The sequence below is a fragment of the Centropristis striata genome, chromosome 2 (assembly GCF_030273125.1).
Source record: "Centropristis striata isolate RG_2023a ecotype Rhode Island chromosome 2, C.striata_1.0, whole genome shotgun sequence".
Lineage (NCBI taxonomy): Eukaryota > Metazoa > Chordata > Actinopteri > Perciformes > Serranidae > Centropristis > Centropristis striata.
Window position 1 is genome coordinate 2549118 of NC_081518.1, and position 72089 is coordinate 2621206.

Genomic DNA, 72089 nt, shown 5'->3' on the forward strand with positions numbered 1-72089 from the left:
AAGGAGTTCATTTTCGTTATAACTCAATTTTGACTAAAAATGCAGTTACTGCAGTTAGACTTTGTAGGACAGAAATGACAGAAAAGTCTTAAAACCACACTGGAATTTAAGCTGGCTAGAAAATTCTCTGATTGCACCATAAAAGCCACAAAGCTCACTATCATGAAAGTAACTTTCCTGCTTTCACATTTACTTTGATATAATTCCTCTATGCAGAGCAGCAGGATCTGGAAACTGCAAGAACAAATGTTATTACAAGTATTATTCTATTATCTACATACAGTATGTTTAACCGTTCCCTTTGTACAAACATTAGGCTCTTCTTTAACCCTCTGAACCCCAAAACCTGCTAAAAATAAAATGTTAAATAAAAGAAAAGAGGTAAAAATGTAAACGTTCCATAAGTATTCTGCCCTGCAGAGTCTAACTGCAGTAACTAGCAAAAGGTAAAACTGAGAAAAACTGCTTTAAAGTTTTTTAACGTGTTTTAACTGGTCAGCCAAATGTATTATAGGTACGTCAGTGATATGACACTCATTTCTACATGTGTTCATGATGTCATTTTTATGTTAAAAGATCATGATGATTTATTTTACCTTTGACCCCATACTGTAGTTACTGCACTGGTTTTGCTGTAAAAGGATCTAATAGCAATAAACAGAGTGCAGTAACTATAATGTTGTTGTCTTATTTCAGCTTTTTTATATTTTGTTTTCAGTGAATTAAAAATTTCAGATTGATTTCGTTATAAATGTGTTTTAAAAAAAGTGTTTAACTGTGTATTTTAGACTTAATATCATAAAGTAATGTTATATTTTAGTCTTAATATCGTTTTATCTCACTTTTTAACTTCATCACTATCTAGATAATAATTTCCCTTTCAAGTAAACTTATAATTTCTATTATTTTTATGTTTAAATTAGTATATATATCCAAAGCAGACTGTGGTAAGTGCAATAACTGCTTGGTTTTGAGTTGGATTGTATGTTTTTTAGATAAGTATTTCTCTGAAATTAAGCAAAATTGAAATCTAAAACTTTGTCACAAGATAAAACAGAAATCAAGGAGTTCGATTTTGGTTATAACTCAATTTTGACCACAAATATACTTACTGCAGTTAGACTTTGTAGGGTAGTATAGCATGTGGAGCCTCATATTTTCATCAATATTGGAAAAAACACTTGTGGGAACTTTTGTGTATGTAAATTTTCCAAATTTTGTGAAATAAATGAGCAAAAAAAATTCTACTTGATTGTTTTTTTTATGATTTATGGCATTATAACCATGTTATACTGCACAAAAGATTTTTCAGAGTTTTTCTCACTCCGTGCCATGATTGTAAGGTTCAAATAGAGATGCAGGACTTAAAGTAAAAAACAAAAAAGCAACATAAAACGCCCTGAAAATGCTCAGAGGGTTAAACAGCCTGTGTGGACCTTCATTTTATTCTGAAATGTCTAAATTACACTCGTGGTGTATTTATGGAAACTTGCTACCCAGATGAATTATTGCTGATATTTTCTCATGTGTTGTCACTTTATTGGGTCAGTAACTTTACTAGAAGCGAACTAGAGACTGGTTTGAGTCGAAGCCCTCGTTTGTCCCTTTGCTTTCTAATATTCACCCTCTCAGCTTCTATTAATAGTTTCTCCTCAGCGCCTTACCAGAAGGCCTCTAGAAAACTTTAATAAAACCTCTTCAGAAAGAGAAGAGGAAGTTTCTACCACAGGTTAAAGTCCTCACAGCTCCACCTCGCCCTCTAAGTATCACCTGCTTTATGATACCAAAAAACCCTTTTTCTGCTTCAAAAATAGAGTAAAATCTACAAAGTTAGACCCTGAAATCACACTATTTGCTGCTAACAGTGAAACTCCAACACAACCATTAAAATATGGGCACTTGGAGCAAATAGCATTAAGTTTGTGCAAAGAAAAAAAAAGAAAAAAGAAACGCCTCCTTTACATTCAACCAGACCAGATCCTCTTTGCTTTTACCACATAGTAAAATAGTTGTTAGCAGTGTTATTTTCTGTTCCTCTTTCTAAAATAAAACCAGGTAAAATAATATATTGTCAATTACGTTTCTTGGAAGGTACAAATAAATGGAACTTGGACATCAGTGTTGAGTGAAATGCATCATTGCTGCTGCAGTAAAAATGGGCTTTTTCTAATTTCAAGCATTACTTTTTTTATCTTTTCCATTACTGACCAATGAGAATTCAACTAACTAAACTCTTGGCACTGAAGGCTACACACATATATATAGTTTAATTTCTATTATTGCTTTAAAATGTGCAGAGAATCACAGGAGAGGAAGTCAAAAAGTAAAATTTTTTTTAAAAAAAGCTCTGAATAAAGAGCTAGAGTTATCTTGGCTGAATTTTAAGAAAGACCTACACTGAAGTAGACAAGAAAATATATCTATTAATATATCTATTACAAAAGTCATGAAGTATGATCTTTCACAGTAACAATCAGGAGGATGTGCTTTAGTTTATGTGAAGTCCTCGGCTGTAATGGACAATAATGATTCAGTTTAGACGCTTCAGTTTAGAAATGAGCTCAGATTTCATGTGCAGCATCAACGGTGCAAATTCTAGCTTATAAATAATGAAAAAAAATCACAAGTCCAAAGTTAATTTTTCTCATCTTCCTTCTTGGTATTTATGAAAGAGGTAAAAGAAAATAAAAAATGATTAATTGTGACACAAACCTGCACCGAGCTGAGAACAGAGTCCTCACACGGTGTCGTTAAGAGTCTCTGTGGAGAGCCAGATCCGGGCCCCGTTCAGAAACTTGCTAATGGGGGTCCCGTGGATACTGCGGCGACACAGGTTCCCCACCGGGGTGAAAGGAAAGGAGGAGGTGAGGAAGTCTGGAGGAGTAGGGGGGTTGTGGCGGGAGCTGGCCTTAAAATACATCCTCCTGTGGTCTGAGAGGGGCCCGCCGGGGCTGGGGAGGGGCGTGCTGCCTGGACTGGGGCCCTTATACTGCCGGAGGTGGCTCTGCAGGGTCTCTATCTCATCCACCAGCAGGGAGAGCTTGTGGTAGGAGGTGCTGGGGCCTCCTCGGGGGATGCAGGCTTCAGGGACCCAGCGCAGGAAGTAGAGCTTCCAGAGGGCCACGTGGGAGGGCAGCAGCAGGGGGATCAGGAGGCCCTGCTGGTCCACGGGCCGAGAGAACCAGTCTCTGAAGAAACGCTCCGACGGGGTCTCCACCTTCACCGGGGAGAAGTCTGGCTTCAGCTCCGACACCAGAGAGCCCCGCCGGGTCAGCGTCTCCTCCCCGCTCCTCGTCCCGTTACGGACGGAGACAGACATTCCTCTCAGCGTGGAGCTGTAGGTCTTCTGCTGGAGGAGGACACAGTTCAGCAGGTTTAGTCAGAATCATCTAAATCTTTAAATCAGCCTATTCCTCAATATCAAGTCTTCATCATCCTGGAACCAACTTAAAGCTGGGGTAGGCAGTTTTTAGTGTCGCAGTTTTTAGTGACAACATTCCTCCTCCTGCAGCTGTCCTCTCTGTCCTAAGACCCTCGATAATGACATGTTTTATTGCGTTTACTAGCCGTGTTTCCAAAGCGACAGTTTCAACTGTGACGTCAAATATGCTACGGATTAAACATGGGAACTGTGGACGCAGACGCTAACTTTGCACAACATCCGCTGCTGATCATAAACAAACCAGCATGGCTAATTATGCACAACTTCTCCGCTGATCACAAACAAACCAGCATGCTAATTAACCGGCATCACTAACTGTGCACAGAGTGTCCGGTGCTTGCTGTAAACAAACAGAGATCGCTAAGTGAACACCTCCTGCAGCAGCAGCACATACACACTGTACTGCTACAGAGCTAACTGTTAGCCTGTTAGCACATACACACTGTACTGCTAAAGAGCTAACTTTTAGCCTGTTAGCACATACACACTGTACTGCTACAGAGCTAACTGTTAGCTTGTTAGCACATACACACTGTACTGCTGCAAAGCTAACTGTTAGCCTGTTAGCACATGCACACTGTACTGCTACAGAGCTAACTGTTAGCCTGTTAGCACATACACACTGTAATGCTACAGAGCTAACTGTTAGCCTGTTAGCACATACACACTGTACTGCTACAGAGCTAACTGTTAGCCTGTTAGCACATACACACTATACTGCTACAGAGCAAACTGTTAGCCTGTTAGCACATACACACTGTACTGCTACAGAGCTAACTGTTAGCCTGTTAGCACATACACACTGTACTGCTACAGAGCTAACTGTTAGCCTGTTAGCACATACACACTGTACTGCTACACAGCTAACTGCAGAGCTTGCAGGTCCACACTATGAAAGAGGCTTATGTTTATTGTCGCTTGTGGCTACTCGCTACTTCACCGGCTTTAACAAATGGTGCGTGTTGTTGTGGCATCGAGTACTATGTCACATCCTGCTCAGCGTTCTATCCAATCAGTAACCAGGCTTTTTTCAGGGGAGAAAAACGGACAGCTCATATTCAAATTAGGTGCGTTTCGGCGAGTGAGACCCGCCTCATCCCGGGTATTCGACTGTAGTGGAAACACGGCTAGTGTCAGACTTTCACTAATAGTTTATCTTGCTTTTTTTGGTTGCTTTTCCATGTCTGCAGTTGTTGCCAATGCTGGAATAGCAACTTTTTCTGCAGGATTTTCCTCCATTGAATCAGATCTTTAACATCTGAAGGAACATGCAGACTAATCTGTGTTTGTCCAACAGCCAATAGGAACATCTCTCTCTCTCTGAAATGACCTGTGATTGGCCTAAAGTCTTCCATCACAGACTAGATATTCAAAAGCCTGAGAACAGATCGAAGAAGAGGAGGAGCAGAAGTCTAGTTTACTCCCTGACAACTTGAATTACAATATGCTGAAAGGTGATTGTGAAATATTTGCCTACGACAGCTTTAAGAAGAGAAAAACTGACTTGTTTTCTGTGTAATAATTCACCTTGTGTGCATTTTCTAAAGTTGCTGATGACACAAAAACAAAACGCTGCTCATAAAATCTCAACGACAATAATCAGAACTGCTGACTGGATGGATTAGTCAAGTTACACATTTACTCCTTTAGAAATTGTGTGTATTTCAGCATAATGCCACATGCCAATAGTAACACCTAGCAGCCTGAGGTAACTGTAGAAGGGCAGAGGACTGAGGTAGCAGTATTGATCCTAGTCTGACCTCTAAATAAGATGGCTACAGTGTTCAGTACACATGCCCTGCCAGGTATACATACACCTGATAAGGACACATTCTAAGTCTCATTGCATTACAAGTAAAGGAGAATATGGAACAACTGCAGCCATGAAATGAAATCATGCACAACAACTGTTAAGTTCAAAAGGCTTATTATGAAAAATGATATGCTGAATAAGTAAATGTTACAAACTGGATGAGGACGTTCTGGTAACTGCCTTCAGTGTTTGTTTGTTTGTTTTTTTTGTTGTTGTTGTTGTCTTTGCAGGAGTAATCGAAATTCTCCGATCTAAATACTGTAGTTTGATATACTATGGTTGCCTGGAAAAAAAAAAAAATATATATATATATATATATATATATTTTTTTATAAAGTTTATTCTATTTTGTAAATTGTATATAAACAGATTTCATTATTTTTGCTTACCTTTTGCCTGTTCAGTTAAATAAAAAATAAATAAATAAAATAAACCCCTTAAGTCTTTAATTTATTTATTTATTTATTTTTACATTAAGTGACTATATATAGAAACTGTCTCATTTGAAGTGTGGAGTACCAGGGGAGAGGCCTAGAGAAGGTTTTTTTTTCTTCAGCCTACTTCCTTTTTTTCGGACCAAAAAAATATAAGGAAATGCATATAGAATATTAAGTTGACTGGTTCTGATATTTATGTCATGACTTAGACGGAGCAGATGCATGTAAATGTATAGGGTTATATATACTGTATGTGTGTATATGTATAGGGTTATATATACTGTATGTGTGTATATGTATAGGGTTATATATACTGTATTTGTGTATATGTATAGGGTTATATATACTGTATTTGTGTGTATGTATAGGGTTATATATACTGTATGTGTGTATATGTATAGGGTTATATGTACTGTATATGTGTACATGTATAGGGTTATATATACTGTATGTGTGTATATGTATAGGGTTATATGTACTGTATATGTGTACATGTATAGGGTTATATATACTGTATGTGTGTATATGTATAGGGTTATATGTACTGTATTTGTGTATATGTATAGGGTTATATATACTGTATGTGTGTAAATGTCTAAATTTAAATGTGTTTATATGAACATCTGTATAACGGTGTGTATGTGTGTATGTATATATGCATCTAGCAACGTTGTTGTTGTTTACGTTGTTTTTTATTAATAAATGAATGAATTAACTAGAAATCACAGCTACAGAGGCAGCTACACTGTATTTACCCTCTGTGAAACCTTTCCCTAGAAAATAAATAAATAAAGCACACATTCGGTCAACAACCTCTGAAATGTAACAAATGTTTTTTTACTTACTGAATTTCCTGTGACAAAGTATTTCAGCGCTACCAAATAGCAAAAGAGGAAACGAGTCTGATACGAGGTCTACTAATGGTTTCGGGCGTTTACTTTTAAGAAGTCATTGCACTCTAGAAAAATGGCTACATGATCATAACTGGACTGGTTAATCCATAAGTCTTTAATCCAAAAAAACAACTAGACTCTAACAACTACACTTTATTTGTAAAAAGTGCTTTACAAATCAAATTTATAATTATTATTATTACAGTGAAATGCAGGTGTTTGGTTTGTATCCAAGGCAGTAAAATAAGAGAACATCCACATAAAATAATGTGCAGCTACTACTTTTATATACACTGGTGAAGCTGGATGTGTTATGTACCTTTGTGCGTCTGAAGGTTTTCACTTCCCCATTCTGAACGCAGGCGGCGCCTTTTCCTACATACATGGGGTTGTTAAAGAGGGTTTGGTCTTTAGTGGAGAACTGCTGTGACCAGTCCCACACAGGAGGGAAATACACCGCCTGGTCCTCACTCTGAGGGATGGCTTTGTTCTTGGCAAAGTCCTGCACAGAAAACACAAGACACAAGTAGAACTGGGTTCAGATGACAAATCATGCAGGTAAACAAAAAAAAAACAACAACCCTTAATGCTCCCTATACATCAGAAGACTTTGATTTGGAAAATACTACAACTAGATTCTTTTAGCAGTTTTTCCATCATGCTCTTAGTAAAAACTGACTAAATGGAGGAGAAGCAGCTTTTGGCTCCAGCTGCTCTAGTGTGTGCAGTAGTTTGTGTTAAAAAAACAAAACAACAACAACAAAAAGAAGAGAAGACGCCACAAAATGCCCCTCACAAAGCTGAAAAAGGGTTTCTGTTTTTATCACATGAAAAGTTGACTATTTTACAGTAAAAATAGATACAAAGAAGAACAAAGAAAAGGAACATTTAGAAATGAATTAATGATATATACATTTATGTCCTATTTAATTATAATGTGTTTAATTGAATAATTATATGTATCAGCTCTATCAACTTTCATTTAGTTAATCATACATTAATCATCGATTATTTATTACTTATTTATGTATACATCTACTGATACATTTTAACTGGGTCTCCTTACTGTTCTCTTTACTAAGAAACATCTAAATATATGACATCATTATATTTTATTAGGAGCGCCGTGACTCCAGTAAAACTCCTGGATGTACTAAAGACTTTCAGCTTTTAGTCTGGGACTGGGGACATCTTTTGATGTAAGCCCAGTATAAGTCTCTTGTTTTGCTGTTGACAAACTCATTGGTGACTTTCTTTACCACAAGCTAAATGTGTTCTTATCTGTGTGCATTATGTTGCACTCTTTCCTGTCAACTATCTGACACACGCACAAGGAAATTATAGTCTTTGACCACAAAAACAAGTTGCTCTGTTACACACCACCACCTTGAGTTATAACATGTTTCTTATTCTGCTTGGACCGCTGACACACACATTAAACATATAATCAGGATTATGGTGGAATCTGTTGCACAACATTGGTATTTACACGTACAAACAAATTAATATTGACAAAACTAGAACATTTCTAAAGACATTTTGAGTGTGCTTGACTCTGGCCCATGACTCTGACCCATACATTATTAGATTACAATTTGAACTGTTTTCAAAATGGAAAAGAGGAGGAAGTCATGTAAGATAATAAACCAAGTGTTTGTCCGCATGTGTCCGACTGTCTGAAAGTAGTGTGAAACTTGTCAGTTTGTGTCTAAAACTCGTCAGTTAGTGTCTAAAACTCGTCAGTTTGTGTCTAAAACTCGTCAGTTTGTGTCTAAAACTCGTCAGTTGGTGTCTAAAACTAGTCAGTTGGTGTCTAAAACTCGTCAGTTGGTGTCTAAAACTCGTCAGTTAGTGTCTAAAACTCGTCAGTTAGTGTCTAAAACTCGTCAGTAAGTGTCTAAAACTCGTCAGTTGGTGTCTGAAACTCGTCAGTTAGTGTCTAAAACTCGTCAGTTAGTGTCTAAAACTCGTCAGTTAGTGTCTAAAACTCGTCAGTTGGTGTCTAAAACTAGTCAGTTAGTGTCTAAAACTCGTCAGTTAGTGTCTAAAACTCGTCAGTTGGTGTCTAACACTAGTCAGTTAGTGTCTAAAACTCGTCAGTTAGTATCTAAAACTCGTCAGTTAGTGTCTAAAACTCGTCAGTTTGTGTCTAAAACTCGTCAGTTTGTGTCTAAAACTCGTCAGTTAGTGTCTAAAACTCGTCAGTTAGTGTCTAAAACTCGTCAGTTTGTGTCTAAAACTCGTCAGTTAGTGTCTAAAACTCGTCAGTTTGTGTCTAAACTCGTCAGTTAGTGTCTAAAACTCGTCAGTTAGTGTCTAAAACTCGTCAGTTTGTGTCTAAAACTCGTCAGTTAGTGTCTAAACTCGTCAGTTGGTGTCTAAAACTCGTCAGTTAGTGTCTAAACTCGTCAGTTGGTGTCTAAAACTTGTCAGTTAGTGTATAAAACTCGTCAGTTAGAGCTAAAACTCGTCAGTTTGTGTCTAAAACTCGTCAGTTTGTGTCTAAAACTAGTCAGTTGGTGTCTAAAACTCGTCAGTTGGTGTCTAAAACTCGTCAGTTTGTGTCTAAAACTAGTCAGTTGGTGTCTAAAACTCGTCAGTTGGTGTCTAAAACTCGTCAGTTGGTGTCTAAAACTAGTCAGTTGGTGTCTAAAACTCGTCAGTAAGTGTCTAAAACTCGTCAGTTGGTGTCTGAAACTCGTCAGTTAGTGTCTAAAACTCGTCAGTTAGTGTCTAAAACTCGTCAGTTAGTGTCTAAAACTCGTCAGTTGGTGTCTAAAACTAGTCAGTTAGTGTCTAAAACTCGTCAGTTAGTGTCTAAAACTCGTCAGTTGGTGTCTAACACTAGTCAGTTAGTGTCTAAAACTCGTCAGTTAGTATCTAAAACTCGTCAGTTAGTGTCTAAAACTCGTCAGTTTGTGTCTAAAACTCGTCAGTTAGTGTCTAAAACTCGTCAGTTAGTGTCTAAAACTCGTCAGTTTGTGTCTAAAACTCGTCAGTTAGTGTCTAAAACTCGTCAGTTTGTGTCTAAACTCGTCAGTTAGTGTCTAAAACTCGTCAGTTAGTGTCTAAAACTCGTCAGTTTGTGTCTAAAACTCGTCAGTTAGTGTCTAAACTCGTCAGTTGGTGTCTAAAACTCGTCAGTTAGTGTCTAAACTCGTCAGTTGGTGTCTAAAACTTGTCAGTTAGTGTATAAAACTCGTCAGTTAGAGCTAAAACTCGTCAGTTTGTGTCTAAAACTCGTCAGTTTGTGTCTAAAACTCGTCCGTTAGTGTCTAAAACCTTGAGCGCAGTTTCCAAATGTATTTTTTTTAACAAAATCTCTCCCTCTGCACTCTAGCAATGATGTCATCCACTCTAGCCTCTCCATAAGGTAACATTGGGGGGATTTTTTTGGCATGTTTTTGACGAATAATTTGAAAACCGTTTGCAGAAACCCTTAGAGAAGTCATAGCACACTTGTCATGGCCGAGCCGGTTGATTTCATACCCTTTTAGTGTACGTGCAACCAAAACTCTGGGAGGAGTAGTCGACCGAAAAAAAACACGGGGCAATAAAATCTAGGATTAAGCCCGGTGGAGAGTATATTAGAGCTCTTTCAAGCACACTCAGTAAATAAGTATCCAATCCCATGTTTGAGTGTCTGTCACCTTCAAGTGCTGAGCTCGCTGTTTGGGAGAATTAAAGAGAAAAGTACTGAAGAGAGGGATCCACATGCTGTCACTCAGAACGGTCAGGTAGGTCTCTGTGAACTCGAATGCTGCCGGGTACTGGTTCATCATCTGCCACACGCAGTCCAGGAACAGCATGAACAGCGGGGACTGGACCAAGAGAACAGAGGAACGAGAAGCATAAGTGACTTGGCATTTCTTTTAAGTACTGTTTGGGTTATGAACTTTCAGAGCAGTACCTCCTCTTTCTCATTCTTCTTTAAGTGGTTGCATCTGTCCAAGAAGCGATGGCCAGCCATCACCCACTCCTTCTGCACCAAACTCTGAAAGCCAAGAAGGCTTCGATAATGAGGGTCCAACATGAGCTGCACCAAGGAGGACACCACACAGTTCAGGTCTCTGTCTTCCTCCTCTGTACAGGCAGACAATAAGAGAAAAGAAAAATTAAAAACTTGAACAAACCGCTTGCAAGGAAAACACATGCACTGACACTCAATCAATCAAATTTGTACATTTTTGTTTGTTCATTTGTGCACTTTTGTTTAACTTATTGCTCTGTTTGTCCTTTTTCTCTATTGAAGTTTCTCAGAGAATTGTAAAACCAGGGTCAAATTCCTTTAATATTGCACACATACATGGCCAATAGTAGTAAGTGATTAAGTGAGTAAGTAAGTAATTCAGTAAGTTACTAAGTGATTAAGTAAGTTAGTTAGTTAGTAAATAAGTGATTAAGTAAGTTAGTTAGTTAGTAAATAAGTGATTAAGTTAGTAATTCAGTAAGTTAGTAGGTTAGTAGGTAAGTTAGTGAGTAAGTAAGTTACTAAGTTAGTAGGTAAGTTAGTGAGTAAGTAAGTTACTAAGTAAGTAAGTAAGTAAGTAAGTAAGTAAGTAAGTAAGTAAGTAAGTAAGTAAGTAAGTAAGTAAGTAAGTAAGTAAGTAAGTAAGTAAGTAAGTAAGTAAGTAAGTAAGTAAGTTAGTTAGTTAGTTAGTTAGTTAGTTAGTTAGTTAGTTAGTTAGTTAGTTAGTTAGTTAGTTAGTTAGTTAGTTAGTTAGTAAGTAAGTGTGCATCTCAGTAAATTAGAATATCATAGAAAAGTTTATTTATGTAATTAATTCAATTCAAAAAGGTGAAATAACACATTATATAGATCCATTACACACAGAATGTAACATTTCATGTCTTCATTTATTTAATTTCTTCTAATTATAATGATTATGGCTTACATTTAATGAAGACCTAAAATTCACTGTCTCAAACATTTTTGAATATTACAAAAGACCAATTGTAAAAAGTATGCTTAATGTGTAAATGTTGGCCTCTGAACAGTATATTGAAGTATCTCAGAGCATTGTAAAACCGGGGTCAAATTCCTTTAATATTGCACTCATACTTGGCCAATAAAGCCGATTCTGATTCTAATTTGACCACAAGAAACATGTTAAATATTATTAAATAAACTTTGGCTACTACAACATCACAAATGATGTACTAAGACATTAAAAACTTAAGTTAATCGCCGTGCAGCGTGCAGTAAAGATAACAAACCTTGTTGCTCTGTGATGCTTGACCTCAAATATATGGAGAGTCATAATATTTTGACTGCTGACTGATAAAAACAGCTACAAGGAGAGAGTTTTACCTTGAAGAATGACTGAAGAGTTCTTTCCATCCAGGTGGAAAACAATCTCCGCTGAATGTTTCAGAAAAGCCCTTTAGACACAAACACAACATAAATGTTAACTGATTTTTGAAACACATCTAGTTCTATTTTCTAGCTTAGGACGAGCACTCACAACTTATTCAACATACCAAATAAAACTAGGAGATATGGACTAAATAATTTAAGTAATTTTTGTGTGTGAGACCATTGATTTCATGGCAGTATTATCATGCTGTAATTCGTCTCATAAATGTTTATTTACACAAAAACAACAAAGAAATTCTTAGGCCTTACAATGTGCGTCCACAGATCAAGGTTATTATAGTTAACAAAAAAATCAAAGAAATAACGAAAACTAGAATTGAAAAAACATTTTCATTAACTGAAATAAAAATAAAAATGAGAGTTTTTTAAAAAACGATAACTAACTGAAACTGTTTTTTGTGGTTACAAAACTAACTAAAACTAATTATAGTGAAAATGTCCTTCGTTTTCGTCTTTGTCAACTTTTTTCATACGTAAACCTTTTTGGTTGATATGAAATCTATTTCATCTATCTGGTTTATGACTTAATAAACTTATTGGGGCTGAGATGGATCAGACAAAGGAAATAAAGGAAACATTTATTGTGACTTTTTTTAATCTGGCACCCAACAAATACCCCATAACAACACTAACATAACAATAACACTAAAACTAATAAAAACTATACTAAAACTCAGCATTTTCCAAAAGATAAAAACTAATAAAAACTAGCAAACTCACTCTAAAAACTCATTAAAACTAACTGAATTTGAAAACAAAAAATCACAACGAAACTAAAACTAAAACTAACGAAAAATCCCAAACTATTATAACCTTGCCACAGATGCATGTATTTCACAACAACAGCAACTACTATAGGATGTGTACACTAGAAAACTTCCTCTGGGGAAATTCTGAAAGGGCCACGGGGGCTACTGCCGGTGTGTGTACACTATGATGAGATTCTTCAGAGATTTCACTATGCCCTTTAACCTCAAAATGTGTGTGTGTGTGTGTGTGTGTGTATGTGTGTTTGCATGTGTGAGGAGTGTGCGCACTTATGCGCATGTGTGTGTGTGTGTATCTGTAATCACATCAAAGATCAAAGGCAATCAGATCAAAGCAATCAACAGAATTAACTGCCACCTGTTCCGGCTCAGTGACAGCAGAGGTGGACAGGCTGGAATTTCTGGCCTCGAACAGAAAGCATTTTTGGCAAAACCATAATACCTATCATTGATCCGACTTCACTTTGAGCGTCCTGAGTTCTTCCTGAACGTCTACATATGTTTTTCTTTTAAGAAAAATGAAAAAATAGCTTTGTTAGAGCTATCTAAAAAAACTGTTCCATCTCCCTTTTTCAGAAATCTTCCTGTGTTTTTAATATGGGAGCTAATGAGGCTGTTGGTGGTGTTGGTGGCGCATCTGTGCGTCCTACGCCCAAACTATAACTCTGACAGCTTTACCAGAGGATTATGAGTGAGAAGACAAATTTTCCTACGTTTCTATGTATAAATTATTTCTGTAGAGTGGAATTTGCGGCCTGGAGCGCAGTTTTCAAATTTATTTTTTGACAGTTTTACCTCTCCCTCTACACTCTGGCGATGATGTCACACACTGTGACACGAACATTCCGTGCAATACACACCCATTATAATCTCAGAATTTCTCCAAAAATGATCATGGTCATTGAACAGATTGATAAAAAACTATATGACCTATCGAAACGTGGATTAATACACCGATACACAAGACTTGTGTCTACTGTTTAAAGTTTAAATGGAGTCTCTAGGTGAAATTATGCCGGAGAAGTAGACTAGGCTTTGCCACGTGGCCCTATTTAATCTTAAATAAGAGGTATACACTGTTGAAAACAATACAAAATGTTTTTGCAGATGTGTTTTATTACAGATGGAACCACGAGTGTAACACAAACATCACGAAGGCCAGCAAGACATTTTAAGCTTGTCTCTTTATAAACTACACAGTTAATAAAGAGCTGTCAGGCAGTGTTGCAGGTTGTTTACATACCTGACGTACTCCAGCCATCGAGAGTTTTCAATAGATGTGAGCCACCGTTCCTCTGACTCCTCAAAAGGATCTGCACACAATCAAAACAGTCAAACACTTGCACACTTATACAACTTATTACAACACTATGCATAAACGTGAAGAAACCCATCTCCACTCCAAACAAACATGCATTAAGACATATATGACACAGAGGAATATTGATACTTGCAGTGGTTATCTGCTGTTGCTGCTGAAAGTGGAAATGAAGCTCACCTATGACGCAGATCTGCCTGATCTTAACAAAGGCGCTCTGGATGTCCTGGATGTTGGGCAGACACTTGTCCAGATCCGAGCGGACCACTTCACTACGCTGCGGGTGGCTTTTAGTGATGGCAGTGAAGACTCTAACAGACACCAGACAGACATCAAGGACGGGGTTAAAAACATCTGGAGCAACATCTCAGAAATACATCAGTTATGTTTTCAGAACATCTGCATGATCAGATTTACAAAAAAACGGTATAACAAAATATGTACAGGTGCATCTCAATAAATTAGAATATCTTAGAAAAGTTTATTTATGTCAGTAATTATATAGAATATAATTACAAATAACACATTTCAGTTAGTAAGTAAGTAAGTAAGTAAATTAGTAAGTAAGTAAGTAAGTAAGTAAGTGTAATTTCCCAGCTTGGGATAAATAAAGTATATCTATCTATCTATCTAAGTTAGTAAGTAAGTAAGTAAGTAAGTTAGTAAGTAAATAAGTTAGTAAGTAAGTAAGTAAGCAAGCAAGTAAGTAAGTAAATAAGTAAGTAAGTAAGTAAATAAGTTAGTAAGTAAATAAGTTAGTAAGTAAGTAAGTAAGTAAGTAAGTAAGTTAGTAAGTAAGTAAGTAAGTAAGTAAATAAGTTAGTAAATAAGTTAGTAAGTAAGTAAGTAAGTAAGTAAGTTAGTAAGTAAGTAAGTAAGTAAGTGTGCATCTCAATACATTTATTTAATTTCTTCTAATTCTAATGATTATGGCTTATATTTAATGAAGACCTAAAGCTCAGTGTCTCAAAAAATGTTGAATATTACAAAAGACCAATGGTAAAAAGTGTGTTTAATATGTAAATGTTGTCCTCCGAAAAGTATGTCCTCTATTATGACTTAATACTTGGTTGGGACTGTTTGACTTGAACTACTGGAAATTGACTTTTCCATCATATTCTAATGTACTGAGATGCTCCTGTACATTTTGTCTGCTGTTATTGAATCCCAGTGTGATAAAGAAGGTAGAGAGAACACATTTATACCTTTGATCGATCTTCTTCTGCTGCACTGGATCAGAGATGCTGGCCATGCGGACCAGAGCACTCCCATTCTGGTGATTCCAGCACCAGAGCTGAGGGGGACATTAGATATTAATCAGAGGAGAAAATTAAAAGGTGCTCTGAACAATCAATAACACTGGCTGCACAGTGCTTGGAATTAATATATAATGACTACAAATTACTCCACTGGGTGGAGTGCTGTGAGAATAAAATATATTATAATGGGCCTAATAATGAATAACTGAAAGGGATAAATGAATGTGAGAATACTCACAGGGATGCGGTGATCAGTGAAGTATATGGAGTACTTCTTTAGATCCTGATCTGCCAGAGAAACTGGGACCACAATGTACTCTGGAAGACTAAAGAGAAGATTTAAGAGAGAAAAAACAGTGTTATAATCAATATAAATATGAATACATGAAAATATATCTTTTCCCACAACTTCCAATGTTAAAATCAGAGAGAGAGAAAGCATAAAAATGAGCTTTTAGTTTATTTATTCCTATATATGGGTCAATGACGTGATATAACCCAGTAAGTAAGTAAGTAAGTAAGTAAGTAAAGGTTTATTTATGTCAGTAATTCAATTCAAAAGGTGGAAATAACACATCATATAGATACATCACACACAGAATGAAACATTTCATGTCTTAATTTATTTAATTTATTCTAATTATAATGATTATGGTTTACATTTAATGAAGTTCAGTGTCTAAAAATGTTTTGAATATTACAAAAGACTGATTGTAACTTGTTACTTGGTGTAACCAGTCATTTGTTTTTCATAAAAATCTGATTATATACACAGCAAAATAAATGTGAACTAAAATGAGAAAAAAATATAATCTACGTTTACACTGCAACATTATGGTATACAACAAATTTTACATTATTTTTCAAAACTTTTTTTTAAAAAAGGGTTGTTTTTAGAATATGTTCTGCTCAATATTGATGAAATGTGTAAATGTAGAAATCCTTGTAAATCCTCTGTAAAATTAAGTAATTATATGCAAGTCCAATTAAATACAATGTAGGTGGAAAAAGTGAGTGTGCTTGAAAAAGCACACTATATACTTTTCACCAGGCTTAATCCTAGATTTTATTCTCACGTGTTTTTTCCGGTCGACTTCTCCTCCCAGAGTTTTGGTCACACATACACTAAAAAGATATCAAATCGAGCGGCTCGGCCATGACAAGTGTGCTATGACTTTTCTAAGGGTTTCAGCAAACAGTTTTCAAATTATTCGGTAAAAACACGCCAAAAAATCCCCCGAATGTAACCCTATGGAGAGACTAGAGTGGATGACATCATCACTAGAGTGCAGAGGGAGAGAAAAATGTGCCAACCCTTACTTGTCACTGACCCATATATCACCTAACCCAGCCCAGTTTTTTCATATGAATAAGCTAAATGTGCTCCTTTAAGCTGACACAGCAGAATACTGTACTAATGTACTAAAAGCCTTGTTTGGTGTTCTGTGAATAACTTGTTAGCACTGGATTTGTTTTGCTGTGTCGGCCCCAAATATCCAAGCTGATGAGTGTCTTTAACAGTGAGGTTTTTTTGTATTTGAGGGTAAAAAATGAATCAGAGAGTACTCCAAGTATTGTTTTGGCCCCATGTGATGTGTGCAGTTTGGTGCAAGCTACTATTATGCAATTTTGAGTCTTTTCTCAAATTCCACATTAAACACAGTACAATCCTCACTTTGAAACCCACCATGATGTCACCACTGAACTCAGATGAATGGCACGTATTGTCCAAAATAGACTTGCATGTTACACTGAGACATTAACAAGAGTTTTTCCCTTAAGTTGCTCATGAAGCGAGGAAAAAACGCTCAAGTGTAAATATACCGTCCTGCCAAAACACACCAGGTACGAAGTAAAGGGTGATTCTCATGAACATGGTGCAGCTCAGAGCAACAATCCAATAGCATTGAATACATATTTTCTTTGACCCTTTATAACATAAAAGCTAAAGTCACTGTTTAATATGAATTTATAATCTATTTTTAAAAAAATTTAAGGTATTTTCTGACATTTTTAGAGACACTGTGAGCAAAATTCATTACGTAACACATTTTTAAACAAAAAACGAAACTAAAGTTTTGGGTTTTTTTCTTTGGCAATCACTTAAATATGCTATAAATATACACATATTTTAATGCAAACAATTCTATCATTACCGTAACATTTAACCATTTTTTCTCATTATTTTCATCCAGATTTTGTTCTTTATACAGTGTTAAAAACCATTATGGTTGATTATATTCTGTTAAATTATTAATTTTTAAACAAATGTATATTTATTTTTATAAAGTTTATTAAATATTTATTGTATATAAGTGTGGGGACATTTTTATCTGGACGCACTACGGTAATTCATTTGTGAATCAAAACTATGTTTAAAAATATAAAAAAATATTATTTAAAAAATTTGTTTAAAAATATAAAAAATATTATTTTAAAAATATATTTTAAAATATAAAAATATTATCTAAAAAATATGTTTAAAAATATAAAAAATATATATTATTTTTTTAAATTTAAATTTTTAAAAAATAATTCATTTTTAAATTATACATTTTTAAACAAATTTATATTTATTTTTATAGAGCTTATTAAATATTTATTGTATATAAGTGTGGGGAAACCATGACATTTTTATCTGGACACATTACGGTAATGAATTTGTGAATCAAAAATATGTTTAAAAATGTAAAAAACACTACTTTAACTAAAAAAAAAACAAATTGTGCCTTATTATGGCTATATTGTTCCTTCATATCCTAAATATATTTAGTTTAATAAAGTATGTCCTTATAATCTTCACAGACACAACTAACTTCATGAGAATCACCCCAAAGAGTGAAATCTGGATGTCTGTAATAACTAAAAGCCAAGTGACGTTCTCTGTCCATCATAAACTGCAAAAAACACAAAAAACATGAGCTGAAACCTTTGTGAGACGTTGTGATCGTCGTTGATGGTGCACACTCTCCACTCCGACGCTCCCGTCCTCTTGATCTCCCGGTCCCAGTCTGATGAACGGTCAAAAATGGGCGTCCTGAATCCTCCTCGAGGGCTGGAACCATTGACCCGCTCGCCTAAAAATACAGATAGACTTTATTCATGTTTCCACTGCATGGTGCAGCTCACTCTGGGTACCAGGTGCTTTTCTCTTTTAGTTTTCCAGAGCAGACAGAAGCTCCTCAGTGCAGGCGGGACACTGATGCCACTTAAACTGCTGTGGCTTCATCTGCACTTTGTCAATTGTATGCTGTAGTTTACACCACAGATTTACAAGCTGCCATTTTTAAGTAGCTCGGCTGTTCAAAAACGTTGATTTTGATGAAGCAGAAACAGATCAACCAGTGTTTAACTCCACCGTCTAGGATCAGTTCAGCTCGTTTACAAGGTGGTTCATAACAAGGATATTATAGTTAACGAAAACTAACGAAATAATGAAAACTAGAGATTTTTTTAAAAACAATAACTGAAACTGTATTTTGTGGTGTCAAAACTAACCAAAACTAACTAAAATTATAGTGAAAATCTCCTTTGTTTTCATCTTTGTCAACTTTTTTCATCCGTAAACCTTTTTGGTTGATATGAAATCTATTTCATCTATCTGGTTTTATGACTTAATAAACTTATTGGGGCTGAGATGGATCAGACAAAAGAAATAAAGGAAACATTTATTGTGACCTTATTGAATCTGGACCCAACAAATACCCCATTACAAAAAAACTAAAACTAATAAAAACTAAACTAAAACTAAGCATTTTCCAGAAAATAAAAACGAATTAAAACTGTCAAACTCACTCTAAAAACTCATTAAAACTGACTGAATTTGAAAACAAAAAATCACAATGAAATTAAAACTAAAACTAATAAAAACTCCAAAACTATTATAACCTTGGTCCACACCGCACTTTCTGGAGGAAGTGCAGTTTATTTCTTATGCCTTTTCACAATACTTCCAAGCAAACTTTCAATGGTACATTTTTAACAGCCTGTTTGTTCTCAAATGAACACAGACATGTTGAAAGCTTAATCTGTCACATTCCTCAGCAACAGTAGAGATAATATACTGTAAACTACTCTGAATGTCAATAATGTATGGGTGTAAAGTCACGGGCCAGAGTCAAGCACACACAAAATTTCTTTAGAGTTTTTTAGTTTCTAGTGTGTAATGCCAAAAAATTAGGGCCGAGACTGGATTAAAAAAATTAATCTAATTAATTAGATGCTTTGTAATTAATTAATCAAAATTAATCACATTTTAATCGCATATAAATATTTGACCTGAGAACAGTGAGAAGTCATTTTTTTCACATGGATTTTTAGTATACCATTGAATAATGACTGAATACATAAGCTTAAGCAACAAAAATATTGTTTATTTTTGTTCAAGTCCAACAGACCAGTGCAATTTTTTGCCATTAAGTGTAGCAATAGCATATTTATAAATATAGTACATTTCATAAATCCAGGTAGCCTATAGGTAGGTAGACCTTCTGTAAACTAGAATACTTTGGTTTTTGAAGTAAAACACAATCCATGCTAGCTAGCACACTAGCCGCTAGCTGCTATATGTTTAGCATTGAGGTGATACTTGAGGCTGGATGTGCTGCGGTGATATGTGAATTCCTTGTTGCCTAGCAACACAACCATGCTCTTATTGATCGGTGTCTGTTGTTGTCTCTTTTTTAGTTATTTTGTGTCTTTTTTGGTCATTTTATGTCTTTTTTTGGTCATTTTGTGTCTTTTTTTGGTCATTTTGTGTCTTTTCCCGTCATTTGTGTCTTTTTAGCAATTTTGTGTCTTTTTTGTAGCTATTTTGTGTCTTTTTTTGGTCATTTCCATCCGTTGGTTTTTAGTAACTAATTGTCCCATCATCCACGGGGCCAACCAAAGGTCTCATCAGCTTCTTCCTTCATGTTCACTGTGGTTTGTTGTTGTCTCAACTCATCAACGCTAGTTGGTGCTCCAGTATAATCGCTCCTCCTGAAACTCATCCAGTGAGAAACGTTCCACGGTGCAAAAATAAGTGCGATTAAAATGCGTCAATTTTTTTAACGCGTTCATTTTTGTGTAATTAATTAATCTTAAGTAACGCATGAAAGTCCCGGCCCTAAAAAAAAACTTTTAGAAGCAATAAAAGAAATGTCTAACCCCCACTAGAAGGAAAGAACTTTTATTTACCCTTTTTTAAAATTCTTTATTTACTTTGTATTTTATTGATTTAATTTTTAATTTCTGTCTTTGTTTTTTTTCCCCGAACGTATATATGTCTGGGTATATTAATATATATAAGTACAATCTTGTTTCTTAAAGTAACCCCTTTATCTGTTTTTTTTATACTGTGATATATATTAGTTAATATAATTTAAACGACACTTATATGTGATCGTGTACGTGTAAATGTGTATCGTGGATGTGAGACTGTTCAAAATGAGAAAATTAATAAAGAGAGTTGGAAAAAACAAAAAAAAAAAGAAATGTCATGCTGTTTGTGTACCTTTAGATTCATGGTATCTCCTCCCCTGATACTCAAAGCCGAACAGCAGTTGCAGATCAGCTGGATGGGAATAATGGGCGATAGCAAGACAAACCTGGAACACACAGGGCACAAAACAATAGGAGGAACTGGTTAAAAATGAAAAAGGCAGCTCAGGTTTCATCAAAACCACCCAGCTTCCGTACTCAGATAAACACTGAAAGAGTGTTAAACATGAGGCACATTCTTTAACTAAACAAACAGAAGAAAAAGAACAAGTGAAACCTGGAAAAGCAAATGTTTAACGGAGAGCTCCTGCTCGGGTTTATAGCTCTGGATCTCTGTGTGGCTCCACTCGAGTCACACAAAGCCGTCCATTCAGTAGTAAAGCTGTGAATAACATGAGAGGACACAGAAAAAGTGTGTGTGTGTGTGTGTGTGTGTGTGTGTAGACAAGGCTGCTCCCAACTCTGTAATTTCCTACGGCAAAATAAGCTATTATAGGTTGGGTTAATTCCATATGTCACAAAGAGAGAAAAAAAAAAAAAGGAAAAAGAAAAAAGAAGTGAGCCCTGTTTTAGGTTCACACTGTAATTACATACATGGTGTTCATAAATAAACTCACAAGAAGTGAGGGAGGGCAGACTCGTTTCTATTTTGACTGCTCTATACATAATCAGCCCTCAATATCCTGTTCTGAGCTGCAGAGTGCATAAAAATATGGCTGCATTTTGAAATAAATTAGACTTGTAACTCTGGTCATAAGATGTTTAATGCATACTGTAAAGCTTCTGTTAGCTAAATGTGCTGCAGGCTTGTGCTATGCAGTGCAGAGTTATTATAGTTAACTAAAACTACGGAAAACCCCCCGAAATAACGAAAACTAGAATTGAAAAAACATTTTCGTTAACTGAAATAAATAAAAACGAGAGTTTTTTAAAAACGATAACTAAAACTGTATTTTGTGGTTACAAAACTAACTAAAATTATAGTGAAAATGTCCTTCGTTTTCGTCTTTGTCAACTTTTTTCATACATAAACCTTTTTGGTTGATATGAAATCTATTTCATCTATCTGGTTTTATGACTTAATAAACTTATTGGGGCTGAGATGGATCAGACAAAGGAAATAAAGGAAACATTTATTGTGACCTTATTGAATCTGGCACCCAACAAATACCCCATTACAAAAAAACACTAACACTAATAAAAACTAAACTAAAACTAAGCATTTTCCAAAAAATAAAAACGAATTAAAACTAGCAAACTCACTCTAAAAACTCATTAAAAAAACTGAATTTGAAAACAAAAAATCACAACAAAGTTAAAACTAAAAATCCCAAACTATTATAACCTTGCAGCAGAGTGCATAAAATAGGATTGCATTTTGAAATAAATTAGACTTGTAACACTGGTTATAAGACTGTTTAATGCATACTGTAAAGCTTCTGTTAGCTAAATGTGCTGCAGGTATGTGCTATGCAGCTACAAAACCTACACAAAAATTGCTCCCAGATGACTTGGGAGGAGATCAGACATCCAACTATGTACATTCACATCCATGTTTATTACATTGGCCCACGGTGAAGAGATCTACAGCTGCTGAACTCTGGTAGGTCACGTCGTGAGGCTGCTGGAGACCAGCGTGCACATTATTCACAAATATACATTTATTTCCAGGACAACTCCTGATACAACAGCACACTGCAAAAAAGGTGTTTAGTCTAAAAACCAGATAAAACAGTAAATCTGAGGGAAATGATCTTGCTGCATGGACAGATAATTTACCTTGACAAGATTTATTGAATTAAGATTATTAAATCTAGAAATAAGCATGTTGAACACTTAAAATAAGAAATTAACTCTTACAACAGGATAAATTATGTAACACTTCTAAATCTAAAGGTTTTTTTATCTTGGTAAGAAACAAATAATTGTCAGTGCACTCTGCTCGGGCCAGTTCATCGCTGCCTGCAGCTTTAATTTTTATCTCTCTTGTACATTTTTTGTCTTTTTTGGTTTTTGGTGACCAAAAGAAGATGTAAAAAGACACAAAATTATCAAAAAACGACACAAAAAAGACATAAAATGACCAAAAAAGAAACACCAAAAAAAAGACACAAAAGACGTACAATCACAAAAAAGACACAAAAAGACAAAAAAAACACACGAAAAAAAGACACAAAAAGTTTTTTTTATCTTGGTAAGAAACAAATAATCATCAGGTCATTCTGCTCGGGCCTGCTGGCAGCTTTAATTTTCTTGTTTTAAGAGTTAATTTCTTATTCTAAGTGTTCAACATGCTTATTTCTAGATTTAATAATCTTAATTTAAGAAATCTTGTCAAGGTAAATTATCTGTCCATGCAGCAAGATCATTTCCCTCAGATTTACTGTTTCTATCTTGTTTTTGGACACACCTTTCCTGCAGTGTGTTTCTAACACATGTGTGCTTGCAGCAGGGCGTGAGACTGCTGCATGTTTGTTTTGTTTCTGTGTTTTCAGTTGGTCATTAAATCTATTAAAGGATCACATGTTCCCACGGCCGGGCAGCTTGTGTCCGAGGTGAAAACCTTCCTGGTTTGATTTTGTTTTGCCCTTAAAGAGCTTAAAGTCTTTAAAGCCTCAATTATTGATAGTCAACACAAACAGCTAGACTCACTATATAAACTGACTGATCTAACAGAGGAGAGACATGTTTTACAACAACACCAAGAAGAAGAAAAGACTACACAGGACACTGGATGGAGACAGACAGGTCTGACTTCCTGTGTGAATAATTCTACTAACCGCTTCAAAAGCCTGCAGTGAACTGGTGCAGTGTGGTTGTGAAGGTGCAAGGTGCTCATGCAAGAAGGCACACTGGAATTGCAAAGATCTTTGTAGTTATAACTGTAACAAATAAAACAAGTGAAGCTAATGAAGTTCAATTAAATGTATGCATGTTATTCATTTTGCAGAATACATACACTGTATATGACCTATATCAATATATGTCTGACTGCTTAAGAACTTTGAAATTACGTAAAAACATGGTGAAAATGAACATTTCTATTTGATCAAATAACCATCTAGTGATATTCTCAATAGCTTTGAATGATTCTTTGACCCAGAAAATGTAGATTTTGACACCAAGATCGACCTTCTAAGTGACTTGGAAGATATATTGGTTCTCATAGACTTTATATGGGTGCCATCTCCGATCAGCAATCTTGATGAAGTGGCTCCTACCAAAAATTGAAACCTATGGTGATAGACAGCATGTGGAAAAAATTTGGTGCTTTTGTCCGGCGTGTCCCTTTTATTTAGCTCCGCCTCCTGACTACTGGTCTTTAAAGCTACATTACCCCCATTTCTGTTCTTATGAAACTAGTTTAACTGAATCTGTAGTGAAAGCATGTATAAAATGAGCTGCTGTGACCTCTAGGATAATCACAGCCTCATGAAACTTTACAACCACAAACTAGAGACCCGGAGCATTCAGCTTTCCTAGGTTTATTAACAATAAGAGGGTTTCTCCAAAATGACCAAAGTTTTTGAACAACAAATCTCAGCATGGATTCTTCTCTGTTGTTTCAAAGGTCTTTATATATTGATGTCATATTCTGGAGGGTTTTTCTGACCATTTTTATCCATTCTCCATATGAATAAAATTGCATTATTGAGCACCAAATGTGTGTAACAAATGGCATCAACCCAACAATTGCTGCAACAACTTGTGGGACCCAGTTGAACCTGGACTGGACTTAAGAAAGCGTCCACTAATGTTATGACCCTTTAGTCACCATAATAGGCTTCAATACATAAATAATTAATTCATTAAGTCATTTTAATTAGATTTTTGACCAGAACAATTAGAAACACAGTCCTGAGTTTCACCTCAAATTAATCTTCATGTTCACAGCTTTCAGATGATGTTCATCACTTCTATGTGGCATTTATTGTTGACCTGCTATCTCCCCCTAAACACCCACTGCCCACAATCACCAAAAAGCTCTTTCAATATATATATATATATATATATATATATATATGTTATATCTATATAATTATACACACATATATATAGTAGGTGAGTTATTCAATTTGTTAGTTGAATGTCAGTTGAATCACTCTAAAAAGGTTTTTCTTTTATTTTTTATCCTGGAACAAAATCCTCAAATTGAATAACGTGATTTAATGGATAAAACCAGATGCTCTTTCTTTATTAAATCAACTTTCTCTATTGAATATAACTCATCATTAGTGTCGTACATGTCAGACTGCTGCTAGTAGGAGTCGTCTTCTGTTTGAGGCTGCAGGACAGAAAATGAAAATGTTGTTTCTGAAAGGCTGAATGTCAAAAAATATGGACCGCATCTCAATATTTCATGAGATGGTACATTTTGGAAATGAATAAATCTTTTTTGCGATAAATTGTGACTTTATTTGATCATTTATTTGATCAAAATATTGTTTCTGAAAGGCTAAATGCCCAAAAAATATGGACTGAGGCTTAATATTTAGTGAGATGGTGCATTTTGAAAATGAATACATCTTTTTTGCAATAAATTGTGACTTTATTTGATCATTTATTTGATCAAAATGTTGTTTTTGAAAGGCTAAATGCCAAAAAATATGGACTGAGGCTTAATATTTTGTGAAATGGTACATTTTGGAAATGAATAAATCTTTTTTGCAATAAATTGTGCCTTTATTAATGACAGTGAGTTAGAGATGGGTGAGCTGAGCTCCAGTTTAATGAATGAAACATGTGTAATGTAATGTGTCGGTGCAGGAGATGAGTCAGAGTCACGCTGCCGGTTCTTCCTACAATCAGGATCATTCTCGTTCTTGTTTCCTCGTCTTGAATGAGCATTGTTCTCTACGTCCCTTATTCAGTGTTTGGCTAATGGCCAGGCTCAAAACTTAGAGCAGTTTCTATCCAGACGGAGGGAGAGAGAGAGAGTGGCACATCAAAGTCTGTATGGTGTAAATATCCTCGTCGCTGAGGAAGTGCTCAGAGCAGTGAAACTATGAGTGTGTATGCAGCGAGCTCACACACACACACAGGAAAGGAAAAGTTTGCTCAGCAACAGTGAAATGTGCAGGGGAAACTGAGAAAAGGGGAACGAATAGTTAATGCTGAGTAATTTGGAGGTGTTGCATTAAAAGTAAAAGCCTTTATGTGTAGAATCTTGATTGGGGATTCTTTCAAATTATTGTGACGGCAAGTTTTTCTTTGCACAAAAATGTAAAAAATGTAAATAAAAATGATTGTGTCCATTTTTATATATCGAACGGTAAGTCGATAGAGTAATTATCGTGACAGGCCTACTTGAAACAACACTGTAATATATTATTCTGTAGTCATTTCATTTTACTTAATTTATTTGTTAAAATGTATTAAATATAAATGTGTCCTTGATTTTGAGGCAGTTGTTTAAGTAACTTTAATATAAAAATGTTTGAGATGGAATCTACTTATTTTGATCACATTAAATATAATCTTTATGTGTATGTAATTCTAAATCAAGACAATTTTGAATGAATCCAACACAATAGAATTAGTCCGTTTTTGATTGACACTTAACACTTCCTGTTAAGTTGTTATTAACTCAACTTGTAACGTAGTTAGATTTAATAAATAATATTGCGTGCAATCTGTTGCCTCAATTTTACTGAGTAGCTATTGTTTGTTTTGTTTACAGTGTATTGTTTACTTCCTTGTGTATTGTGTCTGTATTGTCTGTTGATGACACATCTCTAATTACACAACTGGTGGAAATGCAGGCTGGTCAGCTAGATAGCATCAAGGTTCACTGAATCTTTAATGGAACCAGTTCAAGAACCAGAGATAAGTGGTGGAAAAGGAGAATCAATGTTCTAGGGTCAGCAGTGTTTTAGTACCCGAGATCGGTCTTGGTCTTGAGAACACTTGTTGAAGGTCTCGGTCTCGTCTTCGACTGCATTTTTACTCGGTCTTGGACAAAGCGGACTCTTTATTTCAAGACCGGTCAAGACCACAACAGTGCATTTTTGGATTTACTTGTTAATATCATTACTGCGATTTTGCGCAAATCGTATTGCTCCGAGTTCAACCAATAACATGACTCTTATATCATTTGAAATGTTATCACTGTTAATGGCTGTCACCATTGAATCACATAATTTAATTTGTATTGTTCAATTTGAATGATTGCATTTAAAAACTGAATTTGACTTTATTAGTTTGTAACTGAACATTCAGTTCTCACAATTCAAATTCAGTTTACAAAATTCAATTTCAATTTTCTGCGACAAACATCCGGGTAGTTGAGGCAGAGCAATCGAGCCCAGATACACAGAGGTGCGGATTGGCAGAAGAGGCGCTCTGTGTATCTGTGCTCGATTGCTTCTGCCTCAACTAACCGGATGTTCATCACAGAAAATTTAAATTGAATTGAATAATAAATTAAATTTCTAATTACAATTCAGATTCAGTTTTTCAATGCAATGATTCAAATTGAACAATACAAATTCAAAGTATGTGATTGATTCAAATTCCGTTTTTAATGCAATTATTCAAGTTAAGCAATTCAAATTCAGATATAAATCATTCAAATTCAGTTTCTGGTGGCACATATTTCAGCCCATACCGTGAGAAGATGTCAGCCAACTTGTCTGTTATAACATTTGGTTACCTGAACAACAAAGATTTTTTTGTGCACAACTACAAAAAAAAAGAAAACACAGTGCAACTTGTACATTCTGCAAAGCAACGCTAACGGAGGCGGCTGGGACCGGTCTTTGGTCTTGTCTTGGTCTCGATACACTCTGGTCTTGGTATTGTCTTGGTCTTTGTTCAGGTGGTCTTGACTCCAACACTGTGGGTCTGATTCACAGGAGAAGTGTTTTTTTTCACTCACCTTCTTGGCGCTCTCGGGCCCAGCTTCATGAAAGCAGAACCTGATGATGCGCAGGTCTTTGCAGTAGAGGATGAGCTCCGTCGGGTTGAACTTCAGCTTCTGGTTTGACCCCAGCACTTTCTTCTTCCCCTTTGTGTCATTTACTGAGAGAAACAAACACACAATATGACTAAAACTTCCCCAAAATTGCGTTGCTCACGAGTGATGTAATATTTCAATTTTCAAATTTCAAAGCAGTCTGGACACAACAACAAAACATTCAACACACACCTCTGTAGAGGCTGAATCATTGTCTTTTGTGTTACTTGTTTAAGAATTTCACATTGTGTTTCGAGAGTTTTTGCAGTTTAAATCAAATATGGCTGGGCGATATGGACCAAAAGTCATATCCAGTGGTTCTCAAATGGGGGTACATGAAGGTACTCCAGGGGGTATGTGAGATTTTAAAATATACATTTAAAAAGTAGCATCCATGCAAAAATCCTTTAAAAATAATTATTTAATAAATATTTTAGGAAAATATAAGTATAAGTTCATAAAATTAATTCTATATTCAGTAGGCTATTCAATTTAATTCTCCTAAAAACCCAGAGTCCCCCCCCCCCCATACCAGGATGGTACGACCCAACCTGTCAATCACCTGAAAACTGAAAAAAAAAGATGAAGTCGTGGTTGAAGTGTAGCAGTTATAGTTTTAAATGGTTATATGGTCACTGTTTTTACTACATTAGTTTGAATCACTACATTTTAGTGATGAGAAATATTTGCAATAAATTTAGTCATGGATTATTAACATTTAAAATGTTTGAAATCGGGGTTTTTTTTCCAAATGTTTGAATTTTGTTTGCGTTTATCAGTTCCAAAGTTTAATAAATCAGACATTGATGACACAGTGTTCTGTTTTTAACTCTTTTTTTTTTTCAACCTAAAATGCTTTGTCCTGGTTAGGGGGTACTGGGCTGAAAAAATATTTCACAGGGGGAACATCAGTGAAAAAAGGTGGAGAACCACTGGTCTATATGATGCTAAATATCCTTTAGGATTTTGACTGTTGGTGCATTGAGCCGGAACCACCCGTCCCTGATATAGATAGATAGATTACATATTCAGTGAAAGCAGCAGCAGTCAATATTACTAATCAGCAGAATGAAGACATGGATATCTGGCTGCAGCAGCGTATCTCATTCTTTATGCTGCTCTACTTGTCTAAATCCCATAATGATGATGTTGTCTGCAGCAGCCCAGTCAGACGGGTCAGGAACACAAAGCCTCCTGCTGCTCCGGGCGCTCGGCCTGCCGTGTCAGCGATCGACAGCAATGAGACGTATAAACAAGCTAATCCAGCCTCGCTCTGACATCAGCTGCTATCAGATCACTGAGCAACACACCAGACCATCAACCAGCCGGTCAAACATTAATGAGCCTCATCACACTTTAATTCTGATTCTAGATCACTTTAATGGCTGCGTTAGGGTGAGAATGTTTGTTCTGAAACAGAACAACATCTGCTGAATAGGGCTGGGCGATACATTGATATATTTTGAAATATGATATGGATTTAGACCATATTGGATATATCGATATAGTTTAAAAAATATATTTCTTTCTATATAAATGCTGCCCTTACTAGGGTTTGTCATATTTAGTTATTTTGTAATGTTTGTTATTCTTTTCTCATATAAATATTAATTTCAGAAAAAGATTGGTCTATTTTATTTCATAGTCAATTTTTTATTTAAGTCAAGTCAAAGTTTATTTATAGACATTTAAAAGCAACATCAGTTTACCAAAGTGCTGTACAGTTATTGAAATACAACAAAAATCATACACAAATATAGTTATAAATAAAAAGAATGAAAACAATAAATACTAAAAACAAAAAAAAAACAATAAAATAAAATAATAATAAAAACTCAATCTAAAAAATAGTTAGTGTTTAAAAAAAATAAAAAAAAATAAAAGAGTAAAAAGTAAAAAAATTAAAAAGCCAAGGATTCTTGCCTAGCTGGGACAGAATTTAAGATTTTTTTTTATTTAATTGTGCACTTTATGGAGCTTTGACTTTAAAAAAAAAAAAGGTTCTCCTGTTGTAATACAGTAATTATGTTCACTTAAATAAACAGTTTCAATAAAACTACTTGTGACATGTCATATTTGACTTTGACTGAACATTTGCTCTCACTTTGAGATAAAAATATCAGGATATATATCACATATCAATATTCAGCCTAATTATATCGGGATATAACTTTTGGTCCATATCGCCCAGCCCTACTGCTGAATCCATTTTTTAAACACTTGCTTGCTTTTATTCTTTTGATACAATTAGGAAAGTATTAGTTTGGGGTTTTCTGGCTACTGATTAAATTAAACTATATATTCTGAGATAACATTTGGGCTCTGGAAACAGGAGGAGGTCAGCAGACAATAGTTAACACGCAGAATACTTTTTTTTTTGCATTAGATGCAAATATTTGCCACAAACATGATGCTGCAGCAGACGTACCTGTCACTACCTGCTCCAGACAGGTGAGAGGGATGTCGTGTTCTCCAAGCAGGAGGTGAGATAACTGGGACTTCTGTGGTAAAAGAAAAACAACAAAAGGGAATGTCAAGTCCTGTATACATTATATTACACCCATTACTGAAACATTATCTCAAATAGAGGGAAGGAATGGTCGGAATGGAGCCGCAAACCTTATTTTGAGCCTCAGAATGAAGACAAAACAGCCTTCTTAGTCTAAATTAGCCTACAGACATTACTAATAGGTCATAATAAGCATTTATTTATATGATTTTGTCAGAATGCAGTGAGGATCCAAGTGCAAATGAGAGGCTGGAAACCAAAGAAATATGTCAGGAAAACTAGGAAAACTCAAAAGTAGACTTGAATTTGGCAAAAATTTTGAGGTTATGGCAGCGGCTTGTAGACTTTCAGAAGCTATGATGCACATTTGGGTTGACTAAATATTTTTTGAAAACAATTTTTACTGCCGTATATAATCTAAACATGTTTACAATTGAAGAAAACAAATTGCTTTGGGCCTACACCAATGAAATTTAAAGAATTAAAAGTTTTATTTTGTATACATTTTTTGTCAGAGCCATTGCAGACGGCCTGAAGAGCCACATGAGGGCCTGGAGCCACAGGTTGCCCACCCCTGCTCTAGTTGATCCCCTCAGACTGAATAATGATCAGGCCTCATTCTGTTATTATGGCGACAAGCTGCCACAAAGCTGGAAATGACGTCTGTTCTCTCACTTCTTGTGTGATATCTCTGACAATGTAGCGCAGGAAAGTACACAAGTTTTCCTTCCTCTTTGCCAGCTGCACTTAACATGCAAACAAGGCGGTGGAAATACAAGAATTCAGGCTATTTAGCAGAATCCTGCAGCAGGCTGATAGATTTCACATCATATGGTGGTCAAACTCTAGGCACAACATATACAAATTGTTATAGCTATTTTTTGTTTGTTTTTTCCAAGCATTCTGTATATCTCCTCTAAATGTCCCTTTTTATTTTATTTATTTATTTAGTATTATTATTATTTGTTTGGTTTTGTGTGTATGTATATGTATATATATATATATATATATATATATACATACATACATATATATACATACATATATATATAGTATACATATATATATACATATATATATACACACACACATATATATATATATATATACACACACATATATATACACATATATATATATATATACATATATATATACATATATATATATATATACACACACACATATATATATACATATATATATATACACACATATATATATATACATACATATATATATACATATATATATATACACACATATATATATACACACATATATATATATATATACATATATATACACATACATATATATACATATATATATACTCATATATATATATACTCATATATATATATACATATATATACATATATATACATATATATACATATATATACATATATATATATAATAAAAGCCAAATAAACAATAAAAAAAAAACCGAAAAATATATATATATATATATATATATATATATATATATATATATATATATATATATATATATATTATTATTATTATTATTTTTTTCGTTTTTTATTATTGTTTATTTGGCTACTGTTCACCCCTCCTGTTTTTCTTTGAGGGGGAGAGAGTTGTATTTTCTCATTATCATTACTATTCATAGTTTTTTGCTTATTTTATGTGAATGTAACTCTCTGGTTCGGGGGGCGGGGGGTTGTTCTAAAAGGGGGAAAAATGGGTGAATTGTACCTTTTCTGATTGAATATGTATTATGTCCTGACAACCCAATAAAGATATATATGAAAAAAAAAATTTCACATCATATAGATAAAACTGGAGCAATGGGAGGTTATTCTGTGTGTCGAGCCTGAGAAAACTTCAACACTTTTAAGCAGTATGAGGAAGTTAAGACATGTGGTTTTGACACCAATGGCACCAAACAACAGGTTTTTATCAGTTATCACAAGCAGTAGAGTTGCTGTAAAGCCAGACGACACACATACCTGTTTAGAAGGAACATCCTGAGGGATGAAGGAAACCTTAAAGTTGGTGCAGATCAGCTTCCCCCACAGATCATCATGGCTGCTCTCAGCGCTGATGCATTTCCTCACAAAGTTCACCTCGTTAACTACGATCTCCCCTGGTCAGACAAAAGACAGAAACATAAATTAATATAAAAACATAAAGTCTACCACTGCAGCTCAAAGAAGAACATATAAAGTTAAAACTCTGCTGCCTCAAAAAAGCAAAAAAAACATCATCAAGGACAATTCACCCTGTTTGAACCAAGGTTATAAAAGTTCTGGATTTTTCATTAGTTTTAGTTTTAATTTCGTTGTGATTTTTTGTTTTCAAATTCAGTTAGTTTTAATGAGTTTTCAGAGTGAGTTTGCTCGTTTTAATTAGTTTTTATTTATTGGAAAATGCTTAGTTTTAGTTTAGTTTTTATGAGTTTTTTTAATGGGGTATTTGTTGGGTGCCAGATTCAATAAGGTCACAATAAATGTTTCCTTTATTTCCTTTGTCTGATCCATCTCAGCCCCAATAAGTTTATTAAGTCATAAAACCAGATAGATGAAATAGATTTCGTTTCGAGTTCGTTTTGTAACCACAAAATACAGTTTGAGTTAGATATCCTTTTTTTAAAAAAACTCTAGTTTTTATTTTAATTTCAGTTAATGAAAATGTTTTTTCAATTCTAGTTTTGTTATTTTGTTAGTTTTCGTTAACTATAATAACCTTGGTTTGAACTGTAAAATGCTACAGACCAATAAAAAAAAAAGAACAAACAGATTAAAAAGCAGTTTTTATCCAACTGCAGTCACCATACTCAGCACTCAAAAAGCATTTAATGTGCAATAAAGGACCAGTTCAATAGAATGTATAATTGTGTGTGCATGAGTGATGGGTATTTGTTTTTTTAGCAGCTTTTATTTATGTGTTTTATTGATTTATTTTATATGTTGCACAGATGAGATGGCACTTTTCTTTTGAGAAGTTACGTTGTACTTGTTACAATGACAATAAAGATATTATATCTATTCTAAGAGGAGTACAGGCTAAACAGGAAAAAGTGTTTTTAAAAAACTGGAGCTACTTGAGTTTCTGTTGGGACGAAACTCTGCGATGATTTAAAGTCACAGAAACCGATTTGGAAAAGTTTCTGTGAGGAAAAGTCTGGGCTAACGAGGCGTCTTTTCATATATTTTACGAGTAACATGAGCCTTATCTCTTCACATGACCACAACACAATTAATGCGCCTATAAAAAGTCGCCCCAGGGACTTTCAAAGGATGAGAGCTGGGCGGCAGGGTGGAGTCGGACACACACATCAAAGCCTCGCAGCAGCAGCACAGAGAGAGTTAAAGACGAGGAGCTCAAACTGGTTCGTCTGTCGGCTCCACAACCAAGAGAAAAGAAGAAAAGAGGTGCTAAAATCTGCCTTTTTCCTTCTGGGGACGGAAGGAAAGGATGTTTCAAGCAGTGGTGGAATGTAACTAAGTGCATTTAATCAAGTACAATTGTGTGGTACTTGTACTTTACTTGAGTATTTTAATTTATGGAACTTTATACTTCTACTTCACTACATTTTGAGGCCAATATTGTACTTTTTACTCCACTACATTTAGCTGCCAGCTTTAGTTACTTTTTGGTGTGAGATTTAACATGAAAACATGTGAAAACAAAGTTTAAGAGATTTTTTTTTTTTTTAATGAAACCTCATAACAGCATAATAAGTACGGTAGTTAAAATGAGCTCTGTCTTTATAAAGTTAAAACATACACATACATACACATTCTTACATAAATGCATCAATAATAATAATATAATAATGTATTTGGAATATATTTATATATTTGAATAGTATTCCACAAGTATTTAACCTCTCTATAAAATGTGTCTGAGTCTTTATTGTGTGTTTGGTTTTTTTTAAATTTAATTTAGTGGTTTAAAACAAAATCTGAATGAAAATTGATGAGAAAAAATGGTTAGATGTTACTGTAATGATATAATTGTTTGCATTAAATTATGTGTATATTTGAATAAAATACTTTTTACTACCCTTAAGCATTAAGTGCTTGCCAAAGAAAAAAACGGAAAAAAAACCCTTTTGTTGTTTTTTTATTTCTATTTAAAATGTGTTATGGCAATTAATTTTTGCTCACAGTGTCTCTAAAAATGTATTTAGAATATATAATAATGCATAATGAGTACTTTTACTTTAGATAATTTAGTACATTTTGATGCTGATACTTTTGTACTTTTACTTCAGTAAGTTTTGCAGGACTTTTACTGTAGTGGAGTAATTTCACAGTGTGTATTAGTACTTTTACTGCAGTAAAGGATCTAAATACTTCTTCCACCACTGGTTTTAAAAGCCATTTAACAGGTACTCCATTAAAATCTCTCCTCTTACACAAAATATACTTTACTAAAGTACAGCTGGTTTGCAAGTTAACATTTATTTCAGAGTGACTCTCAAGAAACCTTACAAAGATGTTAAACTGACAACCAACTACTGTTAGAGTTACTTTTATAGAGAACATCACAGTATATTTACTCCAAATAACACACAAGATCACATTATGCAGAAGGCGTGTGGAGCCACTCCCATCAGCCACAAATCAGCTGTCAGACCTGAACCACATTAAATAATAAAAAGGAAGGAAAGAGTTCCTGCTGCTCCACTTCAACACCAGCTACACTTTAACTACAAGGAGTCTTATTGGGATATTTAGTCCATGTTTGAAACCTTTTCGTCCTGCCTGTTTTGGTCATTTTGTATCTTTTTTTGGTCATTTTGTGTCTTTTTTGGTCATTATGTGTCATTTTGTTGTCTTTTTTAGCTATTTTGTGTCTTTTTTTTGGTCATTTTGTGACTTCTTTGGTCATTTAGTGTCTTTTTTTGGTCATTTTGTGTCTTTTTTTAGTCATTTTGTGTCTTTTTTGTCATTTTGTGTATTTTTTTGGTCATTTTGTGTATTTTTTTTGGTCATTTTGTGTCTTTTTTAGTCATTTTGTGTCTTTTTTGGTCATTTTGTGTCTTTTGTTGTGTCTTTTTTAGTCATATTGAATCTTTTTTTGGTCATTTTGTGTCTTTTTTGGTCTTTAAATTACTTTTTTGGTCATTTGGTGTCTTTTTTGGTCATTTTGTGTATTTTTTTGGTCATTTTGTGTCTTTTTTGGTCATTTTGTGTCTTTTTTTAGTCATTTTGTGTCTTTTTTAGTCCTTTAATCCAACATAAAATGTGATTTTGAATCTTTTTTTTACTTTCAAAACACTATCATGCTCAATAAAAAAATTTGAAATGTTTCAAATGTGAACAAAGGTGTCAAATCTAACATATAAGAGGGTTCCATACAGTTCTATCATTTGATACTAAATCTATTTGAGCTTGTCTCCAGTTTTACTTGGTATATCATCATCAAACTGAAACTGGCCTCATGGAGTTTACAGCCAGAACTTTAGAGGTAAATTTACAGTAGGGCTCCACGCTGCTTTGTTTTCTAGTCTGGATGGAGTCAACAAGTCTGGATTATTTGGAGCTTCTGGGGACTCCACAGGGTTAAGGGTTTTGCACCATAATGGGAAAATATAAACTGATTAGCGCAGATCGTGAGAATTAGGAACTCCATATTTACAATCCACCTCTATGGTGAGAGTTTAAAACAGTTGTTTCCTGTTAAAGATAAGTAAGAGGTGATAACCCCTCAGGGACAGAGAGGAAGTGTGCTGCAAAGGGCACTGAAGTGCTGCTTGTGCAAATATCTCTGGCAGGGAGACGTTTCTTAATCCTCCTGAGAGGATGTACCGTGAGAAAACAAATGAACAAAAGCCTGTTGCAGCACCTGCATAGAAACAATTAGACATTGCGCTAAATATAGATTTGTAATCTTTCCGATTTTGTACTGCAGCGGATGTGCAACAATTTGGGGAGTGAATAAAAGCTCTAGCTTATCTTTTTGGCCAATGCTCCTGAGTTGTAGGCCTACACTGTAAAGAAGGTGTTTAAAAACCAGATAAAACAGTAAATCTGAGGGAAATGATCTTGCTGCATGGACAGATAATTTACCTTGACAAGATTTATTAAATTCCTTTAAATAAGGACTAAAAACAATATTGTTAACTTACTCTTAACTTTAACACTTATCTGTCCTACTCTAGTGCCCTTACTTTTTAACTACGCAATGTTTGACTTGTGCTTTTTATTATTTCATCTATTTTCTTGCTGTATCTTATTATATCTTATTTGTATTTTCATTTCAATTTCCCTGTTTTAATTGACTGTTTTTACTGTTTTCAATTGTGTCTTGCTGTTTTTAATGTTTATGTAAAGCACTTTGAATTACCTTGTGTTGAATTGTGCTATACAAATAAACTTGCCTTGCCTTGCCTTAAATTAAGACTATTAAATCTAGAAATAAGCATGCTGAACGCTTAAAATAAGAAAATAACTCTTAAATTATCTAACACTTCTTAATCTAACGTTTTTTTATCTTGATAAGAAACAAATAATTGTCAGGTAACTTTGCTCGGGCCAGTTCATCGCTGCTTGCAGCTTTAATTTATCTTGTTTTAAGAGTTAATTTCTTATTTTAAGTGTTCAACATGCTTATTTCTAGATTTAATAATCTTAATGTAAGAAATATTTTTTAGAAGTTTCCATGTCCAATTTAGCGCATCAACCCTTTTTCAGCAAAGGTTAAAAAAAACACCTCAACCAAGTATTTGCAGAGGTTTTCAATGATTGATGATTTTTGTCATTTTTTGTGTGTTATTTATGTGTTTTTTTTATGTTTTTATGTGTGTTTTTTGTCATTTTTGTGTGTTTTTGTAATTGTGTCTGCTTGGGCCAGTTCATCGCTGCTTGCAGCTTTAATTTATCTTGTTTTAAGAGTTAATTTTTTATTTTAAGTGTTCAACATGCTTATTTCTAGATTTAATAATCTTAATTTAAGAAATCTTGTCAAGGTAAATTATCTGTCCATGCAGCAAGATCATTTCCCTCAGATTTACTGTTTTTATCTGGTTTTTAGACACACCTTTTTGCAGAGTAAAAGTGATGACAGACACTGAAGAAGAACCGGTTTATGTATCAATGAGTAATCCTCTGTTATGACGCAAAAATAAACTTACCTGGAAGTAACTTGGGCTCCAACTTTTTAATAGGTGGTTCAATAGTTTTCTTCACATCAGTCTGGAGAGAAAACAGAAGCAACATCACAGTTAGTTACTCTTCTTTTAAAGGAAAACTCAAACAATGGCTCAAATCACAGCAAAAGCCCAACTGGACTTGAGAATACTTAAACTTATTTTTTATTGCTTTATTATATCCTGTCTGGGTCTGCTATGTATTTGGTTGTGTGTGTGTGTGTGTCCTCTATTTGTATTTTACCTATTTATTTGCTGTCTTTTCTATTTGAATTTCTTTTTATTATTTTTTAGGGACTAAAGATTCAAACCACACTGCAAAAAAAGCCAACTTGTATTTTTTGCCTAAAACAGTGATTTAAGTTGGTAAAACTTGGAAATATAAATGATTGACATTTAGGGCAATAATGTAAGTTAGCACAACAAAGGAAGCCAGTTGTCTGCTCAAAAACAAGTTGGTGAGTTGTTGTTACTTATATCTTTAAGTTGGGGTTCACAACAAGGGACAATAGTTCTGATAACTCTTATTTCTTTGTTGGGAAATGCGGGAAATCGGTGAAATTCGGTTGAAAACTAGCGGCTAACTGATGCTAGCGACTAACTGATGCTAGCGGCTAACTGATGCTAGCGGCGCTGCTTGTTACAGCTACAAGAGTAGCCATTAGCGTATCAATGCTAACTCAAAATTGTGGTCACAACATTAGCTGACATTTCATAGCTGCGTTACAATCGTGCCAATTCAGCACATTAAGTTTAATTGTCCAACTTAAAATTTTATCGAAGTTTGTTGCCTTGAAATTTTGAGTTCACCCAACTTTTCTTTTTTTTGCAGTGCAGCAGCTCTGCTATAATCCGGCATGTTTACAGAGATGTTTTCGATGTTCATTAATGTGCACTGTCCCTGTCCAAAAATGAAGCATTCTTCTTCTTCTTATTATTATTATTACTATTATTAAATGCTAGCTGCTAGCTCCTCAGGTGGTTATTGAACAATGGAAATGTGTCATTATAAGGTAGACTAGAAAGATATCACTCATGTCCTTGTGTTGAAAACAAAGAAATAAACATAATTTTTAAATGCAGAACTCAACAAAAGGAAGAGACAGGGCTATTATTTCTCAACACACCTCAGAGTCATGGCCACCAAACATTAATGTTGCATAAACAGCCACAACAGGCAGTAAGCAACAATAAGCTGCTGCAAACTGTTTACAGAAGTAAAAAGGAGGCAAAGATACTCAGCTGTCAACTCCTTCTATTAATACTGTAACCTCTAATACTGGCTGCTCAGAGCAGATACAGTGACAGCCTGTGAGTGTTTGTGCAGTCATGTGTTTTCATTGTTGGCTCTGCTCCAACACACACTGAACTACAGCCAGTCAATGACTGGGACAAGTGCTGACTTTCACCCTTAACAGTGTTTGGGACGGTAGTTAAGGAATCACAGGATTTATTTTGTTTCTATGTATGAAAAGAGTGAGTGTTTCTACACCGTTCAGATTAAAAGTGTATTTTAGCACTTTAACCTAGGGCTGGGCGACATGGACCAGAAGTCATATCCCGATATATTTAAGCTGAATATCGATATATGATATATATCCTGATATTTTTATCGCAAAGTGAGAACAACTGTTCAGTCAAAGTCAAAACCAAATATGACATTTGACAAGTAGTTTTATTGAAACCGTTTATTTAAGTGAACATAAATACTTTATAACAAAAGGAGTATCTTTTTATTTATTTATTTTTTATTTTTTTTAAATCAAAGCTCCTTAAAGTGCACTTTTAAATAGGAAAATATCTTAAATAACACTAGCGTATGAAATAAAGTAGCCCAATCTTTTTGATTATTGAGAAAAGAATACCGAAAATTACAAAAAAACAAAATATGAAAAACCCTAGTAAGGGCAGCATTTATATATAATGAAAGATTTAAAAAAAAAAACTATATCGATATATGCAATATCGTCTAATTCCATATCACTTTAACAAATATATCGATATATTTTTTATAACGATATATCACCCAGCCCTACTTTAACCTCATAGTTTTTGTTGAATTGATTGAAAACCCAATTCGGGAGTACACAACCAAAACAAACGCTACTCAAATACTTCGGGGACAGCACTGTACATGGAAAAGCAAATGAGCATTTTGCCATTCAATTGCATCAATTATATTCTGTTATGAATGTTCAATCATTGCAACATTTGCGGTGCTTTTTCACATTCATGCATGACGTGTGCAATAAGCTTTTTTCTGTATAAAATGTGCAATAAGCTTTTTTTCTGTATAAAATGTGCAATAAGCTTTTTTTCTGTATAAAATGTGCAATAAGCTTTTTTCTGTATAACATGAGCAATAGGCTTTTTTTCTGTATAACATGAGCAATAGGCTTTTTTTCTGTAAAACATGAGCAATAGGCTTTTTTTCTGTATAACATGAGCAATACACAATTCACAATCATTTGTAGCTTTGCCATGGGTCTCTGTTTGCAGTCCTGTTTAAAGTCCCTTACTTTGTGATTTGTGTGTGGTGTCCTTTTTTTTGTTGGTTTGTTTGTTTGTTTGTTTGATGGGTGCATGCCTTGTTTGGTTATTTATTTAATATTTATCTTTTTTGCACTGACAGGAGAGCTGTGCCTCAATTTCATTGTGCTAACATATTTTTTTATACTACCATGCAATGACAATAAAGACTCTAAAACTATCTAAAACTAAAACTTTATCCTACATTTGAAGCATTTATCTGGGGCCTGATCCACCAGTTACCAAATAAAATGTGCTCCATCTATTATGAATTTTCTTTATGGAGTAAAACCAACTAAAAATGTGTCAGACTAAACGTGGAGCAGGTCCTTGGACACAGATATGGTCATATGAGTCATTTATAGACAATTTCTACGCACCTACCAAAACCAGATGGTGATTATAACACATGAATTGGCACATTTTCAATGGATAAATGTTACATAAATACAAAACATGTCCCAGCACTAGTCGTGACCTTTCTAGTGCAAACACTTGTTTGTTTGGGTTGTTGCAGCAGCGTCTGTAAGCAAAAGATTTGACTTGCTGTCTGGAGGGGAAGTGCATACACCTGTAGGCAATACAAGCAAAATAACCAAACGTTGCATGCTAAAATATATAGCTGGGTACTAATTCTCCTTTTTAAAATGTTACAAATTCCTCATACAGGTTTCAATTCTTCTAAAAAAGGAGTGAGGAGACAATTTTTGCCAGTGGCACTTTTTGATTTGACAGACGCAGAACAAAAGAACTCTGCTAAACCAGATCACACCTGTCATTAAATCACTGCACCGGCATCCCGACTGTCAAAGAATAGATTTTTAAATCCTGTTACTGATCTACAGAGCGCTGACTGGTCTCAGGTCCAGATATATCTCAGTTCGTTATGAAGCATCCAGAATATGGGCTGAAATATGTGACACCAGAAGCTGAATTTGAATTATTTATATTTGAATTTGAATTGCTTAACTTGAATAATTGCATTAGAAAACTGAATTTAAAATCACATAATTTGAATTTGTATTGTTCAATTTGAATCATTGCATTGAAAAACTGAATCTGAATTTATTAGTTTGGAACTGAACATTCAGTTCTCACGATTCAGATTCTGTTCGCAAAATTCAATTTAAATTTTCTGCGACGAACATCTGGGTAGTTGAGGCAGAACAATCGAGTGCAGATACACAGATCGCCTCTTCGGCCAATCAGCACTTACGTTTTTTTTTTATAACATTTGTTGCTAACTGGTTGCCATATCGCCTCTTTGGTCAATCAGCACCTACGTTTTTTTTTAATAACATTTGTTGCCACGGCGCCTCTTTGGCCAATCAGCACCTACGTTTTTTTTTTTTAATAACAATTGTTGCCACGCAGTTGCCATGGCGCCTCTTTCGGCCAATCAGCACCTACGTTTTTTTTTAATAACATTTGTTGCCACGGCGCCTCTTTCGGCCAATCAGCACCTACGTTTTTTTTTTAATAACATTTGCTGCCAATCGGTTGCCATAGCGCCTCTTTCGGCCAATCAGCACCTACGTTTTTTTTAAAATAACATTTGTTGCCACCCGGTTGCCATGGCGCTTCTTTCGGCCAATCAGCACCTACGCTATTTTTTAATAACATTTGTTGCCACCCGGTTGCCATGGCGCCTCTTTCGGGCAATCAGCACCTACGCTTTTTTTAAATAACATTTGTTGCCACCCGGTTGCCATGGCGCCTCTTTCGGCCAATCAGCACCTAGGTTTTTTTTTAAATAACATTTGTTGGCACCCGGTTGCCATGGCGCCTCTTTCGCCAATCAGCATATCCGTTTTCTGCGCTCGATTGCTCTGCCTCAACTACCCGGATGTTCTTTGCCGAAAATTTAAATTGAATTTAGCGAACTGATTTTGAATTGTGAGAACTTAATGTTCAGTTCCAAACTAATAAATTAAATTTCAAATTACAATTCAGATTCAGTTTTTCAATGCAATGATTCTAATTGAACAATACAAATTCAAATTATGTAATTCAAATTCAGGATTGTAATGCAAATATTCAAGTTAAGCAATTCACATTCAAATATAAATGATTCAAATTCAGTTTCTGGTGGCACATATTTCAGCCCAGAACACTTTTAGGTCATCTGGACCAGGTTTACTCAGTGTTTCCAGGATCTAAAGAAGCCAGGAGAAGCTGCATTTAGTTTCTATGTTCTTCTCACCTGTGGAACGAGTTGAATACCTGAAGTCTGCTGAAACTGTCGGCTCATTTAAATCAGGGCTGAAAACATTACTCTTTACTTCAGGTTTCTTATAAATCCAATATAAATCCTTTTCAATTGTTTTTATCATCTTCTAAATACACTTTTATTGTCTCATTACATTTTAATTCTGTTTTTAATGCGGCCTCTAATGCTTTTAGTGTCTATTTGAATGTCTGTTGTATTTTCCATGTATTTGTTTGCCTCTGTGCAGCACTTTGAATGACCTTGTGTATGAATGGTGCTAAACAAATAAGATCTCCTTGGTTTGGCACAGTGGTGGAATGTAACTAAGTACATTTACTCAAGTACTGTACTTCTGTAACATTTTAAGGTACTTAACTTTTATCTAACTTTATATTTCAACTTCACTACATTTAGCTGACAGCTTTAGTTACTTTTCAGGTCAAAATTTTACATAAAAAACATGATACATTTAAAGTGATTATACATGTTTTTAAATTAAATCTTATAACAGTATATTAATAAGTTAAAATGAGCCTCATCTTTACAATATTATGACACTGCTTACATAAATGCATCAATACAAATAATCCAATAATATATTTGGAATATATAAAACAATCTGAGTGGGTTCATTCTGCATGACGAGTACTTTTTCTTTTGGTACTTTAAGTACATCTGATGCTGATACTTTTGTACTTTTACTTCAGTAACTTTTGAATGCAGGACTTTTACTAGTAGTGGAGTCATTTCACAGTGTGGTATTAGTACTTTTACTGCAGTAAAGGATCTGAATACTTCTTCCACCACTGGTTTTAAATGCTTTTGCAATTTTGCACCAGTGCAACACAGCAGGAAGTCAGTTGGACTACTAACAGCTTTTACGTCTTTTTCAGACAATAATATCTTGTGTAAATCTTGACGCACACGCCAACTAGAGCTGCAACAATTATTTGATTAATCGAACAATAATCGAATATCAAATTAATCGTCAACTATTTTGATAATGGAATAATTGGTTTGAGCAGTTTTTTAAAGTCAATAAGTCCAAATTCTCTCATTTCAGCTTCTTCAATGTGAACATTTCTGGTTTCTTTGTTCCTTTATGACAATAAACTGAATATCTCTTTGGTTTGTGGACAAAACAAGAGATCTGAGGACGTCATCTGGTGGTTTGGAAACACTGATTGATATTTTTGAACTTTTTATTGACCAAACAAGTAATCGATTAATCGTTTAAATAATCGACAGATTAATTGATAATGTAAATAATTGTTAGCTGCAGCCCTAAATCAATGTCTTCCAATCATATCACAATGGAAATAAAACCACAATTAACAGAGAATTGTGTCTGGAAACAAAATGATTCCAACCGAATATATAATAATGTAATAAACGAGTACTTCTACTTTTGATACTTTAATGTTGATGCTGATACTTTTGTACTTTTACTTCAGTAAGTTTTGAATGCAGGACTTTTACTGTAGTGGAGTAATTTCACAGTGTGGTATTAGTACTTTTACTGAAGGACCTGAATACTTTTTTTAAGAGCCATTTAAGTTTTGAATGCAGGACTTTAACTTGTAATGGAGTAATTTTACAGTCATTTGAAGCAAAAATAGTATAACCTGAGTAGTAATACCTGAACAGGAGGAAAATAACACTTGAAGGTAGGTTTTATGGTACTTTTGAGTTTGAGTGCAGGACTTTAACTTGTAATGGAGTCATTTCACAGTGTGGTATTAGTACTTTTACTGCATTAAAGGATCTGAATACTTCTTCCACCACTGGTTTTAAAAGCAATTTAACAGGTACTCCATTAAAATCCCTCCTCTTACACAAAATACACTTTACTTAAGTACAGCTGGTTTGCAAATTAACATTAATTCTTTAGAGTGACTCTTAGGAAACCTTACAAAGACGTAAAACTGACAACCAACTGTACTTTACTTGAGTATTTCCATTTTATGTCACTTTATACTTCTACTTCACTACATTTTGAGGCAAATATTGTACTTTTTACTCCACTACATTTAGCTGACAGCTTTAGTTACTTTTCAGGTTGAGATTTAACATAAAAAAACACTAAATTTAGGTGATTAGACAATTTTTAAAATAAACCTCATAACAGAATATTAAGTAGTCAATATGAGCCCTACCTTGAGAAAATTAAAACGCTGTATACATAAATGCATCAATAATAATAATCTAATATAATATTTGGTATATATAAAACAATCTGAGCGGCTCCATTCTGCATAACGAGTACTTTTACTTTGATACTTTAAGTACATTTTGATGCTGATACTTTTGTACTTTCACTTAAGTACATTTTGAATGCAGGACTTTTATTTGTAGTGGAGTAATTTCACAGTATGGTATTAGTACTTTTACTGCAGTAAAGGATCTGAATACTTCTTCCACCACTGGTTTTAAGAGGCATTACCAAGAGTTAGAGTCACTTTTATAGAGAACATCACAGTGTATTTACTCCAAATAACACACAAGTTCAAATTATGCAAAGGGGGCGGCTTACTTTACAGTTTTTATACAGTTTTTACGTCTTTTTTAGACAATAATAACTTGTGTGAATCTTGACCCACACGTCAACTATCCACTTTCCTTCCTGTGCCACACCACAGTCACACGACAGCTTCAGCCTGAAATTAATTCACATTAATCCCCACTAAAAGTTAACATTACTGCTCCCAATCACATGCATAATAACAGAAATATACACACCTGGACAGGAGGAAGGTAACACTTGAAGGTAGGTTTCATGGGTTTACCAGAAAACATTGTTTATGTCCTCTCAGCGTCGATCCGCAGCGGAAAAAAACAACCAAAAGGATCTTTTAATAAGTTGAGTCAGTCTTTTATGTGATTGATCCGACTGGTCCGGGGGTAAAACATTCACGGAGCCGTCCGACAGCACTCCTCCATGTCTAACAGCGCTCTAGAGGCAGATTAAAGCTGAGAGAACTCTCTAACAGGACCTGATGCTGCTGAAGGACTTCACGGCCATGTTTATAACGAGCTGAAGGTTCAGCCCCACTTCCGGGAGATCATCATTTTAGACTTTCAGACTTTTTTCTTTCGTCAAACTTTATGAAAAGCTGAAACTAAATCACTTATTCTCAGCCGAACTGATTCATAATGGTAAATATTGTTCACCGTGTCATTTTAAAATATAAAACAGCGATTCATTCGTTAGTATTCATCAAGTACAACACCCATGGACTACAACTCCCATGAGGCATTGCGGGATTAGAGGCTTAAGCTTAATACAAACGGGCGTTAATCGGTCAGTTTTTATTTTTTATTTTTTATTTTTGCATCTATTTATTGTCTTTTACAAGAAGGAACAATACAGTCTGTTTTATCACATATAAATAAGAATAATTTAAATTATATTTATAAAAATATATAAAAAATAATAACAATAATAAATAATAATCAGAATTAGAAATATTTTATTTATCAACAGAGGGATACATAATATAAAATACAAATAAATAAAATATAAATATTCAAACAAAAAACTTCATTTGAATAATATATATTTCATACATACCACGATATTATTATTATTATTATTATTAATAATAATAATAATAATAATAATAATAATAATACATCATTTGTATGTCATTAACCTCCTGGGAATTGTTTTTAAAAAGTAAAAAAATGTTTTTGCCAAATTTTCCCAAATTTATTAAACTTTCTTTTTTCTTTGAAGATGGCAGAATTAGAGGCTAACAGGTGTTAGTCGGTCATTTTTTAATTTTTATTTTATTTTATTGTTTTGCATCAATTATTTATAGTCTTTTTCAAGAAGGAACAATACATTCTGTTTAGCACATTTAAATAAGAATAAGAATAATGCAAATTATATATAAATAAAATAATACTACTAATAATCAGAATTAGAAATAATTTATTGATCAACGGGGGGAAGAAATAGAAGTAAATATATATACACATATATTATAAAAATAGAAAAAATGACAAACAAAAAAATATACAAACTTGATATAAGATATTAACATAATATATATTTTTCATAAATACCATAATAATAATAATAATAATAATAATTATATAATAGGTATAAATAGGTATCCTTACATAATTCATATATCATTTGTATGTCATTAACCTCCAGGAAATTGTTAAAAAAAAAAAAAAAATCCCCAAATTTATTAAACTTTTTTTATTTTTATTTAAAAATAGCTTATCTTTTTAAGAACAAAGTGTGATGTCATCACACCTTTCAGCTGCTGGAAAATTCCACAGATTGATTGTTTCTTCCAAGCGCAAGCAAAACACTGCTCGACCTCCAAAAAGCAAAAACATTGAACACTTTTATGTATTTCATTTAACAGATTGTCAAAAAAACTACAATTTTATATGATTCAAATACAAACCGAATAACACCCAAATGGCAAATTAAGTTAAGTTAAATCAAAAAAAGGTTTATTATGAAAATGTATATATCTATTTCTAACAACACAAATGCCTCTGATTTAATTAAAGCCAAATTTGTATTGCACAAACCCTCATTTGAACTCAGCCAACACACATTTTAAAACAAGGTGAGTAAGATATTTCTATTTCTACCACATAAATGTGTTCGCCTTATGCTGATGCTGAAGCCAAAAAACTATAAAGTCCACATTCAAAACAGGATGTTGTAAACTGGAGTTCCAACAGAAATACTTTTACTTTAGCAGATTCTCTGCACTAGATGGCACTATTGGTTCATCAGGCCAACTGCTGCTTTTGGGGATGTATATATCATCTACAAATGTCTCATTATGTGGAAAAAAATGTTCCAAATCCTCAAATGTAACTGAACTATAATGCAACATACAAGATGGCTGCTGGTTGGAAGCTCTGTGCTGATCAGCTCTAACAATCTACTGAATATCATGGAAATAATTTAACATCCGAGAGACTGATTAAGTTTCTTAACTTCACTAAGAAGTCTTGAGCCAGTTTGCAGGGTTATTTTTTTGGTATTTTTTAAAATTTCTGATATTTTTCATGACATCACTGGGTTACCTGGAACCTCAAAGTATTTTTCTAAGAACTTCTATTGATGAAAAGAAACATGGCAACTAAGAAGTTATCAGAAGATACTAAAGAAGTTAAAAAGTCCCTTAACTTCATGTCAGAGGAGCTGAGAAAATGAAAATGTGTAATTATATCTTAATTTAAAGTCTAAAAAGACTTTAAAGTCTAAAATTATCAAAGGTTACAATGAAATTTGATTGAATCTGATTTTTCAGTTTAAGCTATCATGTGTTTTGTAACGATGTGAATTATTCAGTTAATGTAAAATGGTACAGGAGGCAGAAATAAGCCTTTAGTTTTAGGTTGCTGTCTGATGTATTCTTTTGTAAAAACATGATTTTATTTTTATTTTTTTAACTGGTATAAAGCTTTCATTCATTCATTCAAACATTTACCATAAGGTATTAACCATGTTTCATATCTGTCAGTCATCTGGTAGGATACATGTACAATATATAATGTTTAATTAAATAATATAATGTATTTCTCAGCAGTTCAGAAAACAGAAGTGCTCGTCATCCAGTCACCAAAAAATGCAGAAATCTCCAAACTGTTGAACGTTTTTGAAACCAAATGACAGCATGGAATTTTCTATATTTTTCCAAAAGTCTTTGTGTATTGTTGTAATATTTTGGAGGGCCTTTGACCATTTTAATTACATTTTTTTTAAAATATTTTTTGTTTTTTGAGAGTCAGCACCTCCAAGTCTGAGGCCATGGTTCTCTGGGTGAAAGCGGAGGACTGCCCCCTCTGGGTGGAGAGAGGTACTGCAACAAGAGAAGGAGCTCCAGTATCTCAGAGGATGAAACTGAAGACAAAGCTCTCGATTTAACGTTCCAACCCTCATCTATGGTCATGAGCTTTGGATAGTGACCAAAAGAACGAGATCGTGGATACAAGCGACTGAAATTAGCTTCCTCCGTATGGTGTCTGGGCTCAGCCTTAGAGATAGGGCAGGGGTGGTCAACCTGTGGCTCCAGAGCCTCTTGTGGCTCTTTAGGCCGCCTGCAGGGACTCCCCGTGGCTGAGACAAAAAAATTATATATATATTTTTACATTAAAATCTTCATTTATCGCTTCCCTTGTATTTTTGTCTACACCCTGTAGCTAAAACACTTATTTACTTATTACATACAAGAATCCTCAGTTATTTATTTATTAATTATTATTTATTTATTTATTTTCACCTTATTTTTTACTTTTTTAAAATTATTATTATTATTTTTTGGATTTACACATTGTTCATATTCCTATTGGGCCATAAATAAAATAAGAAAACATCCTAGGAGGCAGACCGTATGTCTAGCTCTTCATTCTTCATGATGCACAGTATTTCTATTGTATCGATATGTTTATATTTTCAATTGTGATGCGGATGTGATGTGATACTCCATGTAATTATAACATTGGTTCCTGTTCTAATGTGCCTTACCTCCTAATAAAAATATTAAGAAAAAAAAAATCTTCATTTATCAATGGTGTAGACCAAGATAAGCGGACCAAAATGGCTGGATGGATGGACGACCAATAATAATGAAAAAATATACAAATTTTATATCAATGTGTTGGTCATGAGTTGCCTTAAAAGGTGAAAAAAAAAGTTGTTAATACTTTTTCCTATATGTCCTAAAACCAGTCTGATGTCATGGGGTCCTTTTTGACCCCTGAGGACAATGGTTGTGATTTTTTTTTTTTTTGCTGACATCTAAAAATGTGCAATGTTTTCAAAACAAAAGTTTCACTAAAAGTTGCCATAACCTACTCTGTGCATTCCCATCAAGAAATTATTATTTCACTATTACTATTGAAAAAAATATTCAGGTTTTATCACTTTTTTCACTTGAAATGAGGCCTAATTCTGTATATTTGACTTAAATTGACCAATAGCAATGAAACAAATATGACAATGAAATAATGTGTTGGTCATGAGTTGCTTTAAAAGGTTAAAAAAAAGTTGTTAGTAACTTTTTTCTACCTGTCCTAAACCCAGTCTGATGTCATGGGGGTTTTTGACCCCTGAGGACCATGGGTGCTATAAAAACATATAAAACAGGTAAAAATGTACGAAGAAAGTTGATATTTATGTTATCTATAAAGGATGCAGAGGGGCACATATGCTGAAAATTTTGGGGTCAAAAAGGTGTTTGTGTACTTGTGTTTTCAAAAGTTTGTATTCTACTTTATTTACTAAGGGCTTCAACTTTACAACTTTTTAATTCTAATCCATTACAGAGTTTTGTTATAAGTAACTATTATATCAATATTTCTATGTCTTGTCCTACACTGTCCACTAGGTGGCGTCAAAACACTGCGCCAACAGCATCACCGAAGCTCTATGAGTAATATCTCATTAATCAATTATTCACACATTATAACAGCTCTCTTTATTTGCTCGAGTTACTTCCCACATCTGTTACCGTCGGTCAACACAAGTGGAAACACTGTTGTAATTCAAATACTGGGTGGTAATATTTAACCCTTTGATGCTCAACATATAAACACCTTCTAATGTACAACATGAGTCAAAAATGACCCCCATTCATTCCCCATGTTATTTCATGCTGCTGTGTGTTTAAATATCTTTTCTTTATTAAAACAGATCATTATATCCATCTTTCCTTTCATACTTCATGAGGAAAAATAGTTTTGTATTATGTTGTGTATTAAGTTTAGACACATGGGTTAAAAATGACCTTGTGCATTAGAAGCATAGTGATAAAAAAAGGGTTTTTATTCAAAAAGTAAGAAATGAAAAGAAAAAATTAGGATGTATGATGATCAAAAACAAGTTATTTGAGGAAAACCTGCAATACTGAATGATGAAATTAATATTTTGCAAAGATATAGAATATAAAAACTCAATTGGGTCACTTTAGACCATGTTGTGCATCAAAGGGTTAATACAACAGAGTCCTTGATATGTTGTGGGGACCAACCTTTATTATTTTTGATATTTATCTTAGACGTTAAAGTATATTTATAATACGGCTTAGGTATGACAGCAGTACACACACACACACACACACACACACACGTGTCTGCTCTGTACAGAGGCAGCCTGTTAGACAGGTTACACCCAGAGAGCCGTCTCTCCACCCAGCAGCATTCAGGGCGAGCCTCAGACTGGTCCCAGTCCCACCCAGGCTTCAAAAGGGTTTTCCTCTGAGGCCTTGAGTTTCACTTTTATTTGTCTGAGAAAGGAAGTGGGACTGGACTACTGTACCAAATCTGGGGACTTTCTTTCTTTCTTTTTATTTTATGTATTTTTTATTTTTTTAATAGATGATTAAAGGCAGATAAGAGATAAACACTGCTATAAATAAAAGCATCACTGATACTGAGACACTTTGATCCTCAAGTTCAAAGCTTATTATCCAAATACGGCATGAAATAAGGAAGATTTCCTATATTATTAATGTTCTTTCACACTGTATATTATCATATGCACCTTAACACGACTCCTGTTGGTGATTGAATAACCTGACGGAAGCTAGAAGGATTAATCATTAACACAAGTTAAAAGAGATATGCACAATAGCAAATAGAGGAGGCATTGAAAGGCAAATATTGCACTTTTTACTCCACTACATTTAGCTGACAGCTTTAGTTACTTTTCAGGTCAAGATTTAACATGGAAAACATGATCATTTATTATATTTTATATTTATATTTTAATTAAACCTCATAACAGAGAAAACGCTACTTACATAAATGCATCAATACAAATAATCTAATAATATATTTAGATTAATTAAAACAATCTGAGTGGATCCATTATGCATAATAATTTGATACTTTAAGTACATTTTGATGATGGTACTTTTGTATTTTCACATAAGTATATATATATATATATACATAATTATATATATATGTATCATTATATATGTATTATATATATGTATGTATGTATATGTATATATTTAAAAACAATAATGTATACATATATAAATGAATAAATAAAATATATAAAAAATAAAAAATATGTAAAATATATATATATTTATATAAACATATTAATATATATATATTTTAAAAAACAATATATATAAACAAATAAATAAAATATATAAAAAATAAAAACATATGTAAAAAATAAAAACATATGTAAAAATAATAATAATAATAATAATAAAAAATGTTTTGTTTTTTTTAACGGTAAGAGATGCCAGGCTTTTTATTGTTAATTACTATTGACAGTTGCCTTAATTTTACATTCAGCGATAACTTTTGTATTTTCCCATAAGTAAGTTTTTAATACAGGACTTGTAGTGGAGTAATTTTCCCCAAAAAATGTGTGAAACACCCAAAAAAACATCAAAGGAAATCACTATTCCTGTCAGTTTTTACAATGTATCCAGTGAGTTCAGGTTTTATTTGTGACTTCAGACTTCAGTCTGTTGTTAGGAAACCCCAAAAGCTGCGCATGCCCAGTAGTCACCTCTCCCAGTCCCTCATGAATATTTAATCACCTCGGCGTGCAGCGCTCTGTGATTGGCCCTTGCGGCTCCGTTTCCTGTGTTGTGTTTTAGAGCCGAGTAGTTTAGAGGGACTGGTTCTTGGTAAATGAGCGTCCAGAGCTCAGAGAGTCAGACCAGGATCTGAGTCTGCACCATGGACTGAAGGATCCATCCATCCAGGCTTCTACTGGACTTTATCTGGAATATCTGCTGGAAACTTGGGATTTTGTTCTCTGGCTTTAGGTTTTTTTTTCCTTTAACAACTCTAGTTTTTTTCCTTGGAGACGGTGTGAACTTAGTGAGGTTCGCACTGATACTGGATCAGAGGGAACACGACACACAGACTGCGACTGTTGAGCTGAAGGCAGCAGGATGGTGAGTGATATTTACACTGGATAGTGAATTATTAGTTATTATTACTGCCTACAGCCATTATTATCCAAATATTTACCACAGTGGCTCTGCTGCTTTCTTTATAGCCCAGCAGCTGTAAAGAAACACCTGTATTTAATTTAATAATTCCCCCAAAATAAACATGTTTCATGGTCATTTCTTAACACTTTTACCATTTTGACAACATTTAAAGTAGCTTAATATTCAACTTTTAGTTTCTGTGACTTTCCATCTTCATGTTGTGTTGTGAGAAAAAATATTATGGTGATATTTGTTAGTATTTCTTGAATTATTTCAGTTTTTTTTGGCATTGTTCTGCTCATATTTAGTCACTATTCAAGTCACTTCACTGCAGAAAAGGAGCATTAAAAACAAGATAAAACAGTAAATCTGAGGGAAATGATCTTGCTGCATGGACAGATAATTTACCTTGACAAGATTTTATTAAATTAAGATTATTACATCTAGAAATAAGCATGTTGAACACTTAAAAATAAGAAATTAACTCTTAAAACAAGATAAATTAAAGCTGCAAGCAGCGATGAGTGCACTGCAAATGATTTGTTTCTTACCAAGATAAAAAAAACAACTTTAGATTTAGAAGTGATACATTATTTATCTTGTTTTAAGAGTTAATTTCTTATTTTAAGCGCACAACATGCTTATTTATAGATTTAATAACCCTAATTCAAGAAATATTGCCAAGTGAAATTATCTGTCCATGCAGCAAGATCATTTCCCTCAGATTTACTGTTTTTATCTTGTTTTTACACACCTTATTTTTGCAGTGTTCAGTCTCTTTTCTTCTGCCTTCATGCTGACAGTCATTAACTCTTTATGGTTCACAGTTAAAGTCATTAGTCACCAGTGACCCAGCTGTTGAGTCTGACTGGTTTGAGTGACACCCAGAGATGTAATGCTATTAAAAGATGCCTGAGGTGCAGCCCTTTCTTTAAAACTGGTTAGTCTGGGAAGAAGAGCAGTGCATGTGTCAGGTGGATTGTGTCTGAGTGTGTCTGTGTGTTGCATTGTTGTTGTGTGTGTGTGTGTGTGTGTGTGTGTGCATTACATGCAGACAGGTTTTTCCGGGTGCTGAATGCCGTCCCTGCAGCAGACACGCCTAGAGCCCAGTCATGGAGCAGGTCGTGTGGCCTCCTCGTTGTGTTTTGGCAACATTTCCTCCAGCCGCAGTCATCTGGAGCACAAGTCCCACTTGTTGCTTTTCAACATAATGAAACATCTGTGATGCAGCTTTTCAGGAACACTCTCAGTGTTTTTGACAACAGGGCTGCTTCTTTTCTATTGGAGCTATCACTTCTGACTAATGGTGATGTAAATATTACATCATCAATACATGTAGCGATATGGACCAAAAGACATATCCTGATATATATATATATATATATATATATGTGATGCAGTTTATATATAAATGATGCAGTTTAATGTCTCAGTGTACTCTGAAATTAATGCACATTTGCAACATTTAAAATTCTTTATTGAGCATGATAGTGTTTTGAAAGTAAAAAAAAGATTCAAAATCACATTTTATGTTGGACTAAAGGACTAAAAAAAGACACAAAATGACCAAAAAAAGACACAAAATTACAAAAAAAGACACAAAATGACCAAAAAAAGACACAAAATGACAAAAAAAAAGAAACAAAATGACTTACAAAGACATGAAAAGAATTCAAAAATGGACAAAATAGCCCAAGACTCCATAGTTCCCTGAAAAAGGCCTACTTGTATAATTCTGAAATGTACATTATTTTCCAGTTTTGGTTAAGCTTACCTTTTTTTATTTACCTCTGGCAGTTCACCACTTACCTTTGTACCCTTTCAAGCTGTTCATTTGACTTGAACTGCTTGAATTTCAATAAAAAAGTGGAAAAATTGTTGGGGTGTTCTAAAACTTTTGACCGGTAGTATATATATATATATATATATATATATGGGTGGTTGACGTGAACTCAAATTCAAAGTGAAAAAAATAATAATTCAAAAATATATGTCAAATGATATATAATTATATTCCCTTATATGTGAATAATTCAAAACTGAATGTGTCCATTTCTAATTCTTTACATATTATTCACTTTTTGGTGTGGTAGTCCTAAAATGTGTCCACCGGTGCAACACAATAAAGAATGTCATTATTTAATTCAGAGAATGTTGGACAGATAAGATTGATAAGCCAAAGGCATATTAGTTTGTCCCAATTATATTTCCACATCAAACATACCCCCAAAAAATTCAGAACTATGTTATTTATATACTATAAGATGTACACATAGAGACTTCACCCAAATGCCTGGGTTACGTTCATTATAATTGGTATAAAACCCAAGGAATCTTCATTTCATCCTTATAGCTGCATAGTGATGATAACATTATTGTACTATCCCACACTTTTTACATACATTTTTCATTAAAATACCTTTTCCACTCACAATTCAATTTGTTGCACCACAGGACATTCCGTTGCACCATTGGACAACAGAGTACTAGTATGCCCATGTCGTGTACAAAGTCAAATTAATTATCAAACATTGTCAAATTTACTTTCTGCGTCTCTCTCTCAGGAAGTTCTCTTTCCTCTCAGGATCTTCATTCAGCCTCTCCCTAAACTTCCTAGACCTTTCTTTGGTGGTCATTTCAGCCTCTCACTTTCAACATGGAAATCAAACTAGCTTTAACAAAACAGGGAAGGAGATGTTATGTTTGACTAGGATGTCCCCTAGGGGTAAAATATATAATAGGAAGAGGATGGGACCTAGTATAGAGCCCTGAGGGACCCCACAGGTGAGGGGGGCAACAGAGGAGAAGAAATCCCCAAGCAGGACAGAGAAGCTCCCGTCAGCCAGGTAGGACGGGCCATCCAAATGCGGCCGTCCATTAACCTCCATTCATTTTTTAGACTAGGATTATATCTCTTTTGCATATTAAAACTAATTTTTCAATAAAACTTGTAATACAAAAAATGTTTGTTTACATGTTTGCTTTCACTATGTTAATTTTCATTATGATAGGAGTAAAGGAAAAAAATAAGTGAAACTGACTTCATGTTGTACTATAGGACAGTGCGTTTCACCAGTGGACATTTTCGAAATCAATGCTAGTTTGCGGACTAGCTATATGAGAGACATTCTTCATCCTGAGTAACAGTGTTAAGGTTTACATTATTTTCAATTATCAATCAATGTAAATTGATAAAAATATTCAGATCAATACTTAAACTGCGTTGTACCAAAGGACTACCTTAAGACGACCAGTTCCAACACTGCACGGAAATAGTAATATTATGAAAGTATTTGAGACAGAACTGATCTTGTGTGCAGTCCACCTGCTCCAGAGATGTCTTCTGTCCTTCCTGATTCTGGAAGGACCCCTCTCAGTAATGGGGTGGTCACATTAATGCCTGTTTTATATCTACATAATGCCGTTGCTCCAGGAGGACACCAGTTTTGCGGACAAAATGTAATGTGTCATAATAACTCTACATAGGGACCTTAACACTTATATCCTCTAGATTCATTAAGTAAACACTCGTATGACATGCATTCAAGTATTTTAATGTATTTAGATTAATTTTTCATTAAATTACAGTTGTTTTAAGATAAGTAATGCTACCTAGTACAGTTGCACCGGTGGACAAATGTCATGTTCAAAACAGAATATTTGCATAGTTGAAGAACGATACTCATTGTTTGCAGATGGATTAGATGTAGAAGAATGAACTGCATATTAAAACATTAATTTTAATGAAATATTATCAAATTTGAGTAATATTTGTCACTGGGAACACAAAAATTGAGCGTCACGTCAACCACCCACATACTTTAACACTGAGCTCCAAAATTTTTGAATCTCTTCACATTTCCATAAACAGTGATATACACATCCTGATATATTTAGCCTGAATATCGATATATGATATATATCCCAATATTTTTTATCGCAAAGTGAGAGCAAATGTTCAGTCAAAGTCAAATATGATGAATTTTGATACTGCCTCCAGCGGCCCCCAGGTAATTTGAGTTTGAGACCCCTGCTTTAAATACATTTAAATACTACAGTTATGAATGTAACGGTGTTGAGGGATTAAATACAGCGAAATTTAAAATAATAGTACGGGTGTTTCAACAATGGATGTTGTCATTTCCCTCAAAAACACAACATAAACCTTTCTTTTAGTGAATTTCGTTCAAGTTTTGAGCCTCTTGTCTCTATTTTTAACGCGTCATTTCAGCCTCAAACCTGTTGCTTTGTTCACACAAACAATGTCTGTTTGAAACAGGTAGGACTGAAACCTGTTGGCACTCTGCTCACCAAGCTGTTGTATTGAACCTGTAGGTCGGGTTGCCCAGAGACAAACCCAGTAAGGGACAATGGTTACATAATAATAATAAGAAGCTGTCAGCAAATGACTTCAACTGAGTTATTTTTCCACTCCATGCCTTAAGCAACATTTGTTTTATTTAAACATTTTTAAATGAACTGTAGTGTAAACAACAACCAACATATTTAGATAAATAAAAAGAAGTTTGTACTTGAAATTTCCAGTGCAGCCAAACAAATTAACTGACTTGAAGCTGACTCAGTGAAGGACCCAAAAACATCTCTCCTCCTTTATTACCCTGAACATACTGCTGGGAAACTTCTTGTCTGTCCAGTCTGTAACCAGTGTTTCCCACAGGAGATTCTGAGACTATGATGGAGGGACCCAAACAAAATGCTCTTTTTGCCCTAAAATCCTAAATGTGGTGCGTCTTGCACATTCTAATGCCACTATTCCATCTTAATCAATGCATATTTTTAATTAATTATTATAAAGGAGAATAAGGGTTCTTCTATGTTTTATTCAAGGCGTCATATTTTGACAGTCTTTTTGTGAATTCTGTGGTGGATTCTGTTAACACATCCATGTGCTCTTATTTTGAAAGCTACATGTGTTTGCTTTTATTTTCAAAGCAGGTCTAACATGTTCTTACCGTAATGCCTTATTGGGTGTTTTATCAATTTACACTGAAAGTCAGAACTTGGAAGTCGGGAACTTTGAGCTTGGAACAACTTTGGGGGGAGGGGATCACTATGAATAATATTTCTGAAGAAATTGTGTTGGGAATGCTGAATAGCTGACACCAAGCTGTAATGCTGGCGGGAATGTGTGAGAAGAAGTTGAAGTAGGAATAATTTGAAAAGTGGGATTAGGTGGAATTAATATGAATGTAATAAAAAAAAAAGTTGAATAACACCAAAAATGTGGAATATTTTTTTACATTTTTTATTATTGCAACAACTATTTCTTGTCTTTTACAAGAAGGAACAATACTTTCTGTTTAGCAGATATAAATAAGAAAAATGCAAATAATACATAAATAAAATAACACTTGTGACAAAGTTTTAGATTTCAATTTTGCTTTATTTCAGATCTTATTCGAAATGACGGTGAAAACACTGTAAAGTGGCATTGCAGATGTGTCCGATTTGGTATACAGTCTCTATAAGTTCTGAACTCAGGACTTTTACTTGTAGTGGAGTAATTCTGCAGTATGTTGTTAGTACTTTTATTGAAGTAAAGGATCTGAATACTTCTTCCACCGTTGATAAAACGTTGTTGTTTGTTTTTAGAAGAGGTGAATCAGCTCATGTAGAAGACAGAGAAACCGTCTGACTGTGTCTGAACTAGCAGACACTCGCTGGTTGGTTTCTCTGCCAGATGCTGAATAGCGAGTCAGTCTGACAGCAGATGGTTTGCATTAGTTTCTCCTACAGGGAGGTGCATACTGAGTAACCCCCATCTCCCTTCATTTCAAAGCTGGCGCTCCATTTTCAAACCGATCACTGCTGCAGAGATTTGCTCAGGAATTCAAGCCCTCTCTCTGAAAACAGGACGAACACCCATTCTGAGGACCTGGGGAACTCGTTAGTCTTGTCGCTGTGCTTCACTTCACTGACTTCCATACGTCTTTGTTACACAGCTGCAGCTGTACATGTTTTCACTGCTTTGCTGTTTGTGATGAGTGTTGACTTCTTCTTCTACTGTTGCACTTGTTGTAAATCATTCTGGAGAAAAGAAGAAGCACATAAATTGCACATTGTAAATCCAAGTTGTCGACCACCATCGAGTTTGTGAGCTTTTCACTTTGTTTGAGTCTGCAGATGAATTCAGTCTGGTTTTTACTCTTCTTGTTTTTTGCCACTATGGATGGAAATGCAACATTTCCATTACTTTTATTTAGAATATGGAATAAAATGGCATTCTTAAATGTGCTAATATAATTTTACCGTAATATTAGATTATTATTACATGCGTGAGTTTTTGTGACGTGAGTAGGAAAAGTGCTGATTAATGGTTGAGTTCATCAGGTGATAGAACAATAACAATAGTAGTATGTAGAGACAGAGGTCCCCAAAAACAATTCACAAGTCAGAAATGGAGAGAAACTGATTTAAATGTATGTAGTTGTCTAAAAGTCATGTTTGAGGAGAACTGGTGATAAAACACAGTAGTAGTATGTGGAGACAGAGGTCCCCAAAAACAGCTTCTACTGTTGCACTTGTTGTAAATTATTCTGGATAAAAGAAGAAGCATATAAATTGCACATTGTAAATCGAAGTTGTCGACCACCATCAAGTTTATGAGCTTTCACTTTGTATGAGTCTGCAGATGAATTCAGTCTGGTTTTTACTCTTCTTGTTTTTGCCACTATGGACATACATAACATTTCCATTACTTTTATTTAGAATATGGAATAAAATGGCAATCTTAAATGTGAAATCAACAGTGCTAATATCATTTTACCATAATATTAGATTATTATTACATGCATAAGTTGTTGTGCATTGGTGACGTTAGTAGGAAAAGTGCTTATTAATGGTGGAGTTAATCAGGTGATAAAACAATAACAATAGTAGTATGTACAGACAGAGGTCCCCAAAAACAACACACAAGTCAGAAATGGAGAAAAACTGATTTAAATGTATGTAGATGTCTAAAAGTTCTGAGTCATGTTTGAGGAGGACAGTAGTAACTATACCGAACAGTAGTAGTATGTGGAGACAGAGGTCCCCAAAAACAGCTTCTACTGTTGCACTTGTTGTAAATCATTCTGGAGAAAAGAAGAAGCATATAAATTGCACATTGTAAATTCAAGTTGTCGACCACCATCGAGTTTGTGAGCTTTTCACTTTGTTTGAGTCTGCAGATGAGTTCAGTCTGGGTTTTTACTCTTCTTGTTTTTTGTCACTATGGATGGAAATGCAACATTTCCATTACTTTTATTATTTAATCTTTGAATTTATTACAAGCAGATGCACTGTTTTGGCTGATATATACATTTATAGTGTTTCACTGTTACTGAAACTGAATTAACCCATTTATAATTTTACGTCTTTTACTGTCATGGTTTAGCAGTTTTTCACCGTAAAATCTACAGACATTTTTTTACAGTGTATCTCATCTTCTGAATTGGCCAACATATTAAATTAGATATGAATGTTTCATATCTTCTTGCGCAGGTTCTTTGCAGACATGATGAAAGAGTCTGGATTAGTGACAAGAATAGTTGGATTCATGTCTTCTCTGTTTGTTTATAGTTGTTCAGAAGCTGTTAGCTCTGCCAAATGAAACATCACAGACATGGATAGAATGACAACTTGTTTGAAACATAAAATTGCTCTTCATTGTTGCTACAGAAACGGAAGGCTTGGTGGGTGTTGTCACAATAAAAGCATCTCTTCATGTTTCGTCAGTGAGTCGCTCCAGTGGTGACATCAAGGACTCTAGAAATGTGAAACATGATATTGACTGGTGGAAGTGGTGATGTGAGGAGCACCCAGCGGTTCTGGTGACTCAGTTTGTTTACTGGGTCCCCTGAGCGCTGAGTGTTAGTCCTCCTGAGGACAGAGCTGCTGCTCAGTGAATAACAGGGACTCTTTACACGTCTTCTTACCTGCTGTAGTTCTGGTTCTGGAGCCTCAGACACCATGTTTAACTGATGCAGCTACATTTCCTCAGGAATAAACTGGACTTGGCCAATTATAACACGGCTCTGATACTTGGTTTGGTTGCTCCGTTACTTTGGTCCTGACTGAAATATCTCAGAAATGTTTGTATGGATTGGCACAAAATTTGGTTCAGATATTAATGGTGAGCAAAGTGTGAGTTATTATGACTTTTCATCTCATGCCACCATTAAGAACACTGTAAAAAAAGAAGAAAAAAAAAGTCTTACCATCAAATAACACCAAACAACCCTAAGTTATTATACAGAAAAGTTATACAGTAAATATCAGTATTTAAATTTAAATATTTAAAGTAAAGCTGCAAATTGTTGACAGGCAGTACAAACTGCTGAAAATAAAACTATATTTCCCAAGCAGCCATTCCAGCTGTTTTATATGTTATTTTAATAATAAAATAATATAAAACATAATGATTATCTCAGTGCAATGTTTTTTAAGAGAGCCTGAGGCTCTATTTTATTTGTTTTTGTTGTAGTTCAATTATTTATGTTTTATTTATCTAGGATGTTTTAACATTTGTTTTCCATAATTCAATTCCAATGTTTAATATTCTTGAGATTTAAAAATGGTTTCTGTTGAAAAGGATGCTTTGGATTAATTATGCTGTAATTTCATTATATCAGTGGCATAAAATGGTCCATCAGGATAGTTTCTGGTAAAATATATCCTCTTTAAAACTGTGTTATGGTGACAGATATAGTGCAGCTCTGTGTCTGAGCCTCACACAACCACCTGCAACTCTTTAATTTTGTTTACATATCAGATCTTCCACAACATGTTATAATCAGAAATGGAAATGATGTGACTCATTAATAACACAGCTGTATGTGCAGCTGCTCTGGCTTTGTGTTGACTCAGCGTTCAGCAGGTGAACATGCTCACAATACCAGAAAGAGTCAAGTCTGCATTCCAGTAGATGGAATTATTTGATAAGAATTGAATCATCTTTGGCATCTTGGTGTCTCTGGTGAACACGATCACTTGTTCCAACTCACAACTGAACTTCTCTTTTACTTTGAAGAGGTCATAAAGGAAGGAATAAACGAGTTATAAATGTGTCTGTTATCTGTCTCAGTATTGCTTTTAATGTTTGTTTAGTTTGTTGTCCATAAACTGATCAGTGTCCGGTTATAGCTGCATATTTACATGTATGACTTCCCTCATTGCGGACGAGGAACAAGGTCAGACTGCTGCAGCTGTTTTATCTGCTCTGATAGCTTTCCATCGTCACATACCAGCCACAGTCAGTCAGTGGAAACCCCGTTTGTCTTTATGTTGTCATTTGCTGTCAGTTTGGCCTGTTGGTGGCTATTGTTTAACCTCTCAGAGACACTAGACAGGACTGTTACTTCAGAATACTGGAACCCTGGAGGCATTTGGGGGTAAAAGTGTTTTCTTGGTTGTTCCTATAGAATTTTTTGTGCTGAATCCATTTCTGCCAGATGTCAAGCAGTAAAAGTTTCTGACCAACTGGTCCAAAGAATGAATGGAGGTGAACTGGCCTGAGCCACTGACTTCTAATTTAAGGCTCACAATAACCTCTCACAAAGAAATAGTATGGGTATATTATAGGGTTGTCAAAAGTATCGATACTAAAACGTTGTATCCGGATACGATACTCATTTTCAAAAGTATCGAGTATCTGAAGCTTGTTATAAGAGTTGCAGTTTCTTTTTGAACAACTGTTTTTTATTATAAATATTTAACCTGTGGTTCTGTTCATTTTTACATGTTGCATTTTTCTTATTAATAAAAATATTTCTGTTAAATTTTGGGGTCTTTGTTTTTATCCTTGTGGTATCGAAAATGGTATCGAGTATCGAATATTTTCTTGAGTATCGGTATCGAGTTGAAAATTTTAGCATTGTGACAACCCTAGTATATTATACTTTTCCTGAATTAACAGAGTCTATTAAGTATTGCAGTTGTTGGTTTTTGGGTCCCTGATGTCCCTTGATCCTACAGGGATCACATCAACTAGAGAGTTTAGGCGAAAATTGTGGGAAAATGTGTGTAATTTCTGGTTTAAAGAGGTCATGTGACCTCTGTGTTTGTCAGAAAGATACAACTTTGTGTTTAAATAAAAGCCATGGATGCTCCTTTACAATGATACCAAACAACCATTTATAACCTAAAAATAAAACTCCTTGATGTCTGTTTTATCTCATGACAAAGTTTTAGATTTCAATTTTGCTTTATTTCAGAGAAATGATGAACTCAAAATCACAGCAGACGTAAGTTTTGGTTTCGGTCTACGTTGACTGTGATACAGTGTGCAGCTCTTTGGCTTTTGAGAGTTTGCCTATAAATATATACAGTATATATATATATATATGTATGTATATGTGCTGCTGTTGTTAAAGCCAGAGGAGTTACGTTGAAGAAAGCAAAGTCTAAGCAAGAAAACTCCAAAACCCTGAACATTATAGTTTAAATGTGTTCTGATAAGTGACTCTTTATATAATAATCAAGTTTATTTTGTTGCAAAGTATACCAATGAAACTATGATCTTTTTTTGTACAGATTTGGTCTTGCTCCTAAGCTTTTGGCCTGTAGTGTATCATGTGTATCTTTGGCACAGAGCATGTGGAGAAAATATGGTAGACAGAAGAAGAACTGAGTCAAAGCTTTTAAAAGGCCTGTCAGCTGTTGTGTTTCTCCAGAGAAACATGAAGTAACTGACTGGAAACAAGGTCAGAATTAGCTGGTTTGAATTAGTTGTCTTTTCTGGCTCTTTGCTCCACGGCGGGCTGACTCAGAGTGATTCTCACTGGGGAAACACGCAGTGACTCAACAATAATATCCTCCTCAACTAGAGGTTATTTTCATCCATTTATAGGGAACTATACATACTATACTGAACTAGGTCAGCTAAATATAATACTGTAGTTAACTACAGGGGCTAGCATCACAATAACATTGATACAATGAAATACATGTTGTGAAATATGTTCCATATAAGGTTATTCATCAGCTTTATTCTCTGATTGAAATGATCTGCCTGGAAACTGTCCATCACAAAAATAACGTGGTATGAAGTTCTTTAAGATGATGTTTCTCATAAACTGACTCACTCAGTATCAAGCATATTGACTGTATCATTTTTGAGAAATTCAGCCTCAAAGTTCCTACTTTTGCATTGAAAAAAGGCATTATGCTCTATATTTACTCTGTAAAATCCCTTTTATCCATAATTTCTGACAAAGGTTTGTACACTTGATCTCAGGACCATCCTGACTCTTCACTCACTCAGTATCAAGCATACAACAGCAGGATGGAGTTGTTCCTGCAAAAATGTTTGACAAATATTGATTAATGTGAGGTATAAATCTACTTAAATTAACAGTCTACAACTGTCACAATAAAACTAGAGATGTTCCGATACCATTTTTTCCGTCCTGATACTTGTGCTGTGGGTATCGGCTGATACCGAGTACTGATCCGATACCAGTATGTTATAAAAAAATATCATACTACACCTGCATGACTGTGATGTAATTATCATTGTGGTAAGGCCGAGCTCAGGTTAAAACCTTTATAAAACATGAATAAATACAGCAGATTCAAGCCATTTATTTTTACTTTTAAAAAAATAAATAAAACAGTATACAAAACAACTTAAATAAATCAATCTAGGAATATATTTAAATTCAAGTGCAGCCACAATATTGTAAAATGAAGATACAGTATAAAAAACAGTAGTCCAACAGCAACTTAAATAAATTAAACGCCACTGTTTTAAGAGTGGCTAAGAAGAAGAACTCTGTCTTTTCTTACCAGACATTAAGATTTACATCTGACTAGAATCCAGCTTTTCCATTCATGCACTCTTCTGCAAGCTTGTTATCATTCATAAAAGAGGTAAATTACTGACATGAAGCTGAGGGAAGCAAATAAAGCTAAAGGTTTTAAGTCTTCGCCTGTAATTCATCAAAGCAGCTCACATTTCTTTCTCTTTTAAGATGCTCAGGATGAGCACATCTGTATGTGTATTGTGTGTTTTTGTTTAACACTTTCAGTGCTGCTCTTTAATTATAGGAGAGTTTCAGTCTGCATCACCAACCAGTGCTGGCTGGTGATGCATTCACCACTTACACTGTAAAAAAATAAATAATGTTGTTTTTACGGTAAAAAACCAGCAGCTGTGGTTGCCAGGACTTTACCGTAATAAATACGGTGCAACTTTTTGTAATATTACGGTAAAATGACGTTTAAGATTGCAATTTTATTCCATATTTTACCGTAAAAAAATAAAAAAGTTTTTCCGTCAAAATAAACAATGTTCTGCCATATAATTGACAAGAAAATACTTTAAACATACTGCATAAATTAAAGATTTTACCATTAAATATTACAGTATATTTCTGTTTGAGATATGGTGTTTAGTACATTTAACAGTGAGAAAAACGTATTTTTACAACAAATAAATGCAAAAATGATGGCTTGTATATATATTACAGTATATTGCCAGTGTATTTTACAGTGGAGTAATGTATTTTTTTGTTTAAAAATGTAAAAAAAAAATCCTGTTTTGGCTGATATATACATTTACGCTCATTGTCACTGAAACTGAATTAACTAATTTATCATTTTACGGTCTTTTACAGTCATGGTTTAGCAGTTTTTTCACTGTAAAATCTACAGACATTTTTTACAGTGTACTGGGATGCAGCGATTTGTTCATGCATTCAACAGCTGAGTCATTCTTCTAGCTGCATTATGACTGTATTCCCTTTGATGCAGTTAAAAGCATCATTAAACTCCCATTTGTTATATATATGCATGCAGCACCACACCCCTTCATGACACTGCAGCAGCAAACACTAATTCACATGTCGTCAAAGTTATAAATATAAAGTCTGAAGCTTTTTAAAGTTTGAGGTCCTGTTTAGTGTTGTCATGCATATTAAAGTTTATAGAGCTTCCTATGGTTTCTGAATAAACTTAAAACTCTTTGGACATCAAGCGTTGTTTACTGAAACCACATAATGTCAGGAAAATATATTCTGCTCTTTAGTAAAAACACAGTGTTGACGTAGTCTGACCTGAAGTGATCTTTCTCACAGTGACGTGAGGAACCTTTGACCCGTGTCAGACTTTAACACTGGACTCAAGACCAAAACAAAAAACAGTTTGGCACACAGCAAAAGAATTCCTTTAGTTTGGTGTGTTTTTCAGAGAAACACCTCTGTTTTCTGACTGTAAAAAATGTCTGTAGAATTTACTGTGGAAAAACTGCTAAAACATAAAGACAGTAAAAGACGTGAAATGATAAATGTGTTAATTCAGTTTCAGTAACAATGAAACACTGTAAATGTATATATCAGCCAAAACAGGATTTTTTACAGTTTTATTTTATTTTTAAATACATTACTCCACTGTAAAATACACTGGCATCATGTTTGTAGCAAAAATATACAGTAATATATATATACAAGGCATAATTTTTGCATTTATTTTTGTAAAAATACTTTTTCACACTGTTAAATGTACTAAACACCATATCTCTAACAGAAATATACTGTAATATTTAATGCTAATATCTTTAATTCATGCAGCATTTATGAAGTATTTTCTTGTCAATTATATGGCAGAACAGTGTTTATTTTGATGGAATTTTTTTTATTTTTTACGGTCAAATATGGAATAAAATGGCAGTCTTACACATGAAATCAACAGTGCTAATATTATTTTACCGTAATATTTAAAAAAAGTTGCACCCTATTTAATACGGTAAAGTTCTGGCAACCATAGCTGCTGGTTTTTTACCGTAAAAACAACAGTTTTTTGCAGTTTTTTTTACAGTGTGGAGGTCTGCTTCCAGTTTATTTTGTTTGAAGATCTAGAGAGAGAGGGATTAGATTTACAGAAAAAAACAGAAGCAGGACTACTGTTCTGGGATAGAGCTGCTCCGATCCAGCAGGAAGCTCTCTTTCTCTCCTGCAGATGTTTAATAAAGTCAGCTGCAGCTGAAGTTTCTTAGAGCTGATACTAGAGTGCCTTTCTGTCCACGCTGCATTATGAAACGCTGGAGGCACAACGACAAAAGCTGAACTACTGACGTTATCAAATCCATCTTTGGTGAATTTCTAACAAACCACTTTAAAGGAACAAGATTTCTTCTCTGAGGCTACGATCTTAGTGCTTCGTTTGGATCCAGTGTTCTGAGCAACAAAGTACTACTACGACTTCTTTGTGTCTATTTTGGTTCCACATTACAACTTAAAACTCATGAACACCACAAAAGAGGGAACTTCCCAACTCAGGAAATCATCCGAAGAGCAAATCAAGACCAGGAAGATTCACCTTAGTGAAGGCCTCTGATCTCTGACTGTCATTCTAGTTTTGATTTGCTGTCAAACAAAGTCCGGTTGCAATTCAACTTATGACCAGTTACATTAAAGACGTGTCACCCCAAATACTTATGAGGTCTAACACCTCAATAGGGCTGTTTCCACTACCGGGCAATACCCTGAATGAGGCGGAAACGCCCCTAATTTGAATACGAGCCGTCCTAGTTGTCTTTTGTCGGGACTTTTTTCGTCCCTGTAGAAGAGCAGGGCCATTTTTCTCCCCTGCAAACAGCCTGGTTACTGATTGGATAGATCACTAAGCAGGATGTGACGTAGTACTCTACACGACAACAACACGACATTTGTAAAAGCCGGAGAAGCAGTGTTGCCAATTTAGCAACTTTGTTGCTGAATTTTGCGACTTTTCAGACCCCCTTAGAGACTATTTTTCAAGAAAGCGACTGGAGACAAATCCAGTGACTCCTTCTTACTCTGCCGTTAGCGGCAGTTAGCTACAGTTAGCTCTGTAGCAGTACAGTGTGTATGTGCTAACAGGCTAACAGTTATCTCTGTAGCAGTACAGTGTGTATGTGCTAACAGGCTAACAGTTAGCTCTGTAGCAGTACAGTGTGTATGTGCTAACAGGCTAACAGTTAGCTCTGTAGCAGTACAGTGTGTATGTGCTAACAGGCTAACAGTTAGCTCTGTAGCAGTACAGTGTGTATGTGCTGCTGCTGCAGGAGGTGTTCACTTAGCGATCTCTGTTTGTTTACAACAAGCACCAGACACCTAGTGGAGACACGGCTTATGTCCCTCCACTGGTTACCTTCAGGGACCTCTGTGTCTTCAAGTAATAGCCAGTCAGCTAGCCTACCTGGCTACTAAAACGAAGAAAAACACCGTCAGGTTTATGATGAGTGTTTAGCTCGGTCTCTCTTTGCAATCAATCAATTTTTATTTCTCCTCTGTGAGCTTTCACTTCAGCCAGAGCGACCTAACGTTAGCTAAGCTGTGAAATCAGGATAACGTTGGTTCTATACCGAATTAAACTCTTTGTTTTATTAGCCAGTTAAGCTAACGAAAGCTACCCGGCTAACTTCAATATTTTAAGACACAGAGGTGACTATAAATATAATAAAAAATGCTAAAAACGGTATATAAACAAGAGTTAAATACTATGTGTTATGCTAACTGTGAAAGGTGAAGTAAATAACTTGTGATCACTGGAGGCTAAAATAACGTGATTGTATACTGGACAGGAAGTCAAGTGACGTGCAGTTTGTAAAACAGGTCTGAAATCAGAACAAAACACACAACAAAAACAAATTTCGTACAGTCTGGATGTTGTCGTAATGTTAGTTTCTGTCTTTTTCTGCTCAATTTATGTGTCAAAACTTAAGTTTTAGAGTCCATAGGGCTGGGCGATATGGACCAAAAGTCATATCCCGATATATTTAGGCTATACTATATTTAGGATATACGATATATATCCAGATATTTTTATCACAAAGTGAGAGCAAATGTTCACTCAAAGCCAAATCCAGTCCTATGAGTCCATACTTTTCCTTTCACCTTTCTGAAGTTGTGATGGATCCAATAAAAATAATCTGAAATAATTCAGAAAGTCCTGGCATGTTTGGTGGCATTTTACCAAACAAATGATTCACTCTGTTGAGAAGTTTCTCCTCCCTCTTCAGACTGAAACAGTCCAGAATTTGTGTCCGACGTGTATTTGCATGTGTTCAGTTGCTACGAGGGAAGATGCTGTTTGGATTCAGTTGATTGAAACCTGATCCTGTTGGAGCTCCGGTCTCAGCTATGAATGAGTTTCCACTGCAGAGTGGTTTGTTTACATTCAACCACTACTGAAGCTGCTTTAAAAAGAAATCCAGCACTTTGTGACTCTGTGTCTCTTGTCTGAGATTTCAGCTGAATTCCACCCTTAACCACATTTTCTTTGATATTATGTTTTATTTGCAGCCTTGTTGCTGTTGTCGTCCGTTTTAAGAGACAGAGATGTTTGAAATCAGTTTCCATAGCTTGCATGAAGAGAAAGAGAAGTGTTTCCAGTGTGAAGCTGGAACTTGATTGTGAGATATTAGCAGTGGTCTGGTATCTGTTTACACTTGATGGTTGTGTCCTCTTTGTGTGGGAGGGACGGCTCAGCCCTGCCCTGCAGCCACAACATTGTAACAGCATCATAAACCAGTCGGTGCTCGTGTTACCAAATCCTGGCACAATAATATATTCTGTCTTTTCATTCCTCTCCTGTGTGTGACCTCGAGCAGCTCAGATCCATAACAGCAGCAAGAAATCTAGACAGAGAACGAGGCTTGTTGCTCTGCATTATTTATACTGCTGCTGTCCCCATTACAAGACCAGTGTCAAGAGCAAAGATGCTGCTGTGTAGCACTTAGTAGGGCTGGGCGATATGCACCAAAAGTCTCGATATATTTAGGCTGAATATCTATAAACGATATATATCCTGATATTTTTCATGCAAAGTGAGAGCAAATGTTCTCAGTCAAAGTTAAATATGATATGTCACAAGTCGTTTTATTGAAACCGTTTATTTAACTGAACATAATTACTGTTAATTACTCAATATTACTGTAATAAAAAGTGTGGATTTTCATCTACAAAAGCTCTAGATTCAGGTTGTTTTCTCTATGTTGCGTTTTTTATTTTATTTTATTTTTTTTTACATTTTACTCACTGCAACCTTGTACTCCACTTGAATATATTAGTCCTGCAGCTCTTTTTTATTTTCTATTTATTTTCTGTTTAAATAAAATGGAATTTATATATACAACACTTTTCCAAGTGGCCACAAGTGTCATAAATATTGGAACAAATTGGGTCTCCCCATGCTATACATACTGAACTATTTACATTTTACAACCTCTCCTCTCCTCTCCTCTCTGCTCTGTGTAAACAGCCTCTCCTGTCCTCAGTGAGTACTTACAGTGAGTAAACAGAGTATATATATATATATATATATATATATATATATATATATATATATATATTTTTTTTTTTTTTTTTTTTCCCATCTTTAGCTCATCACTTATCAACAGTTTGTGTTTAGAGAGAGTTTTGCAGCAACAGTTTCTGTTCTGTGTAATTCACTGAGGATTTACTCTTTAATCAAGTTCCAGCCTCATCTGGAGTTTTTAGCATCACTTTATGTGTGTGTGTGTGTGTGTGTGTGTGTGTGTGTGTGTGTGTGTGTGTGTGTGTGTGTGCAGGGCTCAGTGTGACCTTAATGAGCATCCCATCCCTCACAAGTTCAGACCGGATCAGACTGGGTCATAGCTCACACACACACACACACACACACACACACACACACACACACACACACACACACAAAACACAAAAGTATCGAAATAGACACAAATTGACCAAAAATATATGTAAAAATGACTAAAAAAGACGCAAAATGAAACATTTTTTGGTAAAAATGACCAAAAAAGACACAAAATGACAAAAAATGGATGTAAAATGACTAAAATAGACACACACACTGCCTCTTCTCTTGCTATGTCTCTCTGTATCCCTGTTTATCTTCTGCCTCCACCTTGGACGACCCGACCATCTCTGTCAGCAGTTTTATCTCGTCTGCTCTGATTCTGTTTTTAATGGTGATGGTGACAAAGTGCAAACGCAGCAGCAGAGTCCAGGTGGAAATGCTGTTTAGAGAGTATTACCTCCTTAAGCTCTGTTTAGTTTAGATCTAACCAGATTTGTTTTGAATTCCAACAAGGAGTGAAAGGAAAAAATCAGTCAAATCAACCCACACATTACTGGCGTGAATGTGTCTTGGAGCAAAGCCGCGGCCCCGATCCAGGACCGGACCGTCTGAGTAGGGCTGGGCGATATGGACTAAAAGTCATATCCCGATATATTTAGTCTGATTATCAATATACGATATATATCCTGATATTTTTAATGCAAAGTGAGAGCAAATGTTCAGTCAAAGTCAAATATGACATGTCACAAGTATTTTTATTGAAACTGTTTATTTAAATGAACATAAACACTGTATAACAACAGAAGAACCTTTTAAAAAAAAATCAAAGCTCCATCAAGTGCACATTTAGATAAAAAAAATATCTTAAATAAAAGCCGCAACTTGCCTGGAGGAAAGATCACAGTGCAAATTTGAACTACAGTCATGGAAAAAATTATTAGACCACCCTTGTTTTCTTCAATTTCTTGTTCATTTTATTATTATATTTATAATATTTATATTATATATATATTATATTAGAGAAAACAAGGTGGTCGAATCTTTTTTCCCATGGCGGTATATCGATATATGCAATATGGTCTAATTCCATATCACATTTAAAATTATATCGATATAACTTTTATATCAATATATCGCCCAGCCCTAAGTCTTGGTAGATATTTTATCCCTTTTAGTGATTTAAAAGTGTCCTGTAGTAGACAAAACTAATAACTAATCACATAAATATCCTTTGTTTTCTGCTTGACTAGTGTTTTTTAACATTTCAGACGGTTTACTACAAATTATATATTCAGTTCTTTACCATTTACTCTCTCTGTCTTACCTTGAACTTGCAGGCTTTCTCGAGATACTTAATCTGTCAAAGCAGACATTTGGGAGCCTTTTCTCTGTCTCAGTAGATAACATGTGGCTGAGTGATAACACAGTTTGAAAAATAGTCTTTGTTGGTGCTTTCTCAGGGATTCCAAGTTTCAGGATTGCTGGAAAAGTAAAGTGAACATCATGGAAAGACCAATGTGAACTTGGTTGTTCTCAGCTTATAAATGAAATGCAAGAGGGTATTCAAGTGATTAAATGAAAGAGAAAAATAAGTTATTTTATTGCATAATTGCATAAAATTCTCCGTTCTGTTCCCACAACAAATTCATACTCTTACTCCAATTTCAGAAAAAAACACCAGATCCCTCAACCATGTGAAGAATCTGGCTGAAAAGCTGCCAAAAGGGTGGAGAAATAAAACATTTCTTGTTTGTTTCTCATTTAAAGTTTGATCTCTTTCACCCTGAACACCAAAGATTGAAGCTTTAATCTGCACGACTCTAATGAGACTTAATTATTTTATCCCAGTAATTTGTTGGCAGCACCAGAACATGTGTGAGAGCTTTTACTGTGATTCTAGATGCTGATCTCCATCTATTCTTCTCTTTATGAAGTAAACCTTTTGTCTCATTCTGGACCACAGACCCTTTAATGGTAGAAACGCTTCACACCCATTACAAAAATAACAAAATGTAGGTTTAAATTAGAGCATTTATAAAATCCCTTTAGGTTACCAAAACAAAACTAAGCTAAATGCATGAATTGCAGCATTTTGGAAACTCTCCACTCTGACTGGAATTACCCTTAATTTGTGCTTGAATTTGTGACACATGTTCACCAAATTAGATTAGTTGCGTCTTTGTCCTCGGCTCCGTCGTCAGCAGTCTGTTTCATCACACACTGAGTCCTCATAATACATTTACATTCACATTTAGTCATTTAACAGACGCTTTTATCCAAAGTGACTTACAAGAAAAAAGGGGAACAATAATAATACTGAAGCCGTCACATCTGAATCACTGTTAGTCATTAACCGGCAAATACACACATCCTGACCACCACTTCTTTAATTTTTCTAAAGAAAAACTGATTATATCATTAACCTACACTGCAATGGAGCGTACCAAGTATTTTCTTCTTATATCTAGTAA

The 72089-nt window shown here is 34.6% G+C and overlaps 2 protein-coding genes across 4 annotated transcripts in view; one reads left to right on the forward strand and one right to left on the reverse strand.

The window, feature by feature from the left end:
- Nucleotides 1-1536: 1536 nt before the first annotated feature.
- On the reverse strand, nucleotides 1537-45331 carry mtmr10 (myotubularin related protein 10). 2 transcript variants are annotated; one of them, XM_059359100.1, is made up of 16 exons: nucleotides 44855-45331; nucleotides 37363-37423; nucleotides 32228-32364; nucleotides 30171-30243; nucleotides 27665-27807; nucleotides 20801-20894; nucleotides 18236-18383; nucleotides 15545-15632; nucleotides 15253-15341; nucleotides 14228-14358; nucleotides 13973-14042; nucleotides 11897-11967; nucleotides 10496-10668; nucleotides 10236-10406; nucleotides 6905-7087; nucleotides 1537-3346 (listed from the first exon to the last, which is right to left on the reverse strand). In XM_059359100.1, the coding sequence occupies exons 1-16, from the start codon at nucleotides 44909-44911 to the stop codon at nucleotides 2738-2740; spliced, it is 2298 nt and encodes a 765-aa protein (XP_059215083.1). In that variant the 5' UTR covers nucleotides 44912-45331; the 3' UTR covers nucleotides 1537-2737. The 2 variants fall into 2 exon arrangements, with proteins under 2 accessions (XP_059215083.1, XP_059215074.1); XM_059359091.1 differs by having other exon boundaries at nucleotides 1537-3349.
- Nucleotides 45332-51711: 6380 nt separating this feature from the next.
- Nucleotides 51712-72089, forward strand: part of myo1ea (myosin IEa) — a 95868-nt gene continuing 75490 nt past the window's right edge. For both annotated transcript variants that reach the window (XM_059359023.1, XM_059359032.1), the window contains exon 1: nucleotides 51712-52023. In XM_059359023.1, the coding sequence (XP_059215006.1) occupies nucleotides 52021-52023 (3 nt within the window). In that variant the 5' untranslated portion in view covers nucleotides 51712-52020. The remainder of the gene's footprint in view (nucleotides 52024-72089) is intronic.

Excerpts from the sequence above, each read along its gene's own strand:
- mtmr10 (XM_059359091.1), bottom strand. The coding sequence starts at position 44,911 with ATGTTTTCTGGTAAACCCATGAAACCTACCTTCAAGTGTTACCTTCCT. Across the intron at positions 32,365-37,362 it reads GGAGCCCAAGTTACTTCCAG|GGGAGATCGTAGTTAACGAG; the intron begins GTAAGTTTATTT and ends TTGTCTGACCAG. Across the intron at positions 10,669-11,896 it reads CTCTTCAGTCATTCTTCAAG|AGGAGGAAGACAGAGACCTG; the intron begins GTAAAACTCTCT and ends CTGCCTGTACAG.